This window comes from Lepisma saccharinum, chromosome 8, assembly GCF_977018435.1.
Source record: "Lepisma saccharinum chromosome 8, izLepSacc3.1, whole genome shotgun sequence".
In the NCBI taxonomy this organism is placed as follows: Eukaryota; Metazoa; Arthropoda; class Insecta; order Zygentoma; family Lepismatidae; genus Lepisma; species Lepisma saccharinum.
The window spans coordinates 94,022,508-94,092,403 of NC_139236.1; the positions used below are offsets into that span (position 1 = coordinate 94,022,508).

General features: G+C 40.7%; 3 protein-coding genes across 4 annotated transcripts; 1 reads left to right on the forward strand and 2 right to left on the reverse strand.

The window, feature by feature from the left end:
• Positions 1-3,005: 3,005 nt before the first annotated feature.
• On the reverse strand, positions 3,006-31,881 carry LOC145991900 (uncharacterized). Its single transcript, XM_083127933.1, has 3 exons — positions 31,702-31,881; positions 7,733-8,268; positions 3,006-3,380 (listed from the first exon to the last, which is right to left on the reverse strand). Exons 1-3 carry the CDS (start codon positions 31,879-31,881, stop codon positions 3,224-3,226), a joined length of 873 nt encoding a protein of 290 aa, XP_082984059.1. The 3' UTR covers positions 3,006-3,223.
• Positions 31,882-37,950: 6,069 nt separating this feature from the next.
• LOC145991901 (putative glutamate receptor) lies at positions 37,951-51,760 on the forward strand. The gene is made up of 10 exons (XM_083127934.1): positions 37,951-37,969; positions 38,863-39,003; positions 40,579-40,736; positions 41,945-42,211; positions 42,977-43,065; positions 44,046-44,219; positions 44,958-45,187; positions 46,153-46,370; positions 49,602-49,861; positions 51,430-51,760. Exons 1-10 carry the CDS (start codon positions 37,951-37,953, stop codon positions 51,758-51,760), a joined length of 1,887 nt encoding a protein of 628 aa, XP_082984060.1.
• A 4,817-nt stretch (positions 51,761-56,577) lies between these two features.
• On the reverse strand, positions 56,578-68,353 carry LOC145991661 (uncharacterized). 2 transcript variants are annotated; one of them, XM_083127726.1, is made up of 2 exons: positions 68,227-68,353; positions 56,578-58,960 (listed from the first exon to the last, which is right to left on the reverse strand). In XM_083127726.1, exon 2 carries the CDS (start codon positions 58,957-58,959, stop codon positions 58,519-58,521), a length of 441 nt encoding a protein of 146 aa, XP_082983852.1. In that variant the 5' UTR covers position 58,960; positions 68,227-68,353; the 3' UTR covers positions 56,578-58,518. The 2 variants fall into 2 exon arrangements, with proteins under 2 accessions (XP_082983852.1, XP_082983853.1); XM_083127727.1 differs by lacking the exon at positions 68,227-68,353 and adding an exon at positions 61,505-61,716.
• Between the last annotated feature and the right edge of the window lie 1,543 nt (positions 68,354-69,896).

Below are 69,896 nucleotides of genomic sequence, written 5' to 3' on the forward strand. Positions count from 1 at the left end.
CATGCATTTCCTGAATTAAGCCTACTTTTTATTTCCTCTTTAATATAATTTTCATTTGTTAATATTACTCCTAAGTATTTGAATTTGGAAACTGGTTCAAACGAGTTGTTATCAATAATTAGATTTTGATTATTACCTAACACTTGGTTTCGGCCTGTAAGCATATATTTAGTTTTCTCTTTGTTAACTTCCAAACCTATCTCTTTAGCAGTTTTGAAAAATATTTTAGCATTATTCTTAATTGTATTCACATCATCCCCCAGTAAGTCTACATCATCTGCATATGCTAACAACTGAGTCACACCATTTAATTTTAGTCCTTCTTTAGTTTCTTTTACCTTCCTAACAGCATATTCTAAGGCAAAATTAAAGAGCAATGGAGATAATGCATCTCCTTGTTTTAACCCATCATGAATTGTAAATTTGTCAGACATATTAATACCCACACGAATTTTACTTTCTAGCAATGAGATACGCGACCGTCGTATGCATTCGTAGCTACTGACCGCTTATCGCCAAATAGTCCTGCTTCATTCGAACCCCATTGCACCATCTATCGGCGAAGACCATAAACACACACTCAACGCCACATCTAAACTTGGTGTCTGATCAACAGGTTCTACGTTGGATCACTGCACTTTCAGTGGGTCTCACTTATCGCACATCTGATTGAGGTCCTTCGTCGACTGACGTCACGATAAATGTTCTCGTTGTCAGGTTTAGTTCTCTTAGCATAAATAATACCTTTTGTGTGAAGTCCCGAAATATTGCAGTGTATTTATGCTAAGAGAACTAAACCTAACATAGCAAATTAGGCATTTAGCTTAATAATGAAATCATTCCGCGGTGACGTCAGAACGCAAGGTTGGAATCGAGGAGTGGTTATATCACCAAATGTAATTTCTGGCGATATCAAATATAAGAATATTTGTATTCATTGGTAACATTTTTATCATTCTGGAAGCAATAGTTTTAGCTTTACTCAGTTTTTCAGTGCATATGTACGTGTATAAGTACAAATGTACATGATTTGCACTATAGTTCTGTATTTTGCGTTGAAGCACAAAAGAATGGATTGTGCGCGGAGTACACAACTTGTGCATTCTAACAATAGCGGCATATGATATGCACAAAGCATGTTTCTTTTACGAAATTGTTACTTATTGTTGTAAAAAGTGTTCCCCTGTGCATAGCACCACGCCATGAAGGCGTATAGGGAGTGTGGGGATAACAACCCACACTTTCTTTATCCGGTCGTGAGTGGGGTGATGTGATCAGCATTACGCCCCTGACCACCTTTACCCCCCAGGGTTTCCCCCTTATTGTTGTTGGAAAGGATAAAAGAAACCTTTGGTTTTGGGAAGAAAAATGTGTGTTTGTAACGCAGTAGCGAAATGGGTAGAAAAAAGCATTGTTTTCTGGGAGTTCAGTCTTTGGCATAGAGCATTTGAATTAGCGTCGATTGGGAAAAAAGTGACGCGTTCTGATAATTAAGTGGTTTAGTGATTGGTGTTTGGAGGAATACAAGGACAGTATTCCTACATCAGAAGTAGCCATTCTTCCCGAAAGTCTGCGGGAAATAGAATTTCTTCAGTGGAAGATTGCCTTGTTTATGGATGAATGGGAAGTTCTCCCCTGAACGTAAGTGTCCATACCAAGGATATGGTAAGCAATGAAGTGCTGTTTGCGAGGTAAGGCCTCTTTTTCATTCTTGCTACGGTGATACTAAGAAACTTATTCCTTCCGTGGACATCTTTACATCAGTTGATGTACATCATCATAACGTCGACGATTCAAGGAATTTCAAGATATTTGCGGGCGACGTTCTACTTATAATTAGAGTGCTTTTGATTGATTGATTTTTGTTGTTTTAAGTTCACTGTATGCACAGAAAGGCTAATCGGGACTGGACCTACAGTTTAAAGTGGGATCCGAACCACTATGTGCCTCCACCGGGTATCGAACCCGGGACCCCTTGATTACAAGTGGACGACGCTACCACTGCGCCATCGGGGAAGCTAGAGTGCTTTTGAATTAATTCTCGCGAGAACATGTTATATGGACAAAAGAAACTGTTTGAAAACTAAAGAAGGGTAAATATTTAACAGTATTGAAGGAAATTTTGTAGCTCAATAAAGAGCACGTAATTTTTTATATACATGATACAAAAGTCTTGTAAAGTTTCTGGCCAGAACTGTGCGTAATATTATGGGTAAAGGATCCTAAAATATTGAAGAGCTCTTCGTGGTAAATGGGTAAATGTTTATCCTACATTTATAAAAGAGCATAAAGTATTTGTGTTACAATTCATACTTTATTAATTACAAATTCAACTTTTGTTTTGTAAACATTAGTACACCGATTTAATCCTTGATCTGGATGTTATTTAGAAATTAATAAAACTCAATATAATTCGTACACCCGTTGTTCAATTTTAACCTAACTGTGATATGGTCTATTAAATCTAAATTATGCGATTCTTTCAGTAAGTGGGGTGTATCTTATTCTTTGGTGAGATCCAAAATTAAAATATAAAGTGGTGATCTAAAAACTACGTTTCCTTGAATTCTATTAAAAAATGATTTTATCAAGTTATATTAACAACTAAGTATTATTTAGAACATACAATTTAAGTGTTTTTCATAGCAATAATGAACCGACCCAAAAAATTCTCAGCCAAATTTGTACATGAGATACCTTTATGGTTGAGAAATGAAGGTATATTACAACAAGTGCTGGAAGTGTCCTCCCCCTCCCCCCCTGTATACACAGTTCAACACGGCGCTGCATGTTCGTGAATGTTGCTGCCAGAGTATCGGCGTGACTGCTTGGATTTCACGGCGGATGTTCTCACGGCGGACTTGATATACAGTACATATATACACTGTATGTGTCTAAACAAATATAAAAGAACAGCTTCCTGAAATGAATTCATAAATAATGCATTGATTTGTAATAACCAAACGAAGGTCAGAGAAGAAATTTATTACTTGATAAATAGCATTTTTGTACTAACCTAGTGAAATACATAATAATTACATTAAAAGATCAAGGTGACTTTTATCAAGTGTCCACGTGTCGCATAAGCAGTTCGTGTAGAACTTTGCTTTGAAAAACTGTTCAGAATGTCCATTATCGCATGCACAGAGTGGCTACAATTGGTTCACCCACTTTGGTAACTTTCAAGATTTTTTGGGAACACCTTGGGGCTCTCTGCCGCGTGTCACCTGTGGTCGTTGTGGAGGGAGCACAGGGGTAGCTTGCCCCCGCATGGGTGTCCGCCACTTCCCATCTCGGCAGAGTAGAAGAACTCCTGCCCGGCTCTCTCTGTCTCTTGATTGGCTGCCGGGAGACCCAGAAGCCACCGCGTGAGGCGCCATCTGCAATAAAGAAGCTATTATATAATTGGATATATACATATTCTACAATTACGAGTGGACCCCGCAAATTTTGGCAACGCAGGGGAAGGATTACATGGCAGCATCGACGACAGCACTGAAAGGCTTTCCTCTTATTGGTCGGGCTGTACGCCAAGGTGTGGCTACTTCCAAAGCCTCGATCTGTTCATGGCCTCCACTGAGGACAAGTTGCATTGAAAAACATAACTTGGTCTAGAAGTTACAAGTTATTGATTGAAATAAATATTTTGGGGTGCGCCTGTAAAAGAGGCACTCAGCACATAATGAGGACAACACAGCCCTATTGATGATTACACTGGCTGTATGTCCAGACGCCAGAGCCTCGTCGGCCTGCAACAACAACCCGCATAATGTTTCATTCATAAATTGCATACAAGGTGTTATGGTTTTCATTCATAATTACTTAAAATGAAAAAATATTTTCATTAAAATATAATTATGTCATATGTATAAATATGAAAATATAGAGATTGGAAGATTCAAAGCAATCCAATGGTCCTTCCATTCGAAAACTGTAAAGAAACATAACTGCAAAATAAACTCATAATTTCGTTTCTTCGCTTAACAAAAGTAATACTGAGTTATAGTTCTAATCATTAATAAACTAAATAAGGTACAGTTAGGTTTCTCGGGAAAAGTAAGTGTTAATTTGAAAGATTGCAACAGCAAACCGGCTCTGTAAGATGTGTATATAGCAGGCATGCAATTCAGAGCCCAAAAGCTTTGGTGGCTTTCCTGCTTTCCACGTCCAAACCCCTTTTCACCTCCCCCAGGTAGCACAGGTTATCCTAAAATCCATGTGACTTTCGTAACAGTTTCAAAAATGTCGACAACGGGTTCCTTGTAAATATTCATGGAGAATGTGTTTGGACTTTTAACCAATGCTGCATTTTTTATGCCATGTGGCACGAATGAGAGAGGAAAGAAGAGTTTACAGAATTCTTGTTGGGAAACCTGATGGTAAGAGACCTGTGGGAAGGCCAAGACGAAGATGAAGGGTTAACGTTGAGATGGACCTAAAGGAAATCGCTAAGGATGGAAATGATTGGATTGATCTTGCCCGGGATAGGGACAGGTGGAAGACTTGTGTTGGTGAAGCCATAAACCTTCGGGTTTAACAAGGCTAGAGAGTTAGTTGTATGTTTGATGCAGAAGTTTCGCAAACATTTTCATGATTTTGTGACAGTAACACAGATTCCAGGTGGTTGGAAAATTCAAGAAATGAAGATTCTGTACATTTTTTCCCTTCTCTTCGTTGTCTTCCTCTTACCACGTGGTCGCGATAATTGAATGAAGCACGCGGGAGTCCAGTAAACTGAAGGAAAAACCACGGCAGTTTAACTTTTAACGAGAAGTTTATGTAGGCTGTGTAACGGAAAAACACTCCCGCAATAATGAACCGACCCAAAAAATTCTCAACCAAAGTGTCGAAAAGGAATAGCTATTTGAAAACAAGCGTGAAAGCTGTGCTTCTGCCAACAATGCAGGCGCACGGGATGGAACATTTGGCCTCGATGCTTTCATTGGTCAGCTCCTCCACTTCATGAACACTGCTGTTAGCAGACACTTCGTTTCTCTATTACCTGCCGCTTCTGTGATTGCTTTATTAACTGCTTCCTCTTTATCAGCTTGCTTGCCCACACAAAGAGAGATAATGGCCGTGCAGTTGGCCTAATGGAGGTCAAGTTGTGAAGATTCATCGATCAACTCGTGGCAGACAAGACGACGCTATTGAAGGCTCAACAAAGGAGTTGTCGACGCGTGGCCATTGCAGCTCGGCCTCCAGACTTGATTGGCTTAGATAAGCATTGTTAAACAGCACTGGAGCATCTTTGTCCTGGTTAGGGCGCCAATTAAGATCTCAGGGAAGGAATTCTGCTCCACGTTTCTTCCCGTAAGTGTTACGTTGGTGGATTGACGGGCAGCTGAGTACATACACCACCAAGTGTAATTCTAAAGGGAGTGTCCAGTTTGGCTGATGGTGTAAATCAATACCCCGTTGGGCAACAATCAGTCATAGAGGTGTAGTGAACAAGCTGTCAAGTGCAAAACTGACGCACTGAAACATAGCAACAAACTAGCATATATCATTTCCGTGTGCAACTATTGGTGCGGCCGATAGCACCCTGCAATGGTTGTTACAAACATGAATCGGTAAATCTTTGGGCTGCAACTAAATTACATCAAATATTTCTTACAAACTTACTTTGAATATAATTAAGGTATAAGATTGAAATTTTCAAAAAAGGCTTGTGGAAGTTCTGGAATGATTCAACTAACCTGAAGTTAGGTGATTTATACCATGGATACCAAGAGAGAAAAAGAAGAAAATTCCATTGTGCTTTTTTACTTTCAGGTTCCTGAAAGGTTGTATTTGATTTCTTCCTATATTCATCCTCAAGTGCGACCAGCCGCCAAGACACCATCTCTCGCTTTGTTTTGACACTTGAACACAGAAGTAAAATATGGATTTTCGTTGTAGAATTTTGGAAGAAGCAATTAGAAGCAAAGAAAACAATTAAAAAAAGATACTGGCAAGGACCAAGGCCAACAAAAATAATGGAATAGCGAAACGGACTGTTATTAGCAGCGAAAGGAAATAGATCTTTTCATCAACTCCCGAGCCTTGCCATCAGATTTGCGTCTATTATATCTGCCACGAAAACAGATGAATAGTTGTAATACAATGACTTCCTTCAGTGGCGGCGAATAGGGGGGGGCGTGGGTGGCAACCCCATTTTGTGCTATTTTTGCCCATCATTTATGGCCTTTTAATGCTAAGCATTGTCTACAAAGAGAAAGTAAGCTGTTCTAGCCCCCACCCTCAAGTTTTGGCAGCCAATCGCCTCTACTGGCTTCCTTCATTGTTGGGAAATTCGACAGCAGACCCTGACTCTTGCTCCTGTTAAACGGTTAATCACTCCCTGTATCAGGAGTGGTGTGAATTGCACATTGCATTTAATGCGTCTTTTAGTTTTTTCCTACCTGCTGCTTATGGTGGGCATCCTCCTCAGCTGTTCGATTGCCATCATGCTAAGCCATAAAATCAAGACTTGAGGAAACATTCCTCAACCACAAGGGTCGCCATCAAGAGAGCGAAGGCCTACCGTGAGATAATCTCGTCCCAGACTATCTGCCAATTCAGATAGTGTACTTGAGAGATTTGCATAATTATTTATAGTATAGTATAGGGAATAAAACACACATGGAGACGAATTTTAAAGAAGGGTAAAGAGGTACTACAAAGAATGAATGGAAGATATAAAGAGAGGGGGAGAAAGAAATGAAGACAGAGCAACATGTAGATAAACGGAGAAGAAAAGAGAGAGACAGTGAGAGATGTAAGTAAGAAAGAGTTAGAGAAAGAAGAAAGAAACAGAGAAACGACAGTAATAAAGGGGGAAGATAAAGACTATTGTCCACCTTAAAATTTTTCTTCCGTCGGAACAAAATTCTCTGGCGACGGTGCTGCAGTCTACTTTCAAGGACTGTTTAAAATTAGCTAAAAGTACAGATTTAATTTAGGTTATGGGCATTTAGAACTCTCACGTCTGCTTGCCTAATTTCCTGTTAGGGATGTCATCATAATGCAGTGCGAAAAATATTCCCAGATGCAGTTCCATGAATATTCCTTTTCCCTTCCCATAGTCCTTAGTGCTTGATGCTCTGGAGGTCACCGAAGCGAATCCTACAATGGAGCGCCTCGTGACTGCTTTGTTACACACCTCGTTGAACCAACAGCCGATCGTGATCTCGGAGCCGCGCCTCACAAAAGTCTCGCGTGTTTTGAAATATGATCGCGTCAAGTGGGCTTTTGTTATTCGTCACTTTGTTCTCCAAGACGAAGACAATCTTTGCACATTTTCTGGAATATTGATGGACTGAACCTCCCTCCGGAGAAGTAGTGAAGTATCGTATCACGAAAGGTTATTCGACTTGCTGGTTAGGTTTAAATCATCATCAAAACTCAGTTCTGATTAGGGTAAGAGAGTTTTAAAAATTTCATTGGAAAATGACAGTAGGTACTTTTTGAAGCACCGGAACATAACATATATTTTATATATAGCGGGTCTAGAACATTTTGGTGCCGACATTTTAGTGCTAGGACATTTTGGTGCTGGATAATTTTGGTGCCACACACTTTACACACCATTTTAATTCTAACTTCTGGCATTCACTTTCACTCAAATTCATATAATGTGAGTTACTTCCTCATCACTTAGAAGATGTCTTCGTCAGTGAATTGCTCCCAAGCTGGGAAGTAACCAATTGATAAGAGGCCAGAAATGATAAAGTGTACTGGCAAAATGTACCTGAGAGTAATTTTGATGAACCTCGTCAGATGGCGCAAGAATCGATGATCCCTGTGTATCCTGCATACAGCCCTGAGCTGGCACTCCGGCTGCCAATGATTGTGCAACCGGTAGAGACGGCGCAGGTCGGACATGGCCGAGATGAGCTTCCCGGGGTTCCTCAGGATGTCCTCGTCGGGAACCGAAGCAGCGACCCTGGAACTGGGAGCTGCGATACTCCTAGCGGTGACCACCTCGGTCGCTGGGAGCATGGAGAGGAACAGGACGTAAGTGTAGAGCACCGACGTGGTGATCATGGAGCTGATGACGAAGAAGGTGAAGATGCCGGTGATGAAGAGGCGCCCCTCCGACTTCACCTGGCCGCGGGCCATGAGGACCACGGGGGCAGAGGCGTTGGCGGTGGAAGACCTCAGGGGTATCCAAGGGGTGGGCGTTGCCTGGAGGTAGCCGACAGCTGTGCACCCGTCGAAGGCCACTCCGGCGAGGAAGAAGGTCAGAAGCGACCAATTGACATCAATCGGCATGGCGGATTCATCCTGAAAGAAACAGCAAAAGGTTTGGTTAAAGTCAACATCAGAACTCAGAACATCACTGAATATCTGTTTTGTATTTAATGCACAACATAAGCGTACTAACACGACACCTATGTTATTTAACCCAGGTGGGAATGCTCGGTTTTGAAAGAAATTGCACCAGAAATCAACATCAAAAATAGTTTCGTAGTTTGTTTTATGTACGACGAGGACAATTACAACTGGACCTACAGTTTATACTGTAGTTAGTTCATACCGTTCGAATGAGCCCGTATCAATCCAGGATTGATATTACAGGCTACAATGGTAACCACTAACATATCGTCCAGGTCTCATTACAATTCAGGTTTCTTTGCCAAGATTTTCTTCAAATTACTCCCAAAAAAGAAATTAGCAGTAGCAGTACTGATCTGGTTTCATACAACTACCTTTCATGTATATTTCTTATATACTGTACGTATGTTATCTGTCGTTTCCGGAATGTTTCATAAATGTCCCAGAAATTATGTTAACTGTTAATACATAGAAGGCTGTAACCCTTTTACAGTTACAAACATTGGACAAATTTTATTTTAAGTCTACTTTAGTCTCAACAATATGCTCCCACCGGTAATCGAACCAGGGACATCTTGACTACTTAAAGTAGCAAACTTTAAGACTGAAAAGTGTATAGTGGTAACTGTACAGTGGTAACGTCGTCGGCGTGTAACGAAGGGGACCCAGATTCGACATTCGGTTGTTCTGATCACACTTTAAACTCTAGGTCCAGTCCCGATTAATCTCTGTTGCGTAAAGTGGACTTAAAACAAACTCAAACGACCGAAATTTGACATATAAGTTGTAATAATAATAATAATAATAATAATAATAATACTAATAATAATAATATCAAGATCAAAAAAGTGTGGGGCCCTAACTCCACACCCCTATACGCCTTCATTGCGTGATGCAAAGCACAGGGGAGAACTTTACTTCTTATGATAATAATATATTAATGAAAATTTCAAATGTCAAAAAACCGCTATGATATTCCAAAATCTGATAATTGACATCCGCTTCAAATTCCTTCTAGAGCATTCACGTGAATCTTTGTGTTGCTTTGCTTTCTTTGTTGTCTAGATATTATCAATAGTTTAATAGACTCACGTAGTCATGAAACTATTTATAATATCTAGTCAACCAACAGCGAATGCAAACCACATTAAGATTCACGTCAATGCTCTAGATGGAATTCTAAGGATATGCAATTTTTCAAATTTTCTGAAAGGAGAGGAAAATTCTAAACATTTGCCCTGGCGCCGGCCAAAGGTTCAGCCGAGCCAGCCTTGACACACTTCAATTTTACCAAAACTTCCACCCAGACAGATACTTTTCTGCTTCAAGGGTTGGTAACGTTGAACATATCTTGTTTTCCGTAATGTTTACCAATAGCCTTGATAGCTCCATCGAACGGCTCATTATGCTCTTGAAGCAGTCAGCAGGCATGTTTGAATCGCCGACGTAACGAGCGGGTGTGGGAAGGAGCGTCCGATGAGCCGTTTCCCCTCTCGGGAAAGCATCCGGCGCTGATGTAGGCCACGGCGTGCGTCACAAACAACTTGCGAAAGCCCTACGCATTTCTCACGCATCTGCGGATCGACTTTGGGACAATCAGTTCATTCTCGCGCGCGATCCGTTCATAGTCATAGTGACTTGTTCATAGTCATCCGGTAATTCAGTCGTAGTGAACTGTTCTACGTTCAAGTGATTCTTTCATGATGAATCGTCTATGACGAGCTGTTCTTAGTCTGCAGAAAGGAATTGGGAAGAATCAAATGATCTGAGAGAGGATGAAATGAAGGATTGAACATGTATTGATTGATTGATTTGGTTTATTTGACTTCATTTTCTGACACTTTTGGTTAATCCGGAAGATGAGGATGAGTGACGAAGAGACAATCACAAAGAACACCCATGCCCGGGCCGGGATTCGAACCCGGCGCGCTTTGCTAACCACTCTGCCACGGAGGTCAGCGATTGAACATGTATGAATGGTTTCGTACGTACTTTGAACCTAGGGTTGTGAAAGGGCTAACCTCCCTTCAGAGAGTGGTGTGTGTAAAAAGGAAATTGACCCTCAGTCGAGTGGCAGGATTGTGTAAGTCATCCTCGTGGTAATTAAAAATAGAGAAAAGTCGTTATAGATTTAATTAATTTTTTTTTTTTTAAATATCGGGATAAATCTAGGGAAAATGGAGAGTATAGTCAAAGAAGGGCGTAAAAAAGAAAGAAGCTAATACCTACGAGATATAAGCAAAATACTAACGTGGTGTGGGGAACTACGGAAGGCGAAAGACAAAAGAATTTTGGAATCAAAGTGGGGGGAGGAGGCTTGCATGAACGCCTCGGCCAATTGGGGTGGATCTATGCGTCGGAGGTCAGGGAGCAGATGCAACCCCGCCACGAGCTGGCGACTGCAGCTGCCTCCGACCTCCAGCGGAACAGCAAGCAAATGAAGCGGAAGATTCGTGGCCAATCGTGCGGGGCGTTAGGTGCTCAAAGTGACCTCCAGGTGGGGAAGCCTCTAACGGGGACTCTGGAAATACCATAAACAAAATATATCACTTGTCTATATATAATCACGTATGCATCCGTTGGTATGCCTGAAGATTGATTTATTGATTGAATCGAAAGTGTTGTGCGTCAGCACTTGGGCTATTTTACACCCGTCACATTACACAGGTTCCAGTACCTTAGCGTAGCAAAGTCTATGTGTGTGCGAGGAATACAATTTCCTTACCTAGGTTAAATGCTGAGGTGTAAAGGGACACTCAGCACACACATGGACAGCACAGTCCTACAGAGGATTATATTGGCCGTAGGACCAGACACCAGAGCCTCGTTGGCCTGCAAGAAGAGTGTACTACGTGGAGGTGAGGTTGACATTTGGGTGTCTTCTCAAAAGCAGGAACTGATAAATTCTAATGGGTTGCAACCTTTCTCCTCGCACGATTTAAATTCGGTCAAAGTTACGTATTGTTTTATTTCAATACGAATTCAAATATTTTACAGATAAAAAATGTTCTTTACGGTCCAGGGCACATTTGCGTTTGCTCATTTTCTCTCCTGGACCGGAATTGAATTTATTTATACTAAGTCTCGGTTCCACAGAGACCTGTCTCGTCTCGACAAGTGACGAACGGCCCCGTCTATTTTATCGCAGCGCAAGGTAGTCTCGTATCGCTGCCTCTTGAGTAACACGAGATGAAGGCATCGAAAGATTAAAGGGGAAGAGCATCGGATGCGCTTGGAGGAGTTCCCGTCGAGGTCAGATGCTGCGGAGGTTTCTTCCCGATCGGTTCCCAGCTCTAAGCATGTGGACTGTTTCCACCAGCGTTCTGCTCGAGATCCACGTAATGGAGGATGAGGGTTGCACCGATTGGTGGGTTTATCTGCGGAAGCGCTTCTCAGAATTTCAGCTGCAGCGGAATGGCGTGTGCAGGATTTGAAGTAACGACGCTCAGAGGCAAAAGTAAACCTTTGCTGCAGTTCCACAATTTTCAGAGGGTAATACGCTTCGTGAAACGTTAAAGGGAGACCATGTTTCCTTTAACTTTGGATTATGATTTCATTAAACATAAAAGTGAAATAATTTAACGTCTACAAAAATTGTCGTTGGTTGTAGAATAGTCAGGATGATGATGATGATGATATTAATTATTAAAATAATTAAATCAAGACTTAGATGGGCAGGTCATGTAGCACGAATGGGAGAGGAAAGAAGAGTTTACAGGATTCTGTTGGGAAACCTGATGGTAAGAGACCTGTACGAAGGCCAAGACGAAGATGGAGGGATAACGTTGAGATGCACCTAAAGGAAATCGGTAAGGATTGAAAAGATTGGATTGATCTTCCCCAACATAGGGACAGATGGAAGGCTTGTGTTGCTGCAGCCATAAATCTTCGGGTTTAAGATGGCTAGGGAGTTAGTTAGTTATACTCATAATTGGCATGAAGGAGGCATATTACAATAGAGAATACGTTCTTTATATGTATGAGAAGCTTATTTTTATGACTGCACTTAAACGTAAAGGCTACAGTACTCTAAAACACACCAAAGCAAAGTGACTCTTTTGATACGTCACCACACTTAACACTATAGGACGTTCTCCACAGATCCTTGGATTATTGTCATTTTCAGCACAGACGTTTTCCAGCCATATTTGCACATACTATTTCTGAGGCTGAAACTGAGGAACTGGTGGACCTTCCCGATCACGTGTAATTATAGGTATTTGACCGTAATAAGCTTCACTGTAGTAATGATCAAATTACATAAATAAATACACGAAACGAAAGTACGAGGTATAGCCTACGCATTGTAGCAGAAGGTGACGACAATGAGTAAGGTTGAGCAGAGTGTATACGGTGTATACCGCCGGATACCCTCGACGACAGTCCTGCTTACAACACTATTTATTCATTGAGCCCAACAGGCCAATGTTTCAGTAATGGTTGGAATAATGTAACACGTAAATACATTAAATTCCTGTTGCTTCACAACATAATTATTTTTTCTGGACAAAAGTAGCAAATATTTTGTGTACACATATACAGGCTATACATAAATGAATGGTGCGGTTATAAATGCCAATAAAAAATTTAATTTTCAACTTACGTGGTTGCAGCAAACACTGTTAGAGGCGGAAACTGTCCCAGCTTATGAGAATGTGAGTTAAAATTAAAATTCTTCAATGTGGGCTCCCCTCGACACACGACACACATCAACGGGATAATCAAACTCGTTCCAGACACGGTGTAACATGTCCACTGTAATGTCCTGCACTGCGTGCATTATCCGATCACGAAGTTGCTGGATGGAAGTTTATTAAAGACAGGGTTTATGAACAACCAACGCCAACTTCGCCTCTAACAATGTTTCATACAACCTCGTAAGTTGGAAAATAAAATCGTTATTGACATTTATAACCGCACCATTCATTTGTGTATACCCTGCATATATTATATAATCGAAAATACCAATTATCTCAGACTATATGTAATGTAATTATCGCTAAGCTATAAATAATCAAATTATTCCAAAACGTCAACGAAATTCAGCTAGAAAAGCTTTTAAAAAATATGTATTGATAGCTTGATTGATTCACTGATTTACTTTATTCTGCTTCGCTTTTCTGCCACTTTTGGCTAATTCCGAAGATGAGGATGAATGGTGAGAAGATGATATTTATAAAAGAGAAAATACAAACAGGCTCCACAGAGGAGTCCAGACGCCAGAGCCTCGTCAGACTGCATAATGTGCTACGTGGAAGAGAGGTTGGCACATGGATACCTTGAGAAAGGGTCATCCCTTACAGCCTATTAAAAAGGAACGTGATAGCTTTATAAAACTAACTCCATTTTAAGTTCTAGTCGCCAGGCTATCTTCTGCTAAAGTAGCTTTTCATAGAGCGAGAAAAAGAAAATCTGTCGTCTGAAGTAAGACAACGTCCTCGAAACTAAGCACAAAAAAAAGTTTAGCAGTTATCTATCACTCATCCTCATCGTCGCCATCATGCCAAGAGGGAAAAAAGCGACGTAAAATAAGAAATATGCAAACACAAAATTGGCTCTAAAACACCGTGAGAACACCGCACAACCGCCAATTCATCCGTCATGGACTGTTTCCTTATCGTCCTATAACAAGTCATGCATGACGTCATCATAAATTTGGTAAAAGCTGCAATTATCCGGTCCTCCTTGCCGTAGCTGGTGGCTGCGTTCCTGAAATTTCAGCCTACTTAAAAAAAAACGCAGCGTAAGTGAGATACGAAGGAAAAATCTCATTTTGGCTTCTCACGTTTAATTTGAGAACAGGAGAACCAACATCGCGAAAAACCTTCGTGCGTGCTGTTGGCTGGAGAGGGAGATGTGGGTCGTGCAAACTGCTCGTAGCGAGAGTGGTCATCGCGACTTCCGTTTCCGGTGCTCCAAGACATCCTCAACCGCAACCAACGCTGGAGGTGGTGTCTCTGGAAACCGGAATCTCTGCTGGAACGCTGGAAGCCCAGGATGGAAGATTCTGGGGTGGGAAGAAATTATGGACAAACCGAACAAGAATTTGTTCGCGCTTTGAAAGTCACTCGAGTGTGGAGGCAGATTAAAGATTACTGTACGCCGTTGCATATACAATGTGTTCAATTTAAAACCGCCCATCGCAGAAGCAGCATGAGAGTAAATATTATTACAAAATATGTATACAATATATTTTAGGGCCTTCACGATGGCGCAGTGGTAGCGTCGTCGCCTTGTAATCAAGGTGTCCTGGGTTCGATACCTGGTGGAGGCACATAGTGGTTCGGATCCCACATTAAACTGTAGGCCCAGTCCCAATTAGCCTTACTGTGCATAAAGTGGACTGAAAACACCAACTCAAACAGTACAATATATTTTACACTAACATATCCATTACCTTCCCCACCAAGCGTCAATGTGTGGTCATGCTTTAAAATGAACGCCGTGTATAATGCGTTTAAAATATAATGCAAATGAACAAGAGTAATATGGTAATAACATCGCTATAAATGCTGGAATTAGTTCCACATGCACTTTCCATGCAACAAAACCATATATAGGGGGGATGTGGAAGTAGGGCTCCGCACATTATAGATCTCGGCTAGTTTGGGACGTGATGTGGTCCGTACCATGCTCCGGCCACCTTTACTTCCGAGGGTTTCCCCCAGGACTACATTTATTTGAGGCTGGGTAAACCTCACAGTCACTTTATGAAGGGAAAAGGACGGGAAGATCCTGATCTTAGATCATTGATTGATTATTTTTTTGTTTTAAGTCCACTTTATGCACGGAAGGCTAATCGGGAATGGAACCTACAGTTTAAAGTGGGATCCGAACAACTATGTGCCTTCACCGGGTATCGAACTCCGGACCCCTTGATTACAAAGCGACGACGCTACCACTACGTCATCGGGGAGACTCTGACCCTAAATCACCCACCAACTCCGCCTTGTCTGGGCACAAGCGAGTTGCAATCTGTGCAAAGAAGAATGGACTGAAGTCCCATCATAAGTGAAGGGTACTTTTACTTAACTGCAGACATTAGAGCAGTAATAATAAGGATTTAGGCAAAGCTTTAGATTAAGTTCAGCACCAGCAACGGTTCTTCCCACAGGAAAATAGTTTATCACACTTTTGCTTCTTTATTCGGTTGTACGAAGATGTTTGATGCGACCTTCGCCTGCAGTTTCCCAGGCCACTGTTGACGCAGCACAAAGAGAAACAATTGAGGATGGCTTTGTTGCGATTAGAGGCTCGAGAAGTAGGTTCAGCATTGTTGGTATATTGTTTCATTGTCAACCCTTTCCTCCAGCATCGAGAGAAATCCCGAGCTGAGCTTTCACTTGTTTGGGAGAAACAGGAAACAGTGCACTCATCTCGTTACGCACACGTCGTCTTGGAATCGCTTCATAGCTGTCTCGGGTGGCGGGAAGCGAAAACTTTACCCCATTTCAAGGACACAAGTTTCTTCGTGGGATATGCTTCCAGTGGCGTACTCGCGGAAGGGGTCGGTAGGGACCTCCTTTGGCCCGGAATTAAAAAAAGAAATCCATGAAAATATTGGGTGATTTCTAAACAAAGGAGATATCTCCTTATAACTCTCTCGCGATTTGGTTGCAGGTGTGTGTTACGATAGGTTTTTCGCCGGCCGGCTTAACGATAGAATATATGTGTGAGGAATGGAATAAATTACGTTCCCCGACTGGGTCGCGGTGCCGAGCTGCGTTGGTCCATCGAAGGTATCCTCGGTCGGTTCGCCCAACCCCTTTACGGAGACAGTAAAGGAGTTCGCCCAATCCGAGGAACCTTTGTTGGACCAACGCACTTCCCGCTTCGCCCGGTCGATCCAGACACTCCTGGCGACCTCTCGTCACCCGGGGACTGCTGGTGTTTTTGATTACACAGCTTTTTTTTTCTCTTTCGGCTCATGGGTGTCCGTGGATTTACCGAGGAGGTTGAAAAGAAAAAACTGAAGTTTCTTGTGTTCTGTTCTGAAGTTGTTTTCTTGTGTTCTGTTCTGAAGTTGTATCCATGGGCGTACGTTGATACCATTTGAGTGGGGGTTAGAATCGAGCTAATAACGTCCCGGAATATTTTGCTAATAAACCTTACATTTGTGAAAATAAAAATTACTCATTACTTTTCTCCTCACGTCGAAGGAGGTTAACAAAATTACCATTGACTTTTGAATTTTAATAAACTTGAAAAAATTGGGGGATGCAAGCCTAAGGTTGCGTGTGTGTGCTACGCGTTAATTCTAAAAGAGAAATAGTGAGAGAGGGAGAAAGAGAAGAACGAAACCGTGAAATACAGTAAAAGAAAGGAACAGACATACAAGCAAGAGCGAGAGCCAAAGTATGAAAGAAAGGAAGGAAGGAAGCGAGAGAAAGGGAGGTGCAGATTGGTTGTCCAAGAGTGCTCACCGCTTATTCCACACGCAACAGTACATTGGACGGTGTCCGTGGTTCGGCCAGAACAACAAAACAAAATCTCTGCTCTCTGGAAACAGAGAGAATATGTTCCAGAATATTCTTATGAAAAGACTCTTTACCTTCTTCCTCCCCAGGTTCTGAAGCAAGATTTCTTGCCAGAAAGGGCGGTTTGTGAATACGAGTTATGTCATTATTTTCGTGCTGATGTGTGCCTGATCACATGTGTGAGAAATTTTGAATTAATTGTATTTTTGGTCATGATGACCTAAGGTCGGAGTTTTTCCGAAACAAAGCGGCTGTGGGGGTCACCCAGCCTCAAAATCAATGGGTACCTGGGAGCAACCGCTAGAGTAAAGTCGGCCGGAGCGTGGTGCTCGTCACATCACCTCCAAAATGGCCGAGATGGAGAATGTGTGCGGTCCTACCATCACATCCCCTAAATGTCCCATCATTGCCACGTTATATGCACGGAGAACTTTACCTTACAGCCCATACTAAGAAAACTAACAGCGATTTTTGAAAAAGAAAAAATGAATAATTGGAGAGTCTACAAATAGGGTAAACGCAATAGCACGCCCATCTCGTAGCCAACAATCGAATCTACAATCCCTGGCATCTTGTGAGGCTGTCGTCCACTTTGTGAATCGCTGTCTTAATAACTGAATTATGTAAATAGGTTCTTACCACAAGTGAAGGATACCTCTTGTCGACGACGAGCGCTTTCCAGTTGTCTGTGCACACACACACACACTACTCCTTCCTCAAACGAGGAACGTAGCAATCACGAAATTTAAAAAGTAATTCCTCTTCTACTCGGTCACTGGAGAAAATTCACTAACAGGTACAGTTTTTTTCGCTTTTATGCTAACGAAATTCGCAGCCACGCGCGAAGCCAGTTTTTGTCTTGTGTTTCTGGAGACGCTGTTCACCCGTTTCGCGAGTCTTTCGGAGACGAGGATCTTCTGAGCCACTTCTCCGTCGGGGAAGAGATTCACTTTGTTTACCGCCTCAGCATCTGTCAGACATCGTGGGAGAAAACCATTTCTTCCGTATCTGGAGCATCTTCCAGGCAGATTCTCTTTCCACGGTCTTCTTGTTCAGATTCTAAGATGGCCGAACACGAACATACTCTCTGGTGTCAATCTTTGTAGCAACGAATAAAGGGAGTAGTCAGAGATGCCAGAATTCGAAATTCCTCAAATCAAGGTTGATGCATTCTTGGTCAAACAGCTAACAGTTAAACGTGTATAGTTGGACACTGTGGCGTAGTGGTTAGCGCATCGTGCTACGACGCCAGGGGGTCCTGGTTTTGATTGATTGCGTTCGTGTTTTAAGTACACTTTATGCACACTAAGGCTAATCGGGATTGGACCTACAGTTTAAATTAGGATCTGAACCACTACGTGCCTCTACCGGGTATCGAACCCGGGACAGTGTATGGTTTTTGATTTATTTTTTATTATAGAATTGCTAGTGTTTAATAGCTTATTACAATTATAATAGTTAATAATTATAAATAGAAAAAAGGTTGATATAAATATTATAAATAGGATGATTCAATTTAATGGTTCGAATCTGGGCATGTGTGTTTAAATTGATGAATGGACACTCACAGACACCCATGCCCAGACCGGGATTCGAACTCGGGACCTCTAGACGATGGCGCAGTGGTATCATCGTCGCCTTGGAATCAAGGGACACTCACAATCATATCTTCACTCACCCCCATCTTCGCAATTAGCCAAAAGTGTCAGAAAAGCTAAGCAAAATAAACCAAATCAATAAATCAATTAAACGTATAGTGTCCGTCTTTTTTAAGTGATCGTGCCAATTTATGCATTTTAGTGCATCACGCAACAGAAGCTATTACAAATATTCTTTGATGTATCTCCCTGTTGGTTCATCCACCAAGTGTATCATTAGCAGTTGATACATTTTCGTGTGTTACGGCGTTACAGGAATTCCCGTTTCGCCTAAACTAGTGGAAAGAGACGAACTCATTTAGTATATACTCTAAGCATCCCCAGAGGTTGGTTACAATAGATTAATGCAGGAGCATGGACGCATACAGCGAATGATAGCCTTTTATACCCTCCCCTAGGAATTTGGAAAAAATTCTTGTTTTCCTTGTCTTTCTCTTTACGTTGTTTCTATTTTTAAAATGTAGTCACGGGCAACAACATTGTTAATAACGCAATACTATAGATTTTTTTTAAAATACCTTGGTTGTATATTAATTGAAAATATAGCTATATGCTAATGGAAATCGCCCGTTTTTTATGGACAGCGGCCGAGGAAGTGAGATAAGTTTCCTTTTAGCATTAAACCAGTTTAATTGGATAACGGTCAAAATAGTTTTTCACCTCATATACGAGGAACAGTAGTTCCAGCTAAGGTTTCAAAAATGCTTATTCACCGCTCGGAGAGCGCCATCTTTTGGCGAAGAATGAAGAAGAAACAGAAAAACAGTTCTCTGGACTTTAAATTTTGGAAAGGATCAAAGTTTTCCACACAAAAACCCTTTCGTAAGAAGTGGAATGCAGATGAATTGTATTACGTCACCGGTTTGTGTTTCCCCACCCTGCTGTCAGTCGATCACATCGGTTCCGCCCCAGTTCCCGACATTACGCAGGCTGACTCCTAAAAAAGGGAACGCTGCCACATCAAATGCATTATGCAAGTCCAATTTTCAACTCGACTACCGGAAAGTTATTGTAGTTTGAATTCCCGGAACACTGGCCTTTGCGCGTGCACAGAACTATTCTCTTTTTGTTGTTGTGCAAATACGAGCAGTTTTGTAACAAAATAATGAGTACTTTTGCACTACTCACTCAACTACTCAAGATATCCGCAAGCACGGATTCTTTATTCTTCACTAGCTGATTGCCCGGCGTTGCCCGGGTATTTATATATCCAAAGCTTCTATTAGAAAGGAATATAATGAATTCTAACTATAGTGTAAAATGAACTTGGAGTTGAACGACATTGGGAGCTTCACTATTCATCTCAGCGGCCCCGAAAACTATGAATTCCACACTAATATCGGTCGTTTTCGATTATTTTTACATGTCACCCCCTCCCACCCCTAGGGGTACTAGGGGTGTCTTACCCCCACAGTATTTCCAAGTTTGGTTGAAATCGCTCCAGGCGTTCGAGAGTTATCCCGGAACAAACAAACACACACATACACACACACACATCAATTTTTATATATATAGAAGATTGTAATATGTAAGTCCGAGTTCTATGTCTGTGAAAAAAGTGACTAGAACTTAAAACTTGTTCTTTTGGAACATCTCTGATTTATGCATTCAGCATCTGTACCGCCAGCGGCAATAAAAATGGGGCACCTAAATCCTACCGTCACCATAGAGGTAGGTAACACACATGACGACGGCACTGAGGAAATAATTTTTCAGGGTCTAGGTGTTTCACTATTATTTTCCGGTGATTGTACGTGCCAAGTTTCATCATTCTAACGCTATTAGCTATTTGCATTTATCCGTACACCGAAATAAGAGGAATTAATGTCTACGGGAAAGTAAAAAAAAATTGCAGTTGAAAAGATAGTGAAGATAAAGCTTACCGCGCCATGAAGAGACATAAGGCGTTTGTAGATAGGGACGCACAATATATGTACTCCAACTCGCCCACAGTGGAAGTGATATGATCAGCACCACGCTTTGGAAGCCTATTATTTCCAGGATTTCCCTCATGCACATTGATGAGAGTCTGAGTGGCCCCCAGAATCATTTATGGAAAATTGGCAGAAAAAAAATTCAATCTCAAGTGACGGGATCCGAACTCGGTCTCCCGTGCGGAGTCAGACGGTCTACCGACCACAGCACCACGGCTCTGAATAACAGTGATATTTTGAGTCAAAATATTAGTTATAATTTGCAATAGGGTCGCAATTAATCTTGAAATTTAATTTTCACTGATTTCCTTGCCACCAAAAATCAAAGTGTTACGGTCTACAGTTATGCAATTAGTTTATAAATATGCAAAATATAGGAAATGATCGATTGAAGAAAATTACAACAAATAATTATTTATTAGAAAACATGAAAGAAAAGTGTACACGTAAAAAATAAATAAAACGAAATGGAAGAAAAGAGAAAATAGGCGATGGAAAAGATAATTGGATACATGGAATTTCCAATAAAAAAGACCGGCTCGACATACACACATAGTTAAAGACAAGTCCTAGAAGAATGTGACGACAATGCCTACGGAACAAGCAGAATCTACGTGATAATCATTAGGTAAGCGTCCTCCGAACCGCTTTCCCGTCCACTGCCAGCCGAAAGAGGCGAGGAAGCTTTTTGCCCGAATCGCTGGCCAGGAGACTGAAGAGCAGCGCGTGCCTCCGTGACCTTGATTCCGATGGAGCGTTTTGTTTGAGAAGTCACAACTCGATCTGCTCGGAATGGAAACAGTGACCTCCCAGAGTGCGTGTCCGCGGGATAGGAAAGGAAAGAGTGGGAGAGGTTGGAGGAGGGGCCGAAAGGGAGCAAGAAAGAGGCAGAGACACAAAAGCGAGTGAAGAGATGCAAGAGAGAGAGAGAGAGAGAGAGAGAGAGAGAGAGAGAGAGAAATACAGACACCAACGGGACAAGGGCGATTAGAGAACTAAAGAGAGAAAGATAACTGAATACAGTGAAATGGAGAGGAAAATTAGGGAGAAGAGAGAAAATGGGTGAGGAAAGAGAGGGAAGGAAAGGCATCGAATGTGAGAGAAAGAGAGAGGAAGAAAACGGAGAGAGAGAGAGAGAGAGAGAGAGAGAGAGAGAGAGAAGTAAATGAACTAAAGATGGGAAAATTGAAGAGAGAGAAGGATGTGATTGAGAATCAGAGATGGAAACACACACACACAGATAGAGGGAGAGATGAAGTACACAGAAAGAGGGAGAGATGAAGTAAGGAGAAGATAGTAAAAGGAAAATAAAATGAGAGAAAGAAATGAGTGGGAAGAACAGGAAGAGCAGGGAAGAATGCAACAAGAGAGAGAGAAAGCAAGAGAAAGAAAAGAGGAGGGAGAGAATATGGGGAGAGAGAGAGACAGTTAAGGAAGGAAGATGGTTAGAAGGAAAGGATAAAAGAGAATGAAGAGAGAGACAGAGAGATAGAAAGACAAGACAGACAGAAAGCAGTGTAGGATAACAAGAAAGAGAAAAATAGAAAAGGGAGAGGAGATACATGGACAGAGATAGAGGAAGTAAACTGAAGATAGTGAAATGGAAAATAGCGTAGGAGAATGGCGAGTGAAGAGATGAGGGAGATACAATATAGTCAATAAAGGGGGGAGAGAGAGAAAATACGAGAAACAGAGGGATAGAATATGGAGAGAGAGAGAGAGAGTGAAGGAAAAGGGGAAAGGAGGGAAGATCGTTAGGGGGAAAGAGACGAGAGAGAAGGGACAGCATGCCCTGAATTTTGCGTTCCGCAAAACACGCACTGACAACTTGGCGTGGTCGCCTCAGATAAATCAGTGGAGAAGACTTCTTTTCTTTTCATCGAGAGGGGAAACCAGCAGAGCATAGAGGCATTGTGCCGGACGCCAGGAATGGCAGAAGGAGGCCAAAGATCATGCAACGAACAAGGAACCACAATTGGACTTCCTCGCAGAGACTGGGACACTAAAGCGTTCAGTCCGTGCAGCACTCGACGCGATTTAAATACATCGAAATTAAAACTTGAAAGTGTGGAAGCATTACCGAGAAGCGAATTGAAAATAAAAAAAAATAGTAATAAGTGGAAAAATAATTGTTACTGACCAACTCGGAATTACTCTTAGGAAATTTTCCCTCATAATACTTACACTTTAACCCTGAGAAATGCTACCAAACTTGATTTTGTTGCGTTAAAATTGTTCGTACTTTCCAAGAGACTTCCCTCTTTTGGAAACGTAATTATTTGTAGTGTGTAACGAGTTCCTTGTAATACAGTTACAAGTAATAGTTACTTTTTCAAGTAAAGGTAAGTGTAACTACTTACTTTTAGTAACTAGCAACAACAACCCAATTACCCTTTTTAAGTTATAATTTCGGCATTTCGTAAGTGTAGAATTTTCCCCTGATTTTCAGTAACTTCTTATACTTCTATGATTCTGTGAAAATACTAGTAATTATTCAACTACTACTGCCACTAATAATAATAGCTGATAAAGGTCTTAATCATTTTTCGTTTTTCTTAGACGGAGGGGAAATTTGGAAGGAAAAGAAAATTTTGCTTTTTTGAAAGTCAATTGTGTTGTTACAATCCAGAGCAGGAGCGGCGATTGGGGGGTAGGAGGCATGGGAGCAGTTGCCCCCAATCCTTGCCACTTTTGTCTTGTCTATCAAGACAAATAAACTTCCTTGCACCCCGAGAGTTGGCACCCAATCGTCGCTACTGCCCAGAAGAGAACATTCTGGTTTTGGCAACACAGGACGGACAGGAAATCTACGGCGATCACCATGCTAAACAGCTTCTTGCTTCAACAGCAATTGAGAAAATTATGATTTGTTGCTTGGTTAAAAATGCATGGTATTGAAAGAATGCTTTAACGGAAATGTATGCTATTTTTCTTATGATCATGAATGGAAAAACGTCCCGTTTGCAGTTCATGCATCTGGGATAAAGTAAACGTGGAAGTAACGTAGTTAGGGTAGGTATCAGTAACCGAGTTACTTTAGGTGCGATGCAACGGGAACTAACTTTCCAAGCGCTGACAATTTACCTGGAAAGACAGAAATGGAAATCCAAGACGAATGCGAAAAAGTCCCGCCTCCAACAATGGCCCAATAAAGAAACAAAGGGAGTATTTCCCTGCTTCGCACTTGCACTTTCAGACCCCAATTCAGGGCCCAAAGCAGGAACTCTCTATCGAAAGATGTTTCCAGGAAGTAGGTCGCTTTTTTTCCTTTGTTCGACATCCCTCCTCGCCAGCCAAGCGTTTTTCTCCAAAATAAAATCCGGTTCACGACTTCGGAGGCAACAAAGGGCGAGATGTCAGGCCCCCGCTCCCCCCCGCGGAAAATAACGGTGCTCTTTGGAAAGAAAAATACGTTTCATTCAGGTGAATTCATGTCTTCGACATTTGTTTGTGTTGCGCTACAAACTTCGTTAATGTTCAACGTTCTTTTCATTATCTTTTTTTCTATTTGAAATTAGGAGTCCCCATAAATTATACATGCACTCAAACAATTTAAATACTAACATTAGAAGTTTATATTCATTAAGTTTATATACAACTCAATATTGTTGAATGATAAGTAATATTACAATATAGATACAAAAAGGGTTGATTACGGATGCAGGATGTTCTCGTCGGTTTGGAATGCAAGACTCACTTTGACCTTTGGCTTACTCTAGCCAAGTCGTTTGCGAAAATCTCTCTACTTTCCAATTTCTTCTAGAGAATTCACGTCAATGATCGTGTGGATTGCATTCGCTGTTGTCTAGATATTCCCAATAGTTTAACAGGCTTACGTTGGTTTCCAGGAGAAGCGTCTCTTCTGTCTGAAAGTTCCCTAACATTCCACTATTCTCTGTATCCATCTTTTTCTCTCTTTACATCGTTATATATTCTAACATTCTCTTTCTTTCCATATTTCTATGTGTTTTACTATCTCTCTCTTTCTTTTCTCCATCTCTTTATATCCTCTCTCATTCTCTGCTTCTTTTCTGTCTCTTCCTACCTTCTCTACCTACTTCTTTCAATCTCTGTAATTCTTCCTATCCCCCTGTTCTCTTTGTTCGATTTCTTTCTCTCTCTACATCCCTATCCCTTTCCCTACCATTCTTTTCAGCTCTTTGTCCCTCTGTGTGTAATTCTTGCTCCATTATAAATAATTCTGATTAATTATTGCAGCCCACTTTAGCACAGATAGGCTAATCTGGACTGGACCTACAGTTTAAAATGGGATTGAGTGATTGGCTTGGTTTATTTCATTGCGCTTTTCTGCTACTTTCTCCCTAATCGCGAAGATGAGGATGAGTGATGATATGATGACATTTATGAATGGACGCTCACAAACATCCGTGCCCCGGCCGGTATTCGAACCCGGGACCCCTGGCGTCGTAGCTCGCTGTGCTAACCACGAAGATCGGCTTAAAATGGGATCCGAACAAGTATGTGCTCCCACCGGGTATCGAACCAGGAACTCTTGATTACAAGACATTGCCGTTAGCATTATGTCGTCGAGAGGCCGAAATAATTTTGAAGAAAGATAGGGAGAGGTAAAACAGAAATAGAGAACGGAAGAAGAAAAAGAGGGAGAGATGGTAAGTTAAAGAAGGACAGAGAGAGAAGGAAGGAAAAAGAAACAATATGATCACTAGAATGAAATTCTCTGGCCACTGGGCAGAAGAAGTGATAACAGAAAATCAATTATATGACGTGGCCGACCTCCGTCCGTGGCGCAACGTCGCCAGGGGGTCCCAGGTTCGAATCCATGCATGAGCATGGGTGTTCTTTGTGAGTGTGCATTCATCAATTTCATCATCTTCATCGTCACTATTGGTCAAAAGTGTCAGAAAAGCGACGCTAAGTAACAAAATTCAAACGAAATTCCAATTACATGAAGCACCGACATTTCCATCCATATGGAGGCAAGGAACTGAATCGGAACACCTCCGCCCGAGATCAGAGAGTCGGTGTCAGAGTGCATCGTGGGATTTGGAAACAGGATGCAACTTAGTGGACACCGTGGGCGTGAAGTATGTAGCCGCAGCCATATGGGGCACTCTTGGGCACGACCGGTCACAGCCAATCCCGAGCCTGAATTCGAGATGGAGAAAATGTTGGATGAATGTTCCTGCCTAGTACGCGTATCTTCGTCGCCGGTTGGGGGTTGCAATAATGGAACAAGAGCTAGGCTAAATATGCGTATGATGAAACTTGGAGTAGGTGACGACATACTTACAGGTTTGTACAGAGAGTCAGCCAGGTTGTCACGGTATCTAGTGACATGTGAAACGCAGTTCGATATAAATTATTTTTTGTCTATTGATTCATTTTATGCACAAACATGAAAGTGTGAGGTTTGATTTATTTTGTGAATAAACTTGTATCCGAGCCAGACGTCGGAAGCTGGGGACGGGTCTTTTCTTGAGTGACAGCCGCCGCTTAGAACATGACATACTTGCACCAACGCGAAGATAAGGAAAGATTATTTTCGCCGCTACCGGGCTCGAGTCGCAGCAGGCGTTCGAACCCATGTTCACGGATGACCAGGAAGACCAGCTGGAGCTCAAGCCTGCAAGGATCGACGACGCGCACTTGACCGCGTTTCAAGACAATGGACAGAGGTCATTTCCATCCCCTGAGAAAGCGAAGCCAAGCTACCTGAGCGTGGGTTTCAACGGACGAATTCGAATCTCTTATATATAGGCAGTACTATGTTTCCAGACACAGTTTTTACCCGGATTTCACAGAGAGAGCATCTCCGCGCTACACTCTCACGTGATCATTGTTTTGTGTCCGTGGACTTTGTTTCCTTACGTACTGTGAGCGACTTGCGGATAGGGAGTTACCAGTGTGCGCCTTATTTTGGTGAAGATTACGCGGTGATTTGTTTTTGCCAAGCGTGGACTACATAAGGATGGAGGGCTAAAGAAGATAGAGAAGGGGGGCGTCGCTTCCCTGACGCCTGCAACGACGCCGAAGCCAGTCAGACGACGCCGAAACCAAACACCAACCAAAGCCCGAAGGACGCTTTCAGATCGACGTCCCAACCAAAGCCCGAAGGACGTTTCCAGAGAGAGATGATTTCAGATCGACGTCCCAACCAAAGCCCGAAGGACGTTTCCAGATCGACGTTCCAACCGAAGCTAGTTACCGGAGAAAGAGAGGGAAGGATGATACCAGAACGACGCCCAAACGAAGCCCGGCACCAGAGATTCCGAACCGACGCGTGACCACGTACACCCGACGCTAGTGACAAGAGGAACGCCCGAAGTTCTGAGGAGGTGCAAGTACACCATATCGTCGCAATTATTCTTCGTCGCGATCGACCTCGGAGGACAATTTCGCCACAAAGGAACCGTGTGCAAGTCCCGCGTCCAGGAGAGATGAAGGACCACGCCATGTAGCAGAGTCTGGTACAGTATACTTCAGAGGGTCACATGTACATGTAAACGTGCGCCGTTAGTATCAACACCGTACAGTTAACGCCGACGTCTCACTTATTTGCAAAGTTACTCAGGAAAACCCAAACCTAACTTCCGCGTCTAAAAATTGTTTTGGTATTGTTATAAAAAAAAGGGTAATTTCATGTTCAGATGTTCAAATTTAATTGTCTGCATTCAGGGTTAGAAGCTCCATTTCATTTCTTTAATACTTAGTATAAATTGTCAAAGTGTGCTCCATTTATTGTGTAACCGACCGCCCCGTCGCGCCATTTAATTTGTCAATAGTTGACTGATGAGTCCTTTTTAATTGTGGAAAGTGTAGTTGTTTTTATTGCAAGGTCGTGTGCGTGAAATAGTATTATTTGTTGCATAGTGGTTTTTAAGGTAATTTTTGCTCGCGCCGACGATTGATTACTGTATTCCGGCAGCTGGAGCCAATTAAGTTTTTGCATCCCTATGTAATTGTGTAGTTGTTCTCATTGGACGAGAGAGGCTTATGTGTAACACCCCCGTCCGAGAAACTTGTATAAGGTCGTGCTCACGACTGGATGCATACGTTCATTGGAACGAAAGATTTAACCACGCCGACCCAATTGTCTTAGTTAACCGCTTTCCGAGGGCTGGCACTTAGGTTAATTTAAAAGAGCACAGGAGCTGGCAGACAAATGCCCTAAATTCACATAAAGGTTTAAAAAATTAAAAGGAATGATATGTTAATGAGATCCATGATTTGTATCCATACTTCACATGTAAAAATACCTCATGTGTGTGAAAGAGAGAGAGAGTGAATGAGTGAGCGTTTGAGGAGGCTTTGTAAACAGTTGTTGATTGCAATATTTCTTTGTTGTTACAATATATATTCACTTTTTACCGTTCGTCAGTGTTGTTATTTGACGTTTTACAGGTACCAGATATTATGCTATTAGTGTTTTATGATTGTTCGAATCTACATATCAAAGGTAAACAAAACAGTGTAACTTTTCAAGGTATTAATCTCCGCCTCGCAATAGTATGACAATAAACGACCGTCTCAGTACCGAACTTGATAACTGGACCGTGAGTCACGACCGGTTTCCCGTACACATAACGACGTTTGGCCCCGTGCCGGGGTATGATTGACACGTCATTTCGGGGACCGTGAGTGCACTCGTTACAAGGTAATGCTGAATCAGGACATTGGTAATGTTTTGTAGCAGATCTTTACAGATCTAAGTCACAAGCAATGCAAACTTTCCCTTTTAACATTAAGACACTAAAGGTACGGACTGTAGGGGCAGGAAGCAGAGGTGTCACCAGATAATTTCGGTAGGCTAAAGTGTGAACTCTTCTTCCTTTAGTCGTCGTGACCGATCCAGTTTCTTTTTCTTTCCTTTTAACCTTATCATTCCTTCCATCTTCGCGTTTCTCTCTTTCTTTCCTACTCTTGCCGGCCCCCGTGGCGGAGCGGTTAGCACATCGCGTTACAACGGCAGGGGTCCCGGGTTCGAATCCCGGCCTGGGCATGGATGTTTGTGAGTGTCCATTCACCAATTTCATTATATCATCAGTCATCCCCATCTTCGCAAATTAGCCAAAAGTGGCACAAAAAGCGAAGTAAAGCAAATCAATCAATCGATTTCCTATTCATCCCTCTTCTACAGGGTTAGGTTACCATATTTTGTTAGGTGTAAAAGAGAAAATCTTTTTTAAGAATCAAACAAACAAAAGTACTTGTTGGCCTCCCCGATGGCGCAGTAGTAGCGTTGTTGCCTTGTAAGCAAGGGGTCCCGGGTTCGATACCCGGTGGAGGCACAAGTGGTTCGGATCCCACTTCAAACTGTAGGTCCAGTCCCGATTAGCCTTACTGTGCATAAAGTGTACTTAAAACAACAAATCAATCAATCAATCAATCAATCAAAAGTACTTGTTTTAAAATTCATCTGTAACGTTACATTTCGTTTCGGCTTGTCTATTTTCTAATGTAACTGTAACACCACCAGAACAGACAATGCTAAATCAGCTGGATGCTGCAAGGTACCAAGTTCAAATGAACGTACGCCTGTACACTGGTGATCTATGAGTATTACCGTGCAAATTGTCGATCACCATGTTCGTGCACTTTATTTGACCCAATAAGAGCTTCGAGAATTAAAACAAAACTAAAAACAAGCTGTGGACAACTTCTGCACCAGCATACATAAAAACCATCGCTTAAAACGCATAGGCTGTAAGAGAAAAAATAATGAAAAGAGTCGTGGACAATTTGCACGGGAATACCCATGGATCCCACTGTACACTCCTGTTCAGAAAACGTGGCACATACTTCAACTGTCCAACCTTATACAATGTGCCACATTATGTGAACAGGAGTGTACAACGAAGAGATAAACCTTGTGGTACTGACGTCGAGTTTTCAAGTCTACGCGAGCAGCGGAACAGTGTAGGATGCAATCAGCAGCTTGCATTGTTACTTGCCTTGGCGTTTGCAAAAATGTGTAGCGCTTTCAAAAGCTCGCTACTTTCCTTTCTCTCCAGTGTAAATATATGTAATATATGTAAATAAAAACATGCATATGTTCGTTACACCTCGTGCAAAATACGGGACGATCTTGTTCCTTGACACATTTGAGTGCAGTGAATGTGGTAACAGAGCATGGGAGGGAAGGGGAGGGGTCTTTACATCTTGGTAGAGCTGTAGATAGGAGCCCGAATTCCGAGATGACTTGTTTGCGTTGGGTATAGATTTTAGCCATCATCATATTCACAGTAGCGAGCATGTTCTGACTTGATGTGCTTATTTTTAACGTTTTAAATTTTTGTTGTGTAGAAAACCTAGACACTTTTACTCTGAAAAGAAAATCTGCCCGCGAGCCATTTTTATTTTCTAAAACGAGCCTGTTTCTATGACGGATAGTACAGCGCACTACGTAGCAGGGGTCCCGGGTTTGGATCCGAACTCGGACCACTAGTGTCATAGCGCTATGTGGAAATCCCTCTGCCACGGAGTACGCGACAATTAAGATTGGCAGTTTTACACCTTCCTACATTTCTACCAAGTCGATATGTTTACGATATATTTAATGTAAAGAATGTCATTGCTGACGATTATCCTAAAAGACACATCACTATCGGGACTCTAATTTCATTTTCTTTATTTTTGTTTTGTTTTTCTGGTTCTTGATGCTAGTCGCTGCGATGAGAATTTGATGCACTTGATGAAGGGACAATCACAAAGGAAGTCCAAACCATGAATTGAACTCGAGGTGGTTTGTATCTTGCCAAATAAATTTTTCGCACGATTTAGTGAGATTTTACTATCTTAATGGAATGATAAATATGTGAACGCGAATAAAGAAAACGTATTGCGTTCAGCTGGAATGGAAAATGTTTAATGTAGAAATTTTAGTTTGAAAAATGCATGTCAATCGGCAACACGTTTGAGTATGGGTCCACTTCACGCGTTGATTGGCTAATTGGAACTGAACCTAGAGTTTTAAGTGGTATCCGAACCTCGATAGGCCTCCATCGGGTATCGAACCTGGGACCCCCATGATTAAAAGACGATGGTGTTTCTCCTACGCCACTGAGCATGTCTAGAGGCATTTTTCAGCTAACAGTGCATTGGTAACATATAATTTGTACGCCCTGCATACAAATTTAGTCCTTCAAAGGACATCAGTGTAGCTATGTTTCTGCAGCGAGGAAGGCATTCAAACAATAAAATTACGGAAGGAAGTTTTCAAAGTCTGATCAAATTCAAGTCCAGCTCCACGACTCCTAACTATCTACTGTCCTGCCTAAACATACAAACTAGGACTTGGATTTATAGGCACTAAAAACGTGGCACCAGAAATTACACTGTAAATTATAAAACGCGCCAAAATAGGTTTGATTGATATGTTGTTTTAAGTCCACTTTATGCACAGTAAGGCTAATCGGGAATGGACCTACAGTTTTAAAGTGGGATCCGAACCACTTGTACCTCTACCGGGTATCGAACCCGGGACCCCTTGATTACAAGGCGACGACGCTACCACTGCGCCATCGGGAAGGCCCGCGCCAAAATAGAGAAATAAACACAGACTTGTTATTAATTGTCTTAGTCAGCTGCACATCACTTGACTTGAGGTTTTGTATTCTATTTTTCTTATTATGATGGGCTTTCTGTTATTTTTTGCTAATCGCGACAATTATGATAATGAATAATGGTTACATGTAATTGATGAAGGGACGCTGACAAAACAAGGGAATATCTTCATCTTCTAAAGTGGACTGTGCAGAGAGCCAGTGGAATGAATGAAAGCAAGATTAACTATTTTTAAGCAAGATCGTACAAAATAGGAACCGAACCTGAAAATAATCATTTATCTGTAGGCACGACTACAAAATAGCCTGTGCAGGCTCGGAATAACATGAAACTGATTTAAGACATTACAGCACATGTTTTAATGGAAAGGAGAACACCCGGTTTAGTGCTCGACACTCGCACTGGATCTGGACAGGAGTGTTCTTTGATTTGGTTTATTCGACTTAATATTAATTGAACTTTAATATCAAGGGGTATAGTTTAATTAAAATATTAGCTAATTTTGGCTAATGGCGAAGATGATATGATGAAATTGATGACACAAGGAACACACCTCCCTATGCTGAGATTCGAATCCGGGACTCCTGGCGTTGTATCGCGCTGTGCTAACCATTCGACCACGGAGGTCGGCGTTCATCAATTTCATCTAATATTACTCATCTTCATTGTCGCGATCAGCAAAAGTGCGATAAAAATACAAAGGAATAAAAGAAGAAAAAATCCATATTTGTACATGCAAAGAAGTGTTCAAAAAAAGAAGCGACTCACCAGTGGCTGTGAGAGACGTAGCCCGCTTTCTGTTCCTTGCTGCACGAGCAGCGCCGTTTCCGCAACTGCCGAGAGAGGTCCAGTGGAAGGAAGAGCCGCCTCGGTGCTGCCCTCTGGCCCGAGATTCGTCCTCGTTCGCCTGGAGATGGCTCTTCCGTCATTGTTCAGGCACGCTCCCATTCGGTGGGAGATAAGGAAACGTTCTCACACCAGCGGAGATAAGGCCGAAAGGAAACCTGATCTCGCTTGCCCTGGGATAGGAAAGACTCCACTTGTTCAATTTTGGAGTAATCGAAGAGCCTGTTTGCATATTTATCCTATTTATGAATATATATATATATACATATACTTATTTCCAATATGTTCTGAATATTCAGGGGGGGATTTTGTACTAGGCTATCGTAGGCTAGTGCGCCCTGGGGCGCCGCGAAATGATCCAATACTTTCACTGAAATGACACTTACTTGTTAGTCAATGACACAATTGTTCCAAATATGTGCTTATTTAGTACTTTTTACACGTAAAATGTTTCTGGATTTGAAATATGTTTATTTTTTAACTTAAGGCAAGCAACCTAACCACACTAACTGAGCGTTGCAAGTGTTACATAGGCTTCCATTGTGACTTGGGCGCCGCGGGAAAATCTTGAAACACTAAGGGCGGCGTGAAACGAAAAAGTTTTGAAACCACTGGCCTAGGGATTGCAAGTAAGTCCAAGGAGGTGCAGCGGGAGAAGTGACAAAGACCATTGACTATTCCTTATTTTACATTGTGAGTTGGTGTTTTAAGTCCACTTAATGCACAGTAAGGCTAATCGGGACTGGACCTACGGTTTAAAGTGGGATCCGAACCACTGTACCATGTGCCTCCACCGGGTATCGAACCCGGGACCCCTTGATTACAAGGCGACGACGCTACCACTGCGCCATCGGGGAGACATATTTTACATTGTGATAATAGCCAAATAAAATGAAGTCCTTTTACTTGCTAATTGTATGATAGAAAGCAGAAGGAAGGAATTTCTAGCGTTTAAACAACTTCTTACATCATAAATGAAAACAAAGTTTAATTAATAATTTTAATCAAATGTGCCTATATTTTAAAGTTTACAAGTGTTGTTAATACAGACAGAGCATGGAAGTCAATTACCATGATAACAAAACTGTTATCATTCTTATTAATAATAATATTAATGATAATAATAATAATATCGGCAGGGTCCAAATTTTATAAATCAACCCCTGGGGATATGTAAGCTGTTAATTCGAGTGTATTAAGCGGTCGGTTTTCGATCTCGCTACATAAGTTCCCGGGTTCGAGTTCTGGCTTGGGCATGGGCCAGCTTGAACAATATCATCTATTCATCACTCATTCTCATCGAATAAAACAATTATAATATAATTATTTTAATTTAAACATTATTGTTATTATTCCCGAGAAACTAGATTCCAAGATATATTTCTAGACACGTGCCTGGGTGCTGTGTCCTGTATTTCGATCAAAATTTTACAAATGGTTGCTGAAGACTTCTTGTATCTGGTCGATTTGTGGCTTCGGCCCATTGTGATGCGGGCGACAACCGGCGGACGTGGGCAGATCTTTCGATGGCGTTGATCCACGACGCAACGGGACGAGAATCGCTGGCGTTTATGATACTCGGCCGACTGTAAACGAGAAGCATACTCTATATTCCTTGCGAGAAGCAGTTCCGTTACACGGGATTCTTCCTCCGTGGAATCCCTCCTCGTCCATTTACTTCAGGTGGGAGGGGAGGGGAAGGGGTTCCGAGTGACCTCCATTCCGTCGCAGAAGGGTTGCTTCCCGGCTACAAATCTCCAAGGGCAAAGCTAACGCCGCGCAGGATCTTTGACCTGCATCACGAAAATCAATCTCCTTTCCAAAATCAGCTGCGACATTTGAATTCCGGAAATTACATCGGTTTATAATTCTTAGTGGCGGAGGAGTTTCCAGTAATTTCTTTCAAAGCATAGACTTTGTGTATATATATATAAATTGAAGAGTTCGGGTGTAAAACATGGTAAGTGACATTGTAACGAGTACTCACGGCCCCCGAATTGACGTGTCAATCATACCCCGGCACGGGGCCAAACGTCGTTATGTGTACGGGAAACCGGTCGTGACTCACGGTCCAGTTATCAAGTTCGGTACTGAGACGGTCGGTTATTGTCATACTATTGCGAGGCGGAGATTAATACCTTGAAATGTTACACTGTTTTGTTTACCTTTGATATGTAGATTCGAACATTCATAAAACACTAATAGCATAATATCTGGTACCTGAAAAACGTCAAATAACAACACTGACGAACGGTAAAAAAGTGAATATATATTGTAACAACAAAGAAATATTGCAATCAACAACTGTTTACAAAGCCTCCTCAAACGCTCACTCATTCACTCTCTCTCTCTTTCACACACATGAGGTATTTTTACATGTGAAGTATGGATACAAATCATGGATCTCATTGACATATCATTCCTTTTAATTTTTAAACCTTTATGTGAATTTAGGGCATTCGTCTGCCAGCTCCTGTGCTCTTTTAAATTAACTTAAGTGCCAGCCCTCGGAAAGCGGTTAACTAAGACAATTGGGTCGGCGTGGTTAAATCTTTCGTTCCAATGAACGTATGCATCGAATCGACATTATACAAGTTCCTCGGACGGGGGCATTACACACAAGCCTCTCTCGTCCAATGAGAACAACTACACAATTACATAGGGATGCAAAAACTTAATTGGCTCCAGCTGCCGGAATACACTAATCAATCGTCGGCGCGAGCAAAAATTACCTTAAAAACCACCATGCAACAAATAATACTATTTCACGCACACGACCTTGCAATAAAAACAACTACGCTTTCCACAATTAAAAAGGACTCATCAGTCAACTATTGACAAATTAAATGGCGCGACGGGGCGGTCGGTTACACAATAAATGGAGCACACTTTGACAATTTATACTAAATATTGAAGAAATGAAATGGAGCTTCTAACCCTGAATGCAGACAATTAAATTAGAACATCTGAACATGAAATTACCCTTTTTTATAACAATACCAAAACAATTTTTAGACGCGGAAGTTAGGTTTGGGTTTTCCTGAGTAACTTTGCAAATAAGTGAGACGTCGGCGTTAACTGTACGGTGTTGCTACTAACGGCGCACGTTTACATGTACATGAGACCCTCTGAAGTATACTGTACCAGACTCTGCTACATGGCGTGGTCCTTCATCTCTCCTGGACGCGGGACTTGCACACGGTTCCTTTGTGGCGAACTTGTCCTCCGAGGTCGATCGCGACGAAGAATAATTGCGACGATATGGTGTACTTGCACCTCCTCAGAACTTCGGGCGTTCCTCTTGCCACTAGCGTCGGATGTACGTGGTCACGCGCCGGTTCGGAATCTCTCTGGTGGCGGGCTTCGATTCGGCGTCGTTCCGGAAGCGTCGTTCTGGAGTCGTCCTTCAAACTCTCCCTCTGGCTTCGATCGGCGTCGTTCTGGAGTCGTCCTTCAATCTCTCTCTCTGGTGACGTCCTTCGGGCTTTGGTTGGGACGTCGATCTGACAGCGTCCTTCGGGCTTTGGTTGGGACGTCGATCTGACAGCGTCCTTCGGGCTTTAGGCAGTGTTTGGTTTCGGCGTCGTCTGACTGGCTTCGGCGTCGTTGCAGGCGTCAGGGGAGTCGACGGACTCCCTTCTCTATTTTCTTTAGCCCTCCATCCTTATGTAGTCCACGCTTGGCAAAAACAAATCACCGCGTAATCTTCACCAAAATAAGGCGCACACTGGTAACCCTCTATCTGCGATTCGCTCACTGTACGTAAGGAAACAAAGTCCACGGACACAAAACAATGATCACGTGAGAGTGTAGCGCGGAGATGCTCTCTCTGTGAAATCCGGGTAAAAACTGTGTCTGGAAACATAGTACTGCCTATATATAAGAGATTCGAATTCGTCCGTTGAAACCCACGCTCAGGTAGCTTGGCTTCGCTTTCTCAGGGGGTGGAAATGACCTCTCTCCATTGTCTTGAAACGCGGTCAAGTGCGCGTCGTCGATCCTTGCAGGGTTGAGCTCCAGCTGATCTCTCTGGTCATCCGTGAACATGGGTTCGAACGCCCGCTGCGACTCGAGCCCGGTAGCGGCGAAAATAATCTTTCCTTATCTCCGCGTTGGTGCAAATATGTCATGTTCTAAGCGGCGGCTGTCACTCAAGAAAAACCCGTCCCCAGCTTCCGACGTCTGGCTCGGATACAAGTTTATTCACAAAATAAGATCAAACCTCACACTTTCATGTTTGTGCATAAAATGAATCAATATATATAGAAAATAATTTATATCGAACTGCGTTTCACATGTCACTAGATACCGTGACAACATTTTGGTCATTTTTAAGTTACAAAGTAAAATGTGCCATCCTTCAATTTACGCGTGAAATTTCCATGTCATACAATTTTCATTGGACTCGGTGAAACCTACTGAAATTGGTAAACACAACACCAAAACAATTTATCTACAGTATAGCTTCTAATAACCTGTTTTTTTTTTAATGAACTCAGAAATGACCAAAATGTCACTTACCATGTTTTACACCCGAGTCCTTCAACTACGAAATAAAGAAATCGCCATAAATATACAGTACATACCGTTTCATATACTCTCAGTAATGATATATACATGGAGTCCACATACATCGCGTAGGACATTTTTATCCTTTGTGTATGCAACCAGGTGGCATAGTTTCATTTATAGGATATTTTACTACGTTCTGGGCTAACTGAATACGTCTGGAGTACGAATACCTCTGGACAAAACTTACGAAGCCCTTCTTCGGTACTAAAACATACAACAGGACATTCAGCACATGCACTGATGGTAACACATGCATGATTTAAAGGAGGTTTAAAGTTTACGACTTTGCTCTACCTGCGACTTTACGAGTATGGTCGATATCGTACAGTGACGTCATCGGATAATTTTCTGGCAGCCCGAATAGAGTTGTGTACACTCAACGACAAAAGAAAGAGTAGTCGAATTGTCCAGCACCATTTTCCTCCGGTCTGTTCTCCACAATGTGATGATCACGAATTGAAATAAATACATCAATATGCAGTGGGCAACATCTGCTTGGCATCAACAGAATTCCATTCCTTAAAACAACGCAGGGTATGGAATAGAAAATAATGAAAAAGGTGATGGACATTTTGCTTACTATTATCTTTGCCGTTGACTGTACAGCTCCGCACCGAGGTTTACTGGATTATAAGTAAGTCTGAGATGCGAGGAAAGACGTACCCGTTCGTTTCGTGTGCCTCTTTTGTTCCCTTACTAACACTCATGCAGATACACAATCCAATTGTCAACTGTGCCTAATCTCTCGACTTCTCGCCTTCAGCGAAAAGTCTAGTGCAGTTTTCTTCCCTACGGACGTTGTGTCTTTCTTCCTCCCTCCCATTCTCTTCCTGTTTCCTTCTCTGTTACTCTACGTACCTATCACTTTCTTTTGCGTTTCTTTTTTCTCTGTTTCTTCTCTTTATATTTCTTTCCTTCTCTCTTGGATTCTCTCGCTCTTTCTTTCGCACTCTCTATCTATCATTCTATCTTCATTTCTGTCTGTACTCTTTCACTCTCGCTTCTGTGTGTATGAATCTTTCTATAATCTAAATGATTCTGTAAATTTCCCTTGTAGGCTGTTTGGGTAGGCAGAAAAATGGCTAAGACAGCCCTATTATAAATAGCAGTGGCAACTGTGCGTACATGTAGGATAAAAAATGCGTGTGTATAACCAGCGGTTTGCTGCTCCGCCCACTTACTTCCTGTGCCCTGCCCTGTTCGATAGATTCTCGCAACGAGGTTCCAAGGAAAATTTGTGGCCTTGATACCCGATACGATGTAAAAGCTTGTTGGTGGTGTATGACGACCTGTACACTGGAGACGGTTCTTCAAAACGAAATACTTTTGTCTTTTTATAAATGTTGTTGCTGGGTCTGAACCAGTCGCAAAGTCGCAAGTGATAAGAATGAAAATTAATTTCCCCCTTGCAAAGATACTGCGTAGTTTTAAACGTATTAAGCATGTTTTACTGCAAACAGTCATTGTTTGATCTAAACAGAAAACGGATTGACCACGTAAGAAGGGGAAGCTAAGCTAACAGAAAAGCGACACGATTAACGAAAGGCGGGAAGTGCTTGTGGTATAGAAAGAATGGCTGACCAGTGTAAACACGGTTGAATGGTCGAAGCCTGCGAAGGTAAGGAACACTGATCGTTGAGAAGATAATCGAGCTACACATGCTGATCATAACATGTACAGTGTAAACAAACTTCAACTCCGCATACACTGTCACGTGTTCACTTGAATGTCGTAGCAAACAATCCTTCTGGAATAACAGATCCATTCTCCCACCTGGTCATTGTATCGTGATCTTACAGACTACCATGTTGCATGTTAACTTTCAATGTTTTCCACCTCAATTTGTATTTGGTTCCTTCTGCTCCAGTCGTGTTACTCGTCGGGGGAAGTGACTAAGGAATATTGCATTGTGAACGGTTCAGGTAAGGAGAAAAGAAGTTGGTAGTGTGTTCAAGCTAACTTTATTCACCGATAGGCTAATCGAGACTGGAACTACAATTTGAAGTGCTTTCCGTGCTACCGAATGTGCTCTCACTGGGAATCAAACCGGCGAATTTACGCGATGTTGTCTCAGGGTAATAATTACGTTAAGATTTAGGAACTGTTTTTTTATTTCAGGTGATACGCACTTAACTTAAAAATACACACGTACGCACGCACGCACAAATAAAGAAACAAACATTATTATGGAAATAGTGTCTACTCTGATCAACTTGAAAAATGGAGGATGACGTAATAGGAAGTGCTCCGCAGCGATCTGCCCATATTGGGACTCTTGTACAATTCTAAAATATCGAGATATTTTCCCTCTGATACACAGGGTGGTCCCACAAGAGGTAGCCGAAAGTATTGAACAATCTGTAATTCGGTTACTTTCCATGGGGTCACCCTCGATTTCAAAACAAATGTAGTACAGAATAGATAAAATCGCTCGTAAGATTAATATTTTCCAATTAATTTACCTCTAAGTTGGTTCAAATTTAACAAGCAAGCAATTCACTTGCGTTTCAGGTTCCTCTCGGGAGATGGAGCCACTGGAAGGGTGCAGCGTGTCTTGGTGGAATCTTCCGGTTCTCAAATTTGTGTTTCTTCTTCGCGAGACGGAGGGCAACAGCCTTTTCCTCTCTGTCTGGGGCACTGCGTCGTGCAGAGGTAAGCGCAGGGTTAAGTAATAAGCAAAGGGGAGGATAATTAGGGCTAGGATTTTTATGACCTAAAAATCACAAAAATATGCAAAATAAAATATGCTCTTATTACCTAAAATATTACAAAATATGCACTATAATTTGAAAAATATGCCCTTATCACTAGACTGTTTCAAACATCAACATCTAACTTATGCTGAAATATTTTCATATATATATACTATTTTTAGTTCACTTTATGGGCCCTGATGAGTTGAAATGCACAATGAATACTTTCTGTAAATTTTCAATTAAAAATGAAAAAGATTTTGCTGCAGTCTAAAAAAAACAACCTTCGAGTGAACATGGGAGTGAGAACGAATCCACTTGGAAAATGACTGTATATTTCTTGAAAAAGCGAAAATATGCTGAATATGGCCGAAAATCCATCAAAATATGCTTTATCACGTAGAAATGGCAAAATATGCCAAAATATGCCCTTAAAAAGCACCTTAATTCAATTAGTTTCTTCACAATATGAATTTCTATATATTTAGGGAACACATCACCCTTACCAAAGAAAATATGCTAAGTCATAAAAATCCTATCCCTAGTGATAATACAATAACATTGATGAAGGGATACGTTGTGAAGGTTGTACGTACAGGGGCAGAGGTGACAGTTGAAGGACATGGAAAGGAGGAATCTGAAAATATGAGAGTTTGTCCTTCCTGTCCATGATTGCGGTCCGAAGCAGGGACGGCGACAGGGGTGGGCACGGGTGGGCAAGCGCCCACCCAAAAATTCCTGTGCCCACCCGATTGCCCACCCAATCAAATTCACTAAGTACACATACTTGGAGATATGTGAATGTTGCAATAAATAAGTGTACTCTGGTGTTCATTACATGTATATTTTACTAACGAATATTATCTATACTAAAAATGTTCACATATCATCATCCCATAAAAAGCTGATTTAACTTTGTCATTAGAAAGCAAAAGGAATTACTAGAGATCTTGAAACAAGAAAACTGTGACCAATTGAATACTTCTATGATTAGAAGCAGCTAGTGGGCTTAGGAGGCGCAAAATTATGCAGGGTATGGTCAAAATGAGATCAGGGTTTAGGGTGAGGTTGAGGGCTGCAGCTCCGGGCCTTCACTGGGGGAAAACCACTTTGAATAGTACCACATATAGAAAAAATTCGGTACTTCGGATGTGATGAAAAAATGTCGAAATACGTATAACTAACCACCTCGTGTAGCTTGGCGAAAATATATAACTGAAACTGTGGAGGGGATTGGTGTTGTAAGCTCCGGGTCTTCACATATATACATTTCGGCATGCATGCATGTCGTACATATATGTGTCTTACATGCATATATATATTTACATTTATACTGCCCACCCTAATCTATCAATATAAAGCCTCTGCCCACCCGGTCGAAAATTTCTGGCGCCGCCCCTGGTCCGAAGGGTTACGGCGATTGTGGCTGCAATAAAAGGGACTTCGGCCATTAAAGGCGAGTATCTCTTGCAATGATACATATCCGATGGATACCATACAATGTAAGTTTACATGCAGTACTTATATCTTGCAGGGTGGGAGCGGATGTATCACAACCAAAGGCTAGTCAAGTCTCTTTCGCAAGAGCTGATTGGTTCACTTCTGGCTGCGGATGTTGCCTCGTCCACCGACGCCATCAGCACGAGAAATATCGTGGTGGGAGACATTCGACGCGTGTTTACAAAAATCAAGGTAAGGAATGATAAACTATCATGTAGTAACAAATATAAGTTCCCAAGATATGTTACATAAAAGTAATTACTAACGAAGCCTAATGCACAATGAGAGTCGTCCTGATGGCGTAGTTCTAATGCTGCAAAAGAGGGGTCTCGGGTTCGATCTCTGTGGGAGCGGAGTGATTGGATCAAACTTTGGGTCCCGATTAGGTTGGCTGAGTGATAAATGAGTTTAAAATAAACTTTGCTAAGCACACGATGTGCGTGTAATTTCGATAAATGAAATTAAAACCAGTGCCTCTACTGATAGCTATTTGGATTGAACCGTTATTAGCCTATGCGTTTCCAATTCCTTACATTATATGAGTGTTTATCAATCGACGAGTCGGGGGCCGGTATCGGACCATGGCATCAATTCTACCAGGCCGCGAGAGGTTCTCCTGAAGTTTGTCGTTTCAGTTTGCGCAGCAATTTTTATTACATTTTGTAGTGGAACAATATTGAATGAGTCTTAAGCTCAGATAGAGATCGTCTAAATGAAAGATCAAAGCCACTTAGTTCTGAACACTGAAAGTAAATTACATAAATATTTTCTCCCTACAGTATTCTACAACATTATTAAAATCAAATTATCAGTTTTCGACTTTAATAATATGGTGGTAGATTCCCCAATTAGTACTAACAGGAATTGTTCGGAGTTCAAAATACACCGCACCACTGAAAATCAGCACTTACCAAATTAATGTAATGAGGGAACTACAAGATTACATTAGATCGAGTGATTATCAATTATTTTAAACATAATTGAATATTTGTCATTAATCCACACACACAGTTTGTGATTATGCAATAATTTATTTATTAATATTTAATTTCAAGTATGCACATTAATTAATGCATATAGTTTATAAAAATACAAAAAAAGAGTTAAATTACTGAAATCGAGATATCGGCTTTTAAAAAGAGAATTTCCGGGCTGCGGTCTCACGAACATTGAAAGGCACTGCATTTTATCACTTCCAAACAACGCTGTGCCTACAATTTCGCGAAGGAAATATGAGTATCAGACGGTCTTATTTTAGAGATTCTGGCGCAATCATCGCGTCGCTTCGCTTTGGTGGTGGCGCACGTGCAGCGAATGCTTTTTCAGAGACTGGAGGGGGGGCGTGTCCCTTGTCTCTTCCTCTGAAAGCTGCCTAAGAGAACCCAAATTTCAACTTGCAGGATTTTAATTTCACCGAGGAGTCGGTTTGGTACATTTTGAAGGAGGACCTCAACGAAGTAGAGGCTAACGTGCAAGACTTCGCAGATCTCCCAAAGACCCGCTTCTACGCCGTTGTCTTCAGTTCGACTTCCGTCCGCGGCGTGTGGAAAATCAAGCGTCAACCAAAAGAAGATGTCTTCGCTCACTGTCCGCATTTCGTGAAGAAGAGACATTCTGCCACGAGAACTTCAATACAGGGAGCAACTTTGAAAGTCGCCGTCATTCAAGTAAGTTACATCACTTTCTACATTCACGACTGCAATGTTTGTTTGGTAACTGATTCTATCAGGCTGCGAGTTTCTTGACCTTCAAATATGGCAGAAAATGTTTATGTTGAGCAGTGGCCACATTTTTTTGGTCAATCAATTGTATGCTTTTCTAGCGACTATGAGAATAAATTCACATATAATTAAATTGTAGAGAAAAAAACACAATGAACCAAAAACCCAGGACTTCTAGCTTCCCAGCATGTGTTCCTTGCACTGTCAAACACTGAAGTGTTACGTGATGCTAACCAAAATGTTTCGCCTTACAACATACATTTCAATATCAAAATAAAGAAACATTTTAAATAATTAAAGATTTATTGATTTTATTCCTTTCTTTGTGTCTCTCCCCACAAAAAAAATCCCGTAGGTATACACTAGTTTTGTCATCCGACTTTTTGCTATCGAATCACCTTTTCCCGACTAAATTGTCAACTTTGGTTCCTTAATGTTATGCGTCAATCGTCGAATAGCGTCTAAATGTTAGTTATTAATCGCAAAATGGTGCTTAGATGGAACGTTATACGAAACTCCTACTGATAATGATAGGAAGTTATTTCTGTTTTATATTTTTAAAACAAAAGCCTTAAGTTATATCCAACACTGGATATTGCATACTGTAAATTGTACAGAAAGTGTAAGGAAACCAGCTTGTAAAGGGTAAAGGTTATTGAAAAAATGACAATCAATGTATATTAGCGTTGCCTCTTTTTATATTATTTGCAGGATTATCCTTACTCCATGGTTGAAAATGGAAGAGCAACTGGTTATGTTGGAGATATTTTTCATGCATTGTCTCAAGTGCTTAATTTCTCGTAAGTTAAGTATATTTTCAAAGTAGCAACATCCTTACACTGTATTTCAAACGTCCCAATTGTTTATATGGTAACTAAGGGTGCATGCATGAATATCATTGAAGATGCTGCCAATACAAAATTTAGTATGATTTGATTTTTGTTATTTAGCCTAACTTTTCTGCTACTTTTGGTTTATCGCGACGATGAGTATAAGTGATGATATTGATGACATTCACAAAGAAAAACCATGCCCATGCCGGGATTCGAAACCGGGACCCTTGTGCTGACCAGTCCGCCACGGATATGGGCTAAAATTTAGTACTAGATACCAATATAATTGGAGACAAGAAATTAAGCCGTTGGCAGAATTTCGGTGTTGACAGATCGGTGCACACGTACCTATTCAAATTATATTGCATGTTATGTATCCATTTCCAAATTGCGTCTAAATGTTGTGTGTCATCTTGTTTGTATCACACGCGATGCTAAATTGGCATCCATTATTTCTCGAACGAACTTTGGTGGCATTCACTTTTTGACTAAGCAGAGCTACGTGGGGAAGTGAGCACCGCCGTGTCACAGAGCCATCAATTCTTGGACCTGGTTCGGGTAGAAATTAATTCATTTTAAGTCCATTTTATGCACAAACAGGCTAATAAGGACTTGATGGGCAGTTTAAAGTAGGATCCGACCCACTTGTGCATTCACAATTCAAGGTGACGACGTTGCCACTAGGCCATCGGAGAGGTCCTAGGACTTCGATCGCTTTGTTTTTTCTGTATATGGTAACAGCGCAGTATAGCCAGTCGCCTAATATAGAGGTCGTTGCTGGTAGTTAAAGCTAGTGACACACGGTTAAAATAATTTGCATGTTTGTAACAATTAGTTGTGGATCGACAGGAAGGAAATAAAGGACACACTCAGCTGAATAGTTTTAAAAAATATAATTAGTGCTGAACTATCAAAACTTAAGTTTATAGTATTCTTCTGCCTATCAGGTATTCCATCGACTATCCCCTGGACACTGAGTACGGATCTTACGTTAACGGCTCGTGGAGTGGAGCGCTGGCGAAGTTGTCCAGCGAGGCTGTGGATGCGGTCGTGGCTCCCGTGTCCATCACACCCTTCAGGAACAATCACATGGATTTCTCCTTTCCTCTGGAGGAAGCCAGGTAAGCTCATAGTGCGGCAAACCTACGATAAAACATGCACGATAGTTAACGGCCAATATTCTCTCTCAGGAGTCTGTGCAGCAAGCGAACGGAAATAAGTCCTCTGCGCAAGTGGTAACTTGAGAGGACTCGGCCAATGAACGCAAACAGTTTGTGCGTGTATGTTTTGTGAAGCTGAGAGTTCATATCCCTGCTGATAGGTAACACTCAAATCACCCACATCACTCACAATGTTTTGTGCAATGTTTTGGTCCTCAAGATCACGGGACCTTACACCGTGTGACTTCTTTTCGTGGGGTTTCATGAAAGACAGGGCATTCGTCTCTCCGATGCCGCGTGATATCGCAGCCCTAAGGGATCGTATCATCGCAGAGATACACACCATCGACAGGCCCATGTTGATGCGAGTGCTTCAAGAAGTAGACTATCTTGTCAATGTGTGCCGTGTCACCCGTGGTCATACATTGAACATTTGTAGGTGCCAAAAAAAAAAAAAAAAAAAAACTGTTTGAGTTTCTCGTTCGTCCTGGACTGATTTCATTAACGTAAGTTCAACACTTCACTTGCAATAATTTTTTGTAACCCCTCAATTATTTATGAAACACCCGGTATATATGCATAATATTTCCTGCTCTCACCATTTCGCCCATTTTCCAAGCACTTGAACCACATGTTACAACTGATAGCATTTCAGAAGCACCTTATGTTCTGCTGCAATAAACGGCGTGTTCTTTCCAGACTGCTGATGTTCGCCAAGCCTCAAGGAGCCTTGCACTCGTGGACGTCGTTCGTGATGGTGTTCCAGGGGCACCTGTGGGTGGCCACCACCGCCTGCATGGTGGTGCTCTCGCTCTTCCTGTACCTGAGCGCTGCGGTGGGAAGGTTCTTTGGGTTGGAGTCCCGGACGGCTCCTTTGAGCAGCGTAGTCACCTCCCACTTCGTCGCCACGGCAGCCTTCCTCTGCAGAGGTAAAGTTCCTTTCGTTGTCAGTGCACGACAACTATAACTGTTACGATTAGTCAGTTGGTAGTAATTTCACTGCTAACACTTTGATTTTTAAATGATTGATTGAATTGGTGTATCAGCCATTCCACAGAAAGTGAGTCCAGATGCCCCGATCTTAACGGTGCTTTCAAGTTCCTCTGTTGGTTACCACTTCATGATAAAACACATTCCAGACTGTTGACCGCTAGTACTACATGATACTTTTTATCGTATGCATGAAGAGATAGTTGCGTTTTATGCATTGTTGCGGTCGACCATCTGGGCTCACTTTCTCTGGAGTGACCCTTACTTTACTTCCGCTTTTCTGCCACTTTTGACTAAACGCGAAGATGAGGATGAGTAATGATATGATGAAGGGACACTCGCAAAGAAGACCCATGCCTAGGCCGGGATTCGAACCCGGGACTGGGGTGTAAGGAGTGACCTTTCTGAAGGCATCCAAATGTTAACCATCCACGTAGTACAGCCTGGACTTCATTTTGATGACTCGCGAGGCTCTGGCTTCTGAATCCATAGCCAGCATATACAGCGCTCACTGAGACGTGCAGAAACGCCGCAACAGAACTTCTGTTGTCTGCTGCCATTGAAATCAAATGGCGTAACGCCCACCACACCGAAACACACGTAACCGAAGCGCGGAATTTCCGTGCCAGAAGTCTGCAGGTTATCTTAAAGGTTATTATCAATTGAAAAGCCGGAAACGCGTCTGTTGCTGCGTTTCTCCAGGTCTCAGTGGGCGTCAAGCTTTATTCTCTGTAGGGTTATGCGTTGTCCTGTGTCTTTTCATTACATGTACCGAATGCTCCTTTGCAGTCTCACATAATTTCAGTTCTTACAGAGACGCATTGATTTCAGTTATGCTAAGGGGTTTGGCAGCATATAGTGTAACGCACCGTCGGTTATACTTTCAGTCAATAAATGTTTCCAGGTTCGGACATCGTACCCAGGCTGTGCTCATCTCGCATGATATTCGCGCTGTGCGTCCTGTCGGGATTTCTGCTGATGTCCGCCTACTCGGCAGTGCTGAGTGCACAGCTGGCCATCAAGCTGTGGGCGGTGCCTTTCGTCTCCCTCAAAGAGTGGCATCGAACCAGGACCCACGACCTGCTGGTCATGGACAACTCTGTGGACTCCAATATCTTCAAGGTGAGCACATTTTAACACCGTCCTCGAAGTTTATTTTTTTTATTTTTATTTTTTTTATTTATTTGAGAAATCCTGAATACAGAGAGGATCTATTTTATATCAGGATATCAACAGCGAGAAAAATAGAAATTAACAAATGAGAAGCACGCACACATATGTAACAAGAATAATACAATAAAAATAATAATAAAAAATAAACAATAATAATAAAACAATAACAAGGGTATAACAAATATTAATTTCTCTTCAGCTGCTTGATGCACGCATTTCTGAAAGCCTGCTTAGATAGATGGAAGCCTGGAGGATCAACTAGTGTATTGTACCTTGTTTGTAGCCTACAGAGAAATGACCTTTGTTCTAGGGATAGCCTTGAGGCTTTTGTGTAAAAGAAGTTGTTGCATTTGCTGTTGGTACGTGGGATCCGGATGTGAAGATGTAGCAAGAGTTCGTTAGTGAAAAGTTGTTCATTCATGATTTTGAAAAGAAATGTTAGATTTGAAACTTGACGGCGAAGGGAAGGATCGTGAATTTGAAGAGTGGATAGAATTTCATGTTTGGAAAAGTTTTCAAGGGCTGGACATCTATGTTTGACAATTTTGATAAAGAAATTTACCACTTTGTTTGTTCTCTTTATATTGCTATCACAGGCCATAGACCAAATACAGGAACCATATTCAAGAATAGGTACTACGCACGATGTAAAGTAGGTTTTGAGGGCAGAAACATGTGTGATATCTGTAAATCTGTAAATTAGCCCAAGGGTTTTCATGGCTCTCGAAGTTATGTAATCTATGTGGTGGCTGAAAGTGAGTTTGCTGTCGAAAATGACTCCAAGATCTTTGTGCTGTTGTACGAACGGGATGATTTTGTTGCATAATCTATAGGATGGTGCTGTAAAATTGGATTTGAGGGTAAACCTCATAAAAACTGATTTCTCGGGATTTATTTTTAGATTCCAGTCTTGGCACCAGCGTTCAATGTGTGTGAGATTGTCTTGCATGGAACAAGTGTCTTCAACTGAAGCGATGTTTCTAAATAACTTACAGTCATCAGCATACAATAAAATCGAGCATTCTGGAGAAATATATTCATGAATATCGTCCATGAAAAGAGTGAAACACAGGGGCCCTAGAGAACTTCCTTGAGGCACACCGGAAACTACAGGGAGCCATGACGAAGAGCAACCAGATATGATAACCCCTTAGGCACATATATTATAATTTGGAAGGGAGACAGACCTAGAAGACAGGGAATTTGAGGACCAGTGAAATCTCAGGGAAGTGTTGGGCACTTTGTTTTTAGGTTACATAATTCCGCCTCCTTCCCAATGGTCTCTGCCAATTCATGATGTAATCTTATATAGGTGGTCTCCCCGATGGCGTGGTGGTAACGTCATCGCCACGTAATCAAGGGGTCCCGGGTTCGATAATCTGTGGAGGCATATTGCATTAGTTCGGACTGGACTTAAACTGCCACGCCACGTTCTTCCTTTTGTTGGAAAAACAAACTTCAAAACATGAAACACATGAAAGACGAAAATTAGAGTCAATTATATTTTAGAGCTTTCAGTCCTGCATTTCTTCGCAGGTGAAGTAATCAAGCCGAACAATCTGGGCTTATCAGTGTTACCAATCTGAGCAAATGAAACAATTCGCTTTCTTTTATCCTTTACCAACTGATAACATTTTAATAATAATTATCAAAAAATATCCTATGGCTCCAATTTGGTTTTGTTTAGACGTTCTATTCACTTTCTTCAATAAGTTACAATGTAAAACAAATATGGGAATTAAAATTGAAATACATAAACACTATATGTTTCCTAATCTTGCTTGATGATATGGTGTTTGTAAGCATTGTAAACAGCCATGTTGTTCAGAAGTGTGATCTGGGCAAAATAACATTTTGTTTTGAATGTGGAAAGTGTGGTGCGGTGTACTTTTTTGTCCTAATCTAAGCGAGAAATCGGAAAATACAAAATAGTATTAGAGAAATTTATTAGTCTCACATATGCTCTGTCCCGGCTATATCTCTGGAGCAAGGCCGCGCAAAGCGGCAGAGAAAGGTGGAAATCGAGTGAGCAGAGCGAAGCAGTACACGCTGCTGATATCTGCAGTCGCTATCCCCCTCCACTCTATCCCATTCCCTCTCACGTGCTCATTGGTGGAGCCGTCTCGCGTCACTACTTGCGCAGTGACTTGTTTTCGTTCGCTTGCTCCAGAGATATCCGATGGAAAGAGTATAAGTGTTTAATAACTAACTAACTAACTAACTAACTAACTAACTCTCTAGCCTTCTTAAACCCGAAGGTTCATGGCTGCAGCAACACAGGCCTTCCATCTGTCCCTATCTTGAGCAAGATCTACATACTCTTTTCCATCCTCACAGATTTCCCTTAGGTCCATCTCAACGTTGTCCCTCCATCTTCGTCTTGGCCTTCCTACAGGTCTCTTACCATCAGGTTTCCCAACAAGAATCCTGTAAACTCCTTTTTCCTCTCCCATTCGTGCCACATGGCCTGCTCATCTAAGTCTTCTTGATGTAATTATTCTAATAATATCTGGACATGAATACAAATTATGTAGTTCTAAATTATGTAACCTTTTCCACTCACCTGTCTCCTCATCCCATTTAGGTCCAAATATTTTCCTAAGGATCTTATTTTCAAATACTCTCAATTTATGTTCCAAGTTTAACACGCATATAATACTACAGGCAAAATTACTGTTTTGTATATTTTAACTTTTAGTTTCTTAGATATTAAACTAATATTTTAAATTTTTAAAATTTTTATTTATTTAATTTTAATTTAAATTTAATTTAAATTTAAAATTAAATTTAATTTAAATTTTAAATATTAAATAATTTAAATAAATTAAAATTCTAAGGCAAAATTAAATAGCAATGGAGATAATGCATCTCCTTGTTTTAACCCATCATGAATTGTAAATTTGTCAGACACATTAATACCCACACAAATTTTACTTTCTGTTTCACTAGTGCATACTTTTATCATACTAACAAGCTTCTTAGGTATTCCAAGAGTATAAGTGTTTGCATTGATTTATGAAAGCAGTCACTGGCAAAATTTTCTGTACACAAAGTGTGTATATCTATAAAGTAAATGATAATTTAGTAATTTGTACTCCACAAGGGTGTCTTTTTAGAATCACTGCCAGATCAGGCTATGGGGTGAATGTTGGCAATTCAATATGATTTTCGTTGCGACAGTTTGCTAAACACGGGTTCCTGCAGGCTGTGTGGAGGGAGTACTTCCTGCAGCACCCAGAGAACGTGGTGAGCAACTTCTCGGAGGCCGTTCGAAGGACGGGCGGAGGGGACGCCATCTTCTTGGCCAGCCAAGGAGTGATCGGAAGGAACATCATGCACGTCAAATACAAACTGCTCAGCTCGGACGCCGGCGTGTTTCGGTCATACGCCGCTCTGGCGCTTCAGAAGCACTCGCCGTTCAAGAGACTCTTCAATAAGCAGTAAGTACCTATCCACGGCGCTTATTTGCTCTTCTTCAAGCTTTGGTCAGAAGTTAGGGTAGGAATCGGTTAGTTCTTTTTACATCATAGGGGTTTTGAGTAGAAGACCTTCTACAGTTAACATGGTCTGAGGTAATGAATGCAAGGAGCCACCAGGGTTGCTAAAGATCCAGGAATTCTAAATATATTCAATTCCGGTCCAGGAGAGAACATAAGCAAACGTAAATGGGTTCTGGACCGCAAACAACCTTTTTTAAAGTATTTCAATTCGGTGGAGGAACCTTTTTTCCGGTTCAATTTAAATACGGTGAAAGAACCTTTTTATCAATTAAAGTTGGACCGAATTTAAATTGTGCGAGAAAAAGGATTCGGTCCTGTAGCGGAACCAAATAGAACCTATTAGAATTTATACGTTCCTAGACCTTTAACACCCCTGGTTCCGATTCCCGATCCCTCTGCAAACATTAAATATGCCAGCACGGTTCGCTGCACTTTTGACACTGGATGTAGTGAGGCTCATCTCGTTGTTAGTCTCGTGCAAGGAAATCGTGTTCAACCCAGTACATGCTGTACGCAAGAATAGCGGTGTTCAAGTTCAGAAGATTCAGGAAATGCCTGCGTTTCGATTCTGAATTTGAATAATTTATTTTCGTTAAGGTATCTTCCATGTAGAGATCGTATGGAGGCGAGGCATGTCTCAGTCTCGTCTGTGAATTTGGCCGAGAACGAGGCTGCCTTCCGAGAGCTGGCTTCTTCGCACATACGAAACGGATGCATACCTGATTGTTTTTAGAGAAGCCAAATACTTTGTTAAAAAGTTAATCCATCGATGGAATTTGCGAACCTTCATTGCGTGTTTGCATATTATCAAACCAAGGTCAGAATATTAATTTATTGTCATTAGCATGGACTAAGTACAATTCAGCAGACTAATAATAAAATTAAAATATACTCGTTGAATAATTTAAATTTAGAAGTCCAAATCTGGGGGTAATTCAACCCAACATCCTAAAGAGAAAAATCAAAGATGTCTGGTTTGTCTTTAGCATGGACACGGCTCGAGTCATTAGCATGGATACAATGTAATGCCATTAGCATGGAGAATGATTTTTTCAATAACTAAAAGAAACGTTATTAGTGAAAATTCAGTTCTGCTGCCCATATAGCATCAAAATATTACGCATCTAGTATCACGCAAAAGAAAAATTCACAACTTTTCGATTTTTTTTTAAAAGTCAAAAGTGACCCCTAATTGTAGAATTACCCATATATTCAGGAACAAATAGTTTCTTTGAGGGTTCGTAACGTTGAAACAAGGTCTAAATAACCTGCATGCACTGTGAAAGTTTGTTCGGCAACACGATGCATGTTAAATTATATATTATTTCAAGATTCGAGACGAGATCGAGACTTGTCCTTCGGGAATTAGACGAGAACGAGGCGAAACGAGACGAGAACGAGAGAGTCTGAGACTTCGAAAACTCTCGTCTCTTATGCCGATAACCTCCTAGCTTCCATGTTACGCAGTGTTTTACCTATGTTCTAATGTTTCGTCTTCTCGTGCACAGCTTGCTGCTCCTGAGGGAGGCTGGGGTGATGGCGAGGAGCCAGAAGAAGTGGAGCAAGTGGGAAGAGGAGATGGGGAACGAGCAGCTGTCCCTTTCGCTGCACGAACTCCTGCCCGCCTTCCTCTGCGTCGTCGCTGGCGTCCTGGCAGCCTACGCCATCTTGTTCTGCGAGGTCTCCTACAAACGGAGGGGTGCCTTCAAGCTGCGCGTGGGAGAAATGCGTGCCGGTCATTCAGTCAACGACGCTGCGCTCCCTCGACTCTACACTGACTCCCCCAGGGACGGTTCCTTCCATGGAAATAGAAGGCAACGTGATTGGTCCGCACAATGAAGTGTTTGGTGCACGCCAATGCAAGTGGAAGGAGTAGGCTATGAGACGAGAATATACTTTTTCCCCTGCTTCCTCCATGATCAGTGCCCCACGTCAGGGAGGATGCATTGTCTTCATGTTAATCCATACAACATACAGCCACATATCCCGAAACTCGACCAAGGATTCCTGCAGCTACGAATTTCTACTTCGGGCACTGCCATTGATTTATATATATATATATATATATATATTATATTTAGCGTCGGTTTTCTCAACTATTGGCTAATCACGACGATAACGATGAATGATATGATGAAATTGAAGAAGGTGACTCACAAATAACACCCGTTCTTACGCCAGGAACTTCGGTGGCAGTGCCTCCCATGATATGATTGCAATCCCCAACCGACAAAAAGTTAACACTGAACTAATCGTCCATCTCCGAAATGTGAAGTTAACGATATTAAACAAAACGGCAATTACTGAAGAAGAAATATTCGCTATATCATCAGCAGACTTTCATTCTTTTAAAATTTTAGGATAATGAAGGAAAAAAACGGAAATATCAATTGAAGTGATAACTGGACTGGTTCGCCACTTTCACTGTAACCTGGAACATATCGCCCTCTTCAATATATTACTTATTACTCTAATAATTGCGCTGATTTTTCTTCTCGTGCACAGACTGCAGCTTCCGAGGGAAGCAGGTGTCGTGCCGAGGGTCCAGAATAAATGGGGAACGAGCAGCTGTCTCTTTCTCCGGATGAACTCCTACCTGCCTGCCTTTGCATTGCTGCTGACGTCCCGTTGCTGTTCATCTTAAACAACAGTTTATTGTAAACATCACTCCCAAGACTTGAAACTAACGCATAACAATTCTTTTGTATATCTTTTAATAGGTTTTGGTAATTACAAAAAAATATTGTGATTTACACCATTAACTAATATTAGGCATCTGCCAATAATGCTTAGAGGCGGATTGAAATAAGAACCACATGCCAATATATTTATATCTCTTATGGACTTCATTCTCTTAGCGACTGGAATAATATGAATCATAGAACCGTGAATGAAACAGCTGATAACATAGATACAAAGAAACTGATGCAAGGATGCATAAGCTCAAAGGATTTCTTTCTTCATTTCTACGGTACAAACGTGTTCTTGGAAGACACGCAGTTCCGTTTCTCTCGCCTTTCGAGGGAGTTATTTTACGTTGTCTTTTTATCAACTTTGGCTAACCGCGATGTTTAAGAACGAACGATGATTGGATGAAATTTATGACGGGGAATTCACAAAAGAACACCCGCTCCCAGGCCGAGACTCGAACCCGTAACTAGCTACCGAAGTAGTTCTATTCATCATTCATCTTCATCGTCAAGATTAGGAAAAATGTGGCAGAAATGCGACGCGAAATAAGAAAATGCATAAGAGAAGATAATATAAACATATACTCGTATATTCTCTTCATTAAAAAAAATGTAACGTGAATTGATTAATTTCCTGCTATATCATTGTCACTGACCAGTCTCTTACATATTATAGTAGTAATAATTCTCCGATTGAGGAGCAATTTTATGATTTACTGCAACTGTAGAACATAGCATCTCTACGACGTAGTGGTAACGCTGACAAGTCAAATGGTGCCAAGTTCGATCCCCAGTGGCGGCAAGGTGGTTCGTATGGCGTGTTTAAAAGAACTTCTTGAAAAGTGCAGCACACTCACTATTGATTCCTCCGAGACTCGCGGTTCGGTGTTTATTGAAAGTCTCATGTTACATAAAACAGCCCGGCATAATGTCCCGACAGTGGCGCTCTTCATGTTAGCGCAGACTTGGTAATTAAATTACGAGGTGCAAACACTGCACGAGGGAACCGTAGAATTGTTGCAGTACTTAGGCCACAGGCGATGAAATAAACAGCGCAACGTCTTCACGTGGGTTTTGTGAGGTTGGTCAATTCCAGGAATTTCCATTTCAGAATATAGAGAATTTCTCAGGCTAGACTGCACGACAGAAAAAGTTGGTTTTGAGTCTACGATGAGATAAGGTAATGGAGTGCGATCCAAACCACTGTGCTTCCACCCAGGATCGAACCCGGTGACAGGGTTGCCGCCAGGATTCTTAAAGATTCAGGAACCCATACATTTTAATGAGTTCTATTTGGTTCCGTAACAGGACCGGAACCTTTTTCTCGCACAATTTAAATTCGGTCCAAATTGCGTATTGTTTCATTTCAATACGGAAATTGGACCCTATTTGAAATGATTCCTGGAAAAAAAAGGTTCCTGGACCAAATTGAAATACTCTATTTATAAAAAGGTTATTTACAGTCCACAACCCCTTTACGCTTGATGATTTTCTCTCCAGGACCGGAATTGAACTGATTTAAAATTCCTGAAGCTCTATCAACCCTGGTTGTCACTACGCCATCGGAAATCCTGGATATATTTTTGTCATGTTTAGTGCACTCTTCCGGGGACCTGTTGAGGGGGTTTCTGAGCTTTACCCCCTCCGCCGGAATTTTGACGAAATAATAATACTACTGGGTCTAATGAAAACTGAAGTAGCAGCTTTCTTTGTGTTTGTTTGTGCGCGCCGTACATTTTGCTCATTTCACGTCGCTTTCTCCCTCTTTAGAAAAAATGAGACGATTAAGATGGATGATAGATGAAATGGTGAAGAGTCAGTCACTAAGCAACACATACACACACTATGCGCGCTTCTTGTAATAATTACGGCGTTATCAAAAACCCTCCCGAAAATTTGAAGGTGTTCGTAAAACGCATAAAAGTGCTCAGAATGTACAGTCACGGACAGCTCTGTGTTGTAACAGTATAATGGAAAGTCAATGGGTTCATTACAACCCAGAAGTGTCCGAGACTGTAGATGTATATGTGTATATATTTACAAACATGCAAACTTACATATGCAAGTATATACGTATATAAGCACCTGAAAATGCGTGTCATCCATGACACATAGATAAAAAAATATATATAGATCAACAGCGATATGTAATTTTGATTTAACACACCACGGAACACACTGGATCTCCTCATCCGATGTTGCAAGTTTTAGTAATTTTTGTAAATCCAGCAACTTTTAGAGTAACAGAAGAATTTACAATAGGCAACACCGTTCTACCTAAATGGTTAGTACGTAATTGTCTAATCAAATAGTGACGGGACTTTATGCATGTCCTACATTAGGATTTTGCACTCCAATGATTAAGAACAAAGAGATCAAAGCATAAATCTGATTGGTTATCTTTATTCGGGAGAGAGCGTCTGCATCTTGAGTCAGTAATGTAAATGTCAATTGGTAATTAACGCCTTGGTCTATATGCAACACCTCGACCCTGTTGTATAACGGGTTGCCTACGATGATAATAATATGACACTTTTGCTCACGGCTGTACATGTGGAATATATGGGTCACTGGTGTAGTTCTCAGTCGTCGTTTCGTTGCCCTTGGAGCAGCCTAACTGTACACTTCAAAGACGCAGCATGTACTCGCTGCTTGTTTGTTTGTTTTCTTTACGTGTTCGTGGAATTAGTGACTGCAACTTGCCTTGCCACCGTTGGATGAATGAGAGGGGTGGCATGGATGCAGTTTGTGGATGTGGGATGATCGGCTTTGGCAAGATTTCACCAGATCTAAATAACTTCCTTTGTGCAATTTAATTCCGGAATCAGATGTTCTCTTTCTCTCTCTTTTCAGTCTTGTCCGACGGGCGTCATATTTCCTTCCTTTTACTTTCAGTTGTAACCTCACCGCACCCGAAACCCCTTACGAAATTTGCAGAACGACGCTGCTCTACAATGCATTTTTAAAGAGAAACGATAGCGAGGCATTCCAGCGTTACGCTGATTGATTAATGATTGATTTGGTGTCCACTTTATGCATAGTAAGGCTCATTGGAACTGGATCTACAGCTTAAAGTGGAATCCGGACCACCATGTGCCTCCACCGGATTTCGAACCAGGGACCCCTTGATTACAAGGCGACGACGCTACCACTGCGCTATCGGGGAGGCTTCCAGCGTGTGTGAAATTTTACACGCAAAATTTAACGTTCCACACATGATATTGGATTAAAATATTTATAATTAACTGATTTCAAGGAATCATGATGTCCTTTATGGTGCTTGCGCTAACAAATGAAAAAAAAACTTTAGTGTGATGCTATAGGCTGAATGCATGAAAAACATTAACAAATGTGCGTTACGTGTCAGTTTAAAATGTAGCAACTTTTGACTTCATTCGTCCGTGAAGCTTAGGTATAGGCTGCAGATGGTAGCAACCTTAGTTGGTGAATGTGCAAATTGTAGGCATTCACAAACATCTAAACCTTAATGCAATTAAAAATAACAATAATTTCCATATTAATTCATTTTCTAGGACCACTTTTCGTGGAATGTCGTGCATTGTTTCTGGAGTCCCGAAAATAACAATAACTTTGTTGATTGGTTCTGCTCATAAATAGATAAAAATGACGATTCTAAACACGTTTTCCATGAATAGTAATTCGCCGAAAAATGCAAATTTTGTATTTTACGAGAATTTACGTGTTTCGCACTATTTTCTTACCACATATTACACATACTCTGTGAAGAAGACAGCAAAACTCTCGAAGCTGCAAATGGTTTCCGATAATTTGGACAAAAGAATGAACACTATGTGGTATTCTTCATCCTTAACAGAAATCTAATTAAATTCAGGTAAATAATATTAACCAGAAAATATGGTTTGAAAATATGGGACTATCAACAATGATAAACAAAAGTATAATGATAAAAATGCAATAATGCATAGTTTATTACTAAAGCCACTGTGTAGAAAACAAGAATAAGAACACGTTCAAAACTGGTAAAAAAAACATTGTTGCACTGACATTATTATTCTACTGAACGTGACAAACGTTTAGCAAAAACAATAATGTTGCTCTTCTGGAGATAATGAATCCAAAATGACTTCTCGCCAAAATGGTCCGAAATTTTATTTCTACAATCTGTAGCACTGCTTTGCGAGCAGAAAAGGGTAATGAATTTCTTTCCATCACTCACCTATATTCTTACGTGAGATGTAGCAGGTAACTTTCATCTCAGATTCGCGGCTATTTCTGACGTTGACTGTACACGTAATTAACAAGCGATTTCACAAAAGTAGAAAAAATAGTTGAATAAATATAAAAAGCGTCATTTGGAGGGCACTGTGCTTTTCACCAAAGCGTCTTAATGCACTGGTCTGTCGTCAAGAAGTATGGGGAAATTTTTAACCACCGCCACAGAAATTCCCCACAGTCCTTCGGCAACAGATCGTTTCCATGGAGTTTCCTACAAGGGCTTTAACAATTGCACGCAATGTCCACAAGCACTGTCCGTCATGAGTTGCGAGTCAAGGTGGAATACATACAGGTTGGTTCACTGATGACATTTAACATCCCTGGCTGACGAGAAATTATGGCATTTAGAGTGTTTATGAGAGGGGACGTAATATCATGAAATTCGGTTCAGAAGTAGCAAAATGTACAATATATAAGAAACTAACAGGAACATTGCTATTGTTTTACTACTGTACTTCATGGCTGGGAACTAAAAATTTAAAACATAGCTAATATCAATGGCGTAATTGTATTGTCATAGTAGCCAACCAACAAATTATATTTACAAAAGTTTAATTAATTATCTTTATTCAAAAAGACTCTCGAAAACTATTTCTTTCTTAATTGATCAATGCATCATCCCCTATATCGTATGTATTACATTGCCGATTATACTTTACGGCTAATAGATTCATGTAAATACAAAATTCATAATTATCTAATTTTATACACGGATAGACTAACTACACCTGCATATTTGTTTCACGTGGGATGTTAAACACTGAAATGTACTCACACTGGGAGTCAATCACGAAACACTTGCTATTATATAGAGTATTAGCCAGGTCTGGATTTAAGGGAGTGCTTCAACTTGGAGTAAGCTTCTACAAAGAGAAAGGAAAATGGTTATGAAGAGGGCCCCATTTTTGTAATAGATAATGGCTGATAATATGAGAATAAAACTTAGTGAACTGACAAATTAGCCTGACAATTCTAAGGACATGAAAAATTTCGCATAAAATTTATTACTGCAATTATATGTGCTTCTGTACTTACTTCCGATGCAATGCTAATTTGTACAAAAAAAAGGGGGTGAAAATTTCCTCTCGTGCTCTAAATGTACTCCTAAATACCATGTGAAATGAAATGCTTATGTGGACTGATAGAGCATTTATTTATCTAGTTTTTTTTCTGCTGAAGGGGTGGAGGAGCAGTAAATGGCGGGCTTGTCTCTGCTCTCTTCCCTTACTGGCGCCAGGCCTTGTTATCAAGAGGTTCCTAGCTCGATATTCGTGTGAAGCACATTCCGCATGGCTTCGGATCCCATTTCAAACAGTAGGCGCAGTCGTAATTATCCGCCAGCTTATCCGAGCACGAAATAGACTTAAAACAAACTTTGACAAACATTCTGGGTCGTCCCTCCGAAAGAAGTCTTGTCAAAATTTAAAAACTTTTTTTTTTTTCCATGTTTATAAATCCTGATCTGGCTATAAGTCCGAATGCGGAATGCACTTAGTGACAATGTAATTAGTATGTAATGTGAATTGGGCATTATCCATCGCGTCGATTGGGAAAAATGAACAACAGCCAACGCTGAACTAAGATTTCACCTGGGATGAGAGCGTACGTATTCCACCTTGTTCGCAAGCGTCGTCACGATTCCTCCGTTCGTTAGGAGTATTTGTCGGACGATATGGATTCCATTATAGTTCTCATGGTCGTCGGGGGCAATACGGACCTTGCGCTCCGCTTCTTGTCGACGAAGAACGGCGGGTAGAAGTCTTCGTCGCTGAACGTGAACTTGGAGTAGTAGACGCCGAGCACCGACGCGTAGATGAGCAGCAGCGCCGATACCACCTGGATGACCGACCAGAACTTGAAGGAGTACTCGTTGATGAGGAAAGCGTCGTATCCGTAGTAAGGCTCGTCCACGCTCTGCACCTTCCCCCTGGCCTCCCCCACGCTCGTGCTAAGGGCAGTCGCGTTTCTCCTGTTCTCCTCGGTTCCTTCGGGCGAGTGGTTGGTTGCTGGCGACGCGTCCTCTACTTGCTGGCTGCTGACGGCTGCAGACATGAGGATGAACAGGAGGACGGAGGCTTTCGATGTCTTCATCCTGAGAGAGAGAGAGAGAGTGATATATCAGCTTTCTGCAAGTTAACAATTATTGTTTAATGATGAATAGGTTAGCATAAAAGAACAACGAATAGCCTACATAGAAGATATGGAACAACAAAATATTATGAAGAGCAAAGAGATTGATTGATTGAATTGGTGTTTTAAGTCCACTTAATGCACAGTAAGACTAATTGGGACTGGACCTACAGTTTAAAGTGGGATCCGAACCACTATTTGTCTCCAGCGGGTATCGAACCCGGAACCCCTTGATTACAAGGCGACGACGCTACCACTGTGCCATCGGGGAGACACTGAAAAGAGCAAAGAGAGTGGATGTTTTTATTAATAAGAGCTCTACTAATTTATTAGTTTACAGTGAGGTTACCATTAAACCCATAACTGTTATATATATAACATAATATTTACAGTGCTGCATAAAGAGATTCATAGACCGTATGCCAAATATAAAAAAAAATGATAAAATCATGAAAGAATAACAATATTAGCGTTGCCTTTCTGTCACTTTTGGTTAATCACGACGATGAAGATGAGTGATGATTAAATGAAAGTGATGAAGAGACACTCACAAAGAACAGTCGAGTCGTGCCCATGCCGAAAACTTCGTTAGCGAGATGGAAAGTCGACAACTTAACGCGCTGAACCACCGAGCTGGCAATATGCACTTGTTAATGTATAAGCAAATCAATATGAAAGTAGGAGATTCAATAAACATAGCTGTGCGATGTGCATCGCGTTAGTTTCAATTCACTTTATGCACAGAAAGGTTAATCTGAACAGGGTTTCAGTTCAAATTTAAATCATAAAAAAAAAACTCACAAGAAAACGAACACTGAATCCCTTGAATACAAGGCGATAACGTTGTGAGGCTGTGAGTAAAACTGAGTAATTGTTAGTATTTTCATCCAAAAACTTCTTTTTGATAGATGTAAATACGAGAATTCTGTTATTTCTAAAAATTTAATAAGTTATATTTTAATGATATTTTAAGAAGAATTGTTTTAAAAAGGAAAGCTAATTTAAAATTACTAAAACATTAAAATGCTGACCAAGGCAACCTTTTTTTATACTATAAAAGTTTGCCTTGGTCAGCATTTTAATGTTTTATTAACATGAAAACAAGGCTTAACAGTGTTACCTTTAAACTTACGATGACTTTAACGTAACTGGGAAGAACTCTTCAACCATTCATTGTTATCCCCATGCGTTATTTTCTAATTGAAAACCTAGAAACTTTTCGAATATCTTGTATATTAATTATAAGAACGAATAGTTGCTCCAATTCTGTATTAAATATTACATTTCTCTTCTGAACAGAACAAAATCCCCGAAGAAAATAGAAATATTGTTAAAAGGTGTGTTACAGAATAAATTATCTTACGTGTTCACCAACGACACAACTCAATTCTAATTTGTAAATTGGTTCACAAAATCTTCACTACGTAACGATTCTAGTTATTCTAGTACTTCAAGTGCAGTGATCTAATGTACTTCTTAAATTTAGTCAGATATATGAAGTAATCAGTGGCGGAGATTGGGTTCCAAAACTGGGGGTAGGGGGTCTAGAACAGTTTACTTTCCCTTGATATACCGGGTGTCCGAATCGAAACGCCATAATTTCAAATACTTATATTAAACATAATATACAGGCAAGAACAGTGTGGTAGGTGGTATATGGTAGCTTCGCTGTGGAAATTTTAAATCTGTAATGAATAGTAAGGATTCGTTTATTTTGTATCGTTCCAGGGGGTGAAAAGTGAAAATGACAACCAATGCTGAAAAAGCGCAAACTGTGTGGTGGTACGCAGAATTGAGATCCATTATTGCAGTTCAACGGTGTCGTGCAGAGTATCGCAGATACACTCCAGATGCCAAGAGAATCAAGGCGTGGAAAGCAGCGGTTCTAGAGACAGGATCTGTCGTTAGGAGGCATGGTGGTGGCCGATCAGAACATCAGAGGAAAACGTTAAGCGCATTGCAGATGCTTTTGAACGAAGTCCCAGGAAATCCGTTCGTACGGCGTCACGTGAGATTCCTCTCTGAAAATCCACAGTCCACGATGTGCTTCACAAGCATCTTAAGCTTCATGCATTCCAATTCTGCGTACCACCACACAGTTTGCGCTTTTTCAGCATTGGTTGTCATTTCCACTTTTCACCCCCTGGAACAATACAAAATAAACGAATCCTTACTATTCATTACCGATTTAAAATTTCCACAGCTAAGCTACCATATACCACCTACCACACTGTTCTTGCCTGTATATTATGTTTAATATAAGTATTTGAAATTAGGGCGTTTCAATTCGGACACCCTGTACCAAGGATTAGCGTAGTTCGGGAGCAAAAGTGGTAAAAAGTGGGGGCAACTGCCCCCACCCTCGCTCCCATAATTGACACCACTGGAAGTAATCTACAGTAAGTTAAATGACTTCATCATATTGAAACTTGCCATTTTTCAGTAACAAAAATATGAATGTAGATGCTTCCTCTGTCTGTTTCACGGATTCTGGAAAAAGCATTACCTGTTTACACTTCTTTCAGCTGGGGGTGCGCGACTCTCGTTAACAAAAAATGGAAGAGAGTCTACAAAATCTTGTTCATATTCAGAGAATTTGAAGTTAGAAATAAACACCAACACTTATTGGAGTCTCGGTCATCAAAACGAACTTAACCTCAAGTATTTGTATTCCTTCTGTTGTTGATAATAAACACTCACGACTGTACACAGATTCACATGCACAAAGCACCATTGATGTAGAGAATGTATGGCACCAAAATTTCAACTGGGTTCTCTTGAAGAATTTTTGTAAAGTTATCGACAATCGCATTAGCGATAAGATAGCGAACTTTTAAGAGCCGAGTCACTCTGATCTTCAAATACAAAAATGTAGTAGAGTTAATCTGGTACACACACATGGTGTGTGCGTGAACCGTTCGTTTCATGAGGCACGTCAGCGAACTGACGAGAAGACGATACATATGTGCTACTATCCTGCCATCTACGAAACAGACACTGAAATTTTCACAGGAAAAGCCTCTATGCACAGATAACGGTGACATTAGCTCATGAAACCTCTGAAACTCACTTGGTTTTATCACCTAATAACCCCAAAAAAATATTTCCATCGACGAAAAGACATAATTCACTACACTTTATCTCTTGTGTGAATTTCCAAATATTAGCTGGTAAAATGTTCTGGAGGGAATTATTGATAATGATCCACGAAAAATCCTCCTCATTTGTGTGCATGGCTGTTAAGAGTACTTGTCAGAGTATATGGAGTCCATGATGGTACGCATGGTGGACGATGGTATAACCACTGCTCTTCCGTAACGCCTCTCTCCCTCCCCTTTATCTATTGGCACCACGAACGGTGCGTAGAAGTCCTCGTCGCTGAACGTGAACTTCGAGTGATAGATCCCGAGAACAGCTCCGTAGATCAGCAGGAGGGCAGCGATGATCTGAATGACTGACCAGAACTTGAAGGAGTACTCGTTCACAAGGAACACGTCGTAGCCGTTGTAGGGTTCCTCCAGGTTTTGGACCTTGCTTCCCCTTCCCTCGCCAGGGTAAGAGCTCAGGTCCTTTGCTCCGTTTGGGACATTTCCTGGTATTCCTTCGATCTGAGGGCGCGATTCTTCGTCTCCAAAGAGAGGATTGTTCCCTGCAGCCAAGGTGACGATGTAGGACAACACGACTGTCCATTTCCACACATCCATTCTGAAAATAAAGGAGGTGCATCAGACGTCCAACAAGGACAAAGAATTCTTTCATATTATAAAAATATTTTTTCTGAAGTAATTTAGAATATGGACACAATTTAAATGCAGTTAAGAAGATAGGATAGATCTTTCAAAAATTGAAATTTAATAATATTAATGATATTTAAAAATTACATAAAATTGAAAAGTGATATTTATGAGCACCACTTTCATGAAGTGATTAGTTAAATAAGGAACCAGCAAATATTCTTTAAATTTTTAACACGTTTGAATTCTTACACTACTGTTATTTGTATTAGTTTGTTATACTGAAGGAAAATATTACTCATTATCATAAATTATACAATAGAAATGTTGAAAATTCTGGTATCTTACGAATTCAAATTAAATATTATGTTGAAATATACATTTTTAACACTCATTTAGAATTATTAGTCTGTCAGCTTGTTACAATAGATCCTATTATCATTAGTGTACCACCGCTGATTTTTCATAGTTTTAAAAGTATATTAAATAATCATATTTAAGAAGTAGAAAGGGCATAGTAATGTGTTACGTAAATATATATTAAAATATATCAATGTTATACTGTTACAGTGCCAAGCAAGCTTCAAAAGAGAAATATATTTTAAAATTAATAGTTTCCACTCCATGAAGTGTTAGAGAGAACGAAAATTAGTTGTTTAGTAATATGATGCATTCCATACTATTGTATGGAATGAGTATTTGAAAGTTTAGAATATTATAGAAAGTAATAGATGTGTTATAATTACGCAAAGAGTACAAGATACATATGTATTTTGTAGAAACTCTTACTTAACTTGCGACTCGACGCATCCTCGGGTAGTGTAACACGTGATTGGTTAATTCCTGATGGAGTCCTTCTGTCGGCGTTCTGTAAACCTACTAGTCCAGGTTGAAAGCGATTTTTCCTCACCTCCCATTGGGATGGTGGGAAGCGAATATGACATTTATATTTAAATTATAATTATCTATCTTAAATATGGACAAAGTTTGTGTTACCTGTAAAAACTAAGCGACAAATTATAAAGTTCGTAAACATTTAATGTGTCTGAAGAAATTTAGTGATTATATGTGAAACTACTATACTGAATTTTATTTCTAAATAAGTAAATAAAAGTATTAGCATAAACTAAATATCTATAATCCAATAATTTTAAAGTTTAAAGTTTTCATATGTTGTAAGAAAACAATGGTTATTATTTAGAGAGTTAGGCAATAATTGAGATAAGAAACAAAGCGACATATCTATTTTACTATAGGTCTAGTTTTCCAACATCAACAAGTACAATAACAAAACATTGATTTTTCATTGTATTTTAAGAAATAGTTGTTTCCAAATTATTATTTTCACCCTTATTTGAAATTGGTATATTAATTAAACACAATTCTAGTTGCAAATATTTTTATTCTCGTGTTAAAATGTGTACATTTTCTTTACAATAATATTTTGAAATAATTTATGGAATGAGTACATAAATTTATATAATCGTTGACTGCATATTGAACCATACTGACGAATGTGTAAATAACGATAAATAGTGGTAATGTCGATAGGTATTTACTATATACTACAGCTAAGAAAGTATATTTTGTATTGGAGGAATGCGCGTCCTTCAAGAAAAATCGGTAAATTGTTTTGAATAGAGACCTTGCAAGCTCGAAGACTGCTTTATTCCTATTTTACCAAGCCGGAAGTTGACAAAGAATTCATTGTAGAGGTGACAAATTTCTATTCTCTCGGCCCGGGAGCAATCTTTAGTTGCGGCTTTCGTTGGCTACAATGACATGTTTGGCTCCTTAACTATGTGTAATGCTAATTCCCAGTTTTTAAGTTCTTCATTCATTTACCAGAACTTCAGTCTATGGCCTGCCGTTCTCTCATCCTTGAGAGACTTTCTTCCAATTTCAAACTTCGCCAACCAACGAAACACCATTGTTCTGGAGAACAAGCATTTTGGTGTATTTCAAATGATTCGCTCTCCTTAAACTCACTTACAAAATTTCAGAATTATTGCACAAAAGTTGTCCCTTTCGATTTCCAAGACTCTTAGCAGAGTATTATATTCTAAATATACAAGAAAATGGGATTTTCTTTAATGTCCTACATTAAGGAAAATGCATTTTAGATGTGTTCAAATATATAACTAAGTTGTAGTTTATCACCTTGATTCATTAAAGCTTCGATAGATTTCGATTTTTGTGTACACTTGAGTACTTTAATGGTGTTGATTGTATTGGCCTTAAATTGGAAGTATGAACACAATAATCTATGATACAGAAATAATATCGTAATCAAATTACTTCTCAGTAACATAAATGTGTGACTCTACTGAGAATATTTGGGTGCATTCTGTGCATGTTTCGTGGCTTGTGGAAAACAGCATTGCGTAACAGAAGGCCTGTTTGCACTTCTTTCAGCTGGGAAGCGCGAGACTGGCAGAAACAAAGGCTGTACCCATTGCCGCCTGCCGTGTCAATGAATTATGCAAGAACAGCTTTGGGTGGGAGCTAAGTTTCCCCAGCTGTGGTCAAGTTTATTTCATGGTGCAAGAGAAGAAAAATCGAAATCGTATTCATGTACAGCAGGAACATTTTTGACTTGGGAAGAGGGGTGCAAAGTTAAACCTTCACATACATCTAGCTACATATGGATAGATGAATTTGTGTGTATAAACATGGGCCATTCCACTTCACATACGTAGCTCTAAATTTTGAGCTGCAAATAAAGAAAAACGTCCATTCGCAAAATAAATTTGAATTTTTAAAACATTTTGTGGGTAGCCTATTTTTCCAAGTTGTTTTAAACGTCTGTACCCCCTGCCCCCCAAAAAACTACAGGGTACAATGTATCACAGCACCTTCTGCGCCATTTCTCATGTAAACAGCTGTTCTCGAGAGACCAGCTACGTTAAATTGGCGTTTACCCCCAACGTTTCGAAGACATGCATTGTTCTGTTTCATTCATTCCCTACCTGATGGAGGCACATAGTGGTTCGGATCCCACTTTAAACTGTAGGTCCAGTCCCGACTAGCCTTACTGTACATAAAGTGGACTTAAAACACCAACTGAATCCATCAATCCAAATCACCTCTCGAGAATACCTGTTTGCGTCATGTCGCCAGGGTAGTTTCAATTCCTTCTTTCACGCATATTAAAAGTCTAAATTTAAATTCACAACAAATGTACACCATCAGAAATTATTCCTTCTTTAGCGTTTCAAATGTGATTGTAATAACTTCTTAAGCATTATTTTATTCATTCCATCCTTCTTTTGAAAAACAAGCACACATTCACCTATGGGTCCAAACGTAGAGGAAATAGGACCCTCCCCGATTACATAGTGGTGGTACTGTCACCTTGTAATCAAAGGAGTCCCTGGCTCGATCCCCGGTAGAGGCACTTTGCAAGTGGTTCGAATCCAACCTTAAACTATAGACCCAGCTCCAGTGGCCTATCTGAGCGTATAGTGAAGTTAAACAAACTTGCGTAAAGGAAATGGATTTCCATCCACCAAAAGTACCCTCGAGTGCATAAACATTACAAGGCCAACTATTCAGTGTTACTTTCACTTATTTTCCTCTTACATCCTATGTACCGTTGCTGACACAGAAACTGTCTGCCTCTTTGATGTTTGAATTCTTGAACCACGGACTTCGTTAAATAAAGTGAATTAACGAAGCAATGGTCTGATATTGCTTCTGACCCGGTGGAGGCACACAGTGGTTCGTATCCAACTTTAAACTGTAGGTCCAGTCCCGTTTAGCCTTGCTGCGCACAAAGTGGACTTAAAACACCAACTCAATCAATCAATAAATCAAATATTGCTTCTGAATTAAAATATACATTACATCCATCCTTATAATAATTCTACAGAAGAGTGGGCCAAAAACAAAAATAATCATTAAATCGAACTTTAGTTGTATCAGTAGATTACTTGTAAAATCTCAGTTGGATAGTCAACGTTAAGGCCTCTCCACAAGAACATACAGTTACTTATGGTGGGTAAAACTGCAATATGATTTCCTACAAAACGTAAGTTTTAGTATACAGAGGAGTATTATAGTTTAAAAATTAAACAAAATTACCTTTACTTGATATTACTTAACAAGATCAATTGTTAAATTAACACTTATTCATTCCCAGATATAAGGATGTTTGTTACATTAAGTAAGCTAACTTTTCCGGTGAAGAATTTGTTATTTCCAGTGAATTTATATAGAGCCATCGTATTGTCTAGAATTCGATTCATAATCGAGAGTTAAATAGCTCTGATGAATGTCTGGCTTAAAATATTGAATAGGAGAATGAGGAAAGGTCATGGCGGAGAAAAGATTGAGTAAAAGAATTTTTGCACTTCCTCTTTTGCATACGCCCTACTTTCTGAAGTCTGAGACCTTGTAGCTGACGTCATACTAACAGACGCCATCTTCTGGGTCGCCGACTCGAAATGAACATAAACAAAGACAATAGCAATTTCTAGAAGCTACCAAGTCCAGTTGTAGTACAAGTGGAAATGTGCAAGGCTATAACATTTAAAATACAAATTATTGGTTTGTATTTTACTAGCTTAGTCACAAAGATGATTTCGGAGAGTTGTTTCCTGTTCACTGTTGTTTCTAGACTGAGTTTTGATGTATGCGTAGTGATTTTTATGTGAAATCAGGACTTTTTTTGCCATGCGTTATCGATGTTTTTCTCGCATATAAACTATTTTAAAAATATTTCCATTATTAAGCATTACGACGTATAGATTAAATAAAAAAATTCTGAAACAACAAAAGGCAAATACTGCTGTCATTGTTGACAAACACGTGCCTAGATCCTACACAATTGTCTAAGCTCTTTCGTTTATTTTGCTAACAGTGTGTTGCCTATATGTATAATGGGATGTGATACACTTATTGAATGAGGGAACCAAATAATAGATTAAGCAAATATATAAATTGCTCAGTTCTCATTTAGTTTCCTGTTATCCAATTGGTGGTATTTCATAACCTAGCATTGCCAAAACTAATACATGTGGCTAGTAATGATTTGCACGTGCACAATCTTTGAGAATCTTTCGAATACCAGACAGGAATTTTACTTTCGGATTGTTCCAGCATTTGTGCTTCATTACTGAGTGGGTACTGGCTGTTTAATAAATATATTGCCTTCGTTGATATAATCTAAATGTTTATCACGCACCATGCTTCTCTCTCATAACATAATGCCTAACAGCGTTGCCTTGTAATAATGAATTTGTGGGTTCGATACCCCGAGGAGACATATTTCAATCCTTCGGATCCAACTAAAAGCTGGTCCAGCCCCCTCTTGTTCTATCTGAGCATAAAGTAAACTTAAAACAATTTAATTAGTTAATCGAAGATTTCTGGGTGGGTTTAATGATTCGGTAAATATTAGGAGATGGATGTAGTTCATGTAGGCTTTGCATTGAAGAGTCGTTTCTGCAAATTGTGGGAGTGACACAGCAATTTAGAAATAGAACGAACTTACCCGAAGCAGAGTGATTTCCAGTTGCGATGCCTGTACCACTACATGAAAAGCAATTGTTGTCTCACTTATGAACACTGTCCACTGTCTCCCGACCACCACTTCCAACAACCACTGTTGCCTAAGTGACGCAGAGGCCTAAACTGAGGCTCTCCTGGCGGCTGCAACCAAATTACCTCCACCGAGCCCCTCCACTCAGAAGCTAACGGTGGCGACTCGCTAATGAAAGGAGCAAACTGGGAATCCGCGAAGCCCCCGACGACGAACCATCATGAGGTGCTGCTTCGAGGGAACGTGTCCAGCCGTAAACCCACCAATCATCCATTGTGAACAGTGCCAGACGCTATTTGTCGTCTCATTTGAGGCTGGGTGATCCTGGCAATAAAAAAAGATCCTGCGCAAACACGGAATGGAATTAGTCTACCCCTCGGGATCCAGTTACAAGAGCATTAGGACGAGTTCGATAAATCGAATTTTCAGGTCGATACCGTTCTTCTCTATCCTCGTTTGCTAATTAGAACTCTTCTAGAGTTTCTGAATAAATGGAACCGCGTGGCTGTGCAACGTTTCAACACCCACGAGTGCATTCATCGCTTACATTGTTCCGAAGGTGCAATATTTTGGGAGGATTCGTGAAAAATGTTTTTACAACTGCAACGTTATTTGGCAACGTACTCTAGTTTGGTTTCTCAGGTCGCAACACAGTCGGACTAAAATTAATACAACGATGTGCATCCTTGTTGTGCCACCATCTTCAACTCGATACTTATAATGAGTTGCAAACTGATCGCAAATATGCCTCTGTATTCAGAGTTCATTGTGTCTTCCTCCAGGTGAACCATTACCAAAAGTTTATCGCTATTTAGTTTGAAGAAGTGCAATCGTACGCTAACTAACTCTCTAGCCTTCTAAAATCCGAAGGCTTATGCCTGCAGCAACACAAACCTTCCATCTGTTCTTATCCTGGGCAAGATCAATGCAATCTTTTCCATCCTTACCGATTTCCTTTAGGTCCATCTCAACGTTATCCCTCCATCTTCCTCTTGACCTCTTACCATCAGATTTTCCAACAAGAATCCTCTAAACTCTTCATTCCTCTCCCACACTATTTCTCAAAATCCAATTCCCTTCTTGTCTCTGCACTCTAATGGTGTTTTGTAGTGTTTTTAACCTCAAAGCTACACAGCCACATTAACGATTTCTGAACTTCGATATAATCTATGGCGGCCAGATAACTATTGCAAGAGTGTATATTATCCCAAGTGAACAGATAGGTTTGGTCATTACCAAGTTCTCTGGCCGGTTCGCCAAATTGTCGATCGCGAGCTACAGGTAGAAGCTCGTGAATGATTGGGTACACACCAGAGGCGCTGGGAGAGGTCTTGAAGGAATCTTTCGCAACGTGCCTATTGCACCACCATATGCCGATGACAGCCCGCTCAATATTCCAAGAAGCAAAAATAACACAAGTCCTCCAATATATTAGTCATTCAAAGCTCACGCCTACTAAACTTTTTAACACTGACGATTACAAATACAGGGTGTCTACCAAAATAACAGAGCTAAAATTATTCATTGTTCTTAACCTTTTTTCTTTACCCCTTTTTCTTAACATTTATTTAATCGCCCCCAACTTAGGTATAGTTGGAAATTAAGAAAAGAGATATTTTCAT

Bases quoted from the DNA above. Each gene is read 5' to 3' on its own strand.
- LOC145991900 (XM_083127933.1), bottom strand. From the start codon at position 31,881: ATGGGAGCGTGCCTGAACAATGACGGAAGAGCCATCTCCAGGCGAACG. The intron at 8,269-31,701 runs GTGAGTCGCTTC...TGTTTCTTTCAG, and splicing joins TACGTCTCTCACAGCCACTG to GATGAATCCGCCATGCCGAT. The intron at 3,381-7,732 runs GTACATTTTGCC...TCTTTATTGCAG, and splicing joins TTCATCAAAATTACTCTCAG to ATGGCGCCTCACGCGGTGGC.
- LOC145991901 (XM_083127934.1), top strand. The intron at 39,004-40,578 runs GTAAGCGCAGGG...TATATCTTGCAG, and splicing joins GGGCACTGCGTCGTGCAGAG to GGTGGGAGCGGATGTATCAC. The intron at 43,066-44,045 runs GTAAGTTAAGTA...TCTGCCTATCAG, and splicing joins TCTCAAGTGCTTAATTTCTC to GTATTCCATCGACTATCCCC.
- LOC145991661 (XM_083127726.1), bottom strand. From the start codon at position 58,959: ATGAAGACATCGAAAGCCTCCGTCCTCCTGTTCATCCTCATGTCTGCA.